The sequence below is a fragment of the Sapajus apella genome, unplaced genomic scaffold (genome assembly GCF_009761245.1).
Source record: "Sapajus apella isolate SASKATOON/1434 unplaced genomic scaffold, GSC_monkey_1.0 scaffold11, whole genome shotgun sequence".
Classification (NCBI taxonomy): Eukaryota; Metazoa; Chordata; class Mammalia; order Primates; family Cebidae; genus Sapajus; species Sapajus apella.
Genome location: NW_022436951.1, coordinates 7,479,870 through 7,540,817, shown reverse-complemented (window position 1 = coordinate 7,540,817; position 60,948 = coordinate 7,479,870). Strand labels below are relative to the sequence as shown.

Here is a 60,948-nt window from a genome sequence, read left to right as displayed (position 1 = left end):
TTTTAAAAGTCTCAGGACCTTCTATGCCCTTAAAATTATCGAGAACCCCAAAGGGCTTTTATTTATGTGTATAGTATCTATCATATTAAAAAGTATGACAAAATATTAAAAAAACTTACATACTAATTCACCTAAAATGACAAAACCTACATATGTTAACAGAAATAATACATTTTAATTAAAAAATTTGTATTTCCCAAAACAAAACCATTGTGTGGAAAGTGGCATTGTGTGCATTTTTGTAAGTTTCTCTTCAGTGTGGCTTAATAGAAGATAGCTGAATTTCCATATATTTTTCTGCATTCAATCTGCTGTGACATGTTGCTTTGATTGATGTATATAAAGAAAATCTAGCCCCTAGACAAATATATAATTGGAGAATATATTTTAATATTTATTTATTTATTTTTTTTGAGACAGAGTTTCGCTCTTGTTACCCAGGCTGGAGTGGAATGGCGCGATCTCGGCTCACCGCAACCTCCGCCTCCTGGGTTCAGGCAATTCTCCTGGCTCAGCCTCCTGAGTAGCTGGGATTACAGGCACACGCCACCATGCCCAGCTAATTTTTTGCAGTTTTAGTAGAGACGGGGTTTCACCATGTTGACCAGGATGGTCTCGATCTCTTGACCTCGTGATCCACCTGCCTCGGCCTCCCAAAGTGCTGGAATTACAGGCGTGAGCCACCGCGCCCAGCATATTTTAATATTTTTAATGTAAGTGTAAGCAATTCTCATGCTTCAGCCTCCCAAGTAACTGGGATTACAGGCATGCACCACCAGACCCAGCTAACTTTTTCTATTTTTTAGTAGAGACAGGGTTTCACTGTTTTGGCTAGCCTAGCCTGGAACTCCTGACCTCAAGTGATCTGCCCGCCTTGGCCTCCCAAAATGCTGGGATTAAAAGCGTGAACCACCCTTCTCAGCCGCATTTTTAATGTTTTCACCCATGCATGCATGGTTGTGTAACTCATGCACTGATCATTTTGAAAATATCGGTTTTCCGAGTTATCAAGGTCTCCCAGGTAGTGACACATTTCATTATACAATACAAAAAAACATATTTGTCAATATCATTACGTCTTCATGTCCTGGGGAGCTGTTAACTCTCACAGTGATGAATTTTCAGTTTCACATTTTCTCTGGAAAGCTCAAATTTTATCATTGGCAACAAATATCATCAGTTGCTTTCCTTGACCTGGCAGGCTGACTTTGTTTATTTCTGAGATAATATTTGTCACATTCTCAAGTCCAAATGTCCATAATTATTTTTTTTCAAGTAAAAATGGTGTTTTCTGAATGAAAAAATAAAAAGCAGCTGGTTTACTTTGCCCGACAATCACGAGTGCTTTTCTTCGCACAAACGGTATGAGAAAAGGTGTTGTATGAACTCATTTCATCACACGGTATCAAAGACTTGTACTCAAGGTTTGAGAGTTCATAAAATTGATAAATTTTATTGCTTCATTAAGGGCATTCTTAAATGAACTTGATTTGCTCCCCCTGCTTTTACCTGTGAATCTGTGTCTGCATAGAATACAATGACTTTTGACACAGTGTGAGCCCTGCCTTGATTTATACTAATATGTCAGCAATCTCACCCAGGATGGCTTTTGCACATCAGAACAAATGTCAACACAGTGGAAAAAAGCAAATACAATTATTACTATTAAAAAAATTCATTTGATCTTGCAGACCCAGCCTTGAAAGGGTCTCAGGGACACCACCACCTCCCCTCAGAGGTCTGTGGACCACACATTGAAAATACTGTTAAATGATATGGGTCAATTCAGTTTTAATTCTGCTGGCAAACTTTCTTCAAGGAGTCAGTGAAAATAATCATCTGAAACCTAGCCTTGAGGAGACAAAAATCAAGTGGAGAAAACAGACACATACAGAACTAAGTAAAACCCATTCTGCACACAGAGGGCTGTGGATGTTGAGGAGACAGTAACGGTTTTGGCTTGGGGGATAGGAGAAGGCTCGCCAGAAATGGTCATTCTGGGCCTTACAAGCCACGTGTGATTATCCAGTTCCAAGAAGAAGTATTAGCCCATACACATACAAATGTCTGAACCTTTAGGGAATGAGGGGAGGCTGGATTGGCTGGAGTGTTGTGTGCTGCAGAATAGGTGACGGAGTAACACTGGAGAGGTGAGTGGGCAGCAGGTTTTACAGGATCTTGAGAGCTGTGGCAATACACTACCTTGCTTGGTTTATGCTATATTGAGCAGATGTGTTAATTTAGTCCAGAGCAATCATTCACAAAGTGTGGTCCCTGAGCCAATAGCATCAGTGTCACCTGGGAACTTGTTAGGCATGCAAATTCTCAGGCCCTACCCCTGACCTATCAAATCAGAAATTCTAGGGTGGGTTCAGCAATCATGTCTTTATATGTCCTTCTTGTTAAGAGTCCGATGCTCTCTAAAGTTTGAGAGTGTGTTTCTTTAAAGAGTGGTCCTACCTGTGTCTGAATCACCTTTGGAAAAATGTGCGAGTGGGGCTTGCTGTCTGGCATATTTGCATATTTTTGGGCTGCACCTCGGAGCAACAGAATCAGAACAGAATAGGGCCTGGGACCTGAATGTTTGTAAGCTAGCTGTGCAATTCTGACCAAAGTCCAGGTGTCATTGCTCTAACAGAGGCCAGGCTAAAGGAAAAACTTCTGATTTTCTGATTTTTTTTTTAACCAAATATTACAGTTTGGAGGAAGGAATGTAAACCCAAATTTTATCGCAAGTAACTACTTGTTGGCATTTTTACAGGATTATAACTGAACCAAGAATTCTCTGTAGATTTACCATGCTTTTCAAAAAAAAATTTAGTATATTAATGATCTTTACAACTAGGGCATTGGATGGTAGTAGTGAAGAAAGTGACTGCCTGAAAAAATAGTTGCAAAGTGTGGTGAGATCTCCTGGCAGAAAAGACTACCAGATAAAGATACACATTATAATTAACTAAAGAAAGTTTTACCTGCTGGTAGTTTCTAAGAGAATCTAGATTGTCTAGCTTTGTTTTCCTTCAAGCTAAGTATACATTAAGAGATACTCACAACTTAATTCCTTTAAGTAGCTGCTCTAATCAGATATGTTATTTTCTCAATTTTTACAGTAAATTAGAGGTAAATATAATTTAGCTGGATGCTAAATGGACACTAATTTGCCAAGTGCTTCAAAATTATAGGATATCCCACATAGGTCTTTGGGAGGAAAGGATGCATATGTTGAGAGATTTTAGTTTTTGTATTGGAGTCTAGAAACTAGCAGAGATGACTTGACCTAATTAAGTACTGCTGGAGACATCCTGTGAAACTGCGCATGAATGGATCAGGAAGGGGAAAGAGGTAGAAACAGAAGGGCAGAGTTTAAGGTGGGGGATATTTAAATCTTGCAGATTTTTTTAAAAAACACTTTCTTTTTTTCAAAGAAAAATGAAGGCCTTTTAAAATATGCTTTTAACCTTATAAATGACATAGCAATTATGTCAACACAGTGATTGGCTACTGTCATTAGTCTGAAAGTGGCTGGAGTTTTGTTCTCTGTGTTTTATTTGTTTGTTTTTGTTTATGCTTTTTTTTTTTTTTTTTTTTTTTTTTTTTTTTTTTTTTTTTGAGACAGAGTCTCACTCTGTCACCAGGCTGGAGTGCCGTGGTGCAATCTTGGCTCACTGCAACCTCTGCCTCCCAGATTCAGGTGATTCTCCTGCCTCAGCCTCCCGAGTAGCTGGGACTACAGGCGCGCACCACCACACCCAGCTAATTTTTGTATTTTCGGAAGAGACAGGGTTTCACCATGCTGGCCAGGATGGTCCTGATCTCTTGACCTTATGATCTGCCCGCCTCAGCCTCCCAAAGTGCTGGGATTACTGGCATGAGCTACCGTGTCTGGCTGTTCTCTGTGTTTTATAAAGTACTTTGAGATTAATATTTGCTGAAAATCAGAAAAAAGAGGCAGTACTATATATTCAATTTTCAAGTCTTTCTCTCTACTATATTTGTGAGAGATCATTTACATAAAAAGTTTTTTGTGATTATATACATTTAAAAGAAGTTCAGTTTTTTTTTTTTTTTTTTTGGGGTGGGGAAGTTTCACGTGAGCAAAGCAGATTCTTTAAAAAGTTCCAGCAAACTGAATTTTATTTAGACTTTTGATTTAGGCCTCCTATAATGTAGAGAACAAGCGTTGTGGGGTGGGAGTGGGGAAGACCCCACCTCAAGATCTTCAGACCCCACCTCAAGATCTTTCCATCAGAAGTGTATGCTTCTCAGAGATACTCTCTGGTGCTCTTTTTGTTGGGACACTGGTTTCTGAAGTGCTTTTCAGAAAATGAAACTACCCTACCCAGTGTTTTAACTAATTCACAGATGTTGCAAGCACCTGCAGAATGCTGTAGTTAGCCCAGGGCAGGGGAGATGCTACCTAAATTTACTGAAACTGGTTGAAGGGCAGAGCTGGATCAGAAAGCACAGTTCATGGCCTTAACCTAGAAGAAGAGTCTGTCTATGACAGTTGAGAAATGCATTTTTAAAAGGAATCATTTGGGAAGAATTGCCTGGCCATTAATCAAGGAAAGCAAGCTTTAGCTCATAAGAGCTTCCAGGCTTCTATTTTAAAATTTTTCCTGCTGATAAGACTGACCATTTCCCAAGTGGGAAGAAATGCTGTTTCTGCTGATAGGTAGGAACCTCTCTGATACACACTATCCATCTGGAGAGAGCAATTTAAGCAAGCATATGTCTGATGTTACTTTCTTGACAAAATTTGCAGTGCTCAAACGAGTATTCCCTTAATATTTCTCTTTTATTTTTTTTTGAGACAGAGTTTCACTCTTGTTACTCAGGCTGGAGCTTAATAACACAATCTCAGCTCATCACAACCTCTGCCTCCCAGGTTCAAGAGATTCTCCTACCTCAGTCTCCCAAGTAGCTGGGATTACAGGCATGCACCACCATGGATGGCTAATTTTTTGAATTTTTTGTAGAGAAGGAGATTCTCCATGTTAGTCAGGCTGGTTTCAATCTCCCAATGTCAGGTGATCTGTCGGCCTAGGCCCCTCAGAATGCTGGGATTACAGACGTGAGCCACTGTGCCTGGCCCCCACTTAACATTTCATAACATTATGAATACCCCCTTTCAAAGTAAGCTAAAATTGATTGTGACCCTTCCAAATGCAAAACAAGCATGCTGTAGACTCAGTGGAAAGATCCGAGAAAAGGAACTCTGGTTCCAACCCTAGGACATCTCTGATTTAAAGGAGGAGGATGAATAAGTGTGTAAATAATTCTAATACAAAGAAGATTCTGACAGGTTCTATAATAGAAGTGAAGAAACAAGATTTGACACATAGATAAATACATGCATGAAGTGTGCACACACTCACAAACACATACACTAAGTGGATTGTACACTTCTAACGCAAGTCCTACTAATTCACATTATAAATCTCCAGTACTCTTATTATAATTTAACTGAAGGAGAATGTGACATATTCTAAAAATGAATACCTGCTTTATTTGGAGCACATTAAAGCATATTCAGAAGATTTACTTACTATTCAAGGATATCAGAGAAGTGCCATTTTAAACTCCAGAAAATTTTTATCACACATTATTATGTTCCCCAAACTAAGATCCCAAACAGTCTTGGTCAACACAGATGAGATCAATGCAAAATGAATGTCAGTGGGATTAATGAATGTGAAACATTCGATGAGACATGAATGAACATGAAGTGGGACCTAATGAGGTCAGCCTGGTGGGAGCAAGGTGAATGGTGGAGATATATGGGGGTGTTTTTCAGATCCCTTGGAGTGTTTCCAGGGAGATTCTCTAAGACTGAGACATTCTAAATAGCCACAACCTCACTAAGTACTCACTAAAGTCTTCTCAGCATCTCATATAGTGTATTATATGGTGTAAAGAGGATATACCAATTTCACTTCCCCTCCAGAGCCTCCCAATATACTAGGGAAATGGACCAAAATGTACCAAAGGACAGACAAATGATGTAGATGATGAAATCCCCAGGAGGCTAAAGGTAGGAGAGCTTCCCAAGAACAAGGAGGATTTGAGGAGAGCAGTGGCTGTGAGTAAGCTTCTAGAAGGAGGTGGAATTTGAGTTTGGCCTTCCCAACCAGGTAGGAATGAGAGGAGCAGAGAGGAGGGGGCCAGCATTCCAAGCAGAGAAGTACTCTGGTATTTTTGTCCACACACTCACAACCACACCACATTTTGCATATAATTTCAGGGGATTTTTATCAACTCCTTCTAACCACAGACCAAGGTTAGGACGCCCTGCTCTAGCACTTATGAAACTGTAATAGAGCATGCTTTTTGAGCAAAATAGAGCAAGGTGGGATTTCTTTTTTTGCTAATAGAGTAGGAAGTAACACACAATACCAAGTAGCCAAAAGAAAACCCCTACTCTCACCTAAATTACTTAATTGTAAGAACTAATTACTCAAACATAGAAACACCTCTGTGCATGTGCACCATTTTCTTTTCTTTCTTTCTTTTATTTTTTGAGACAGAGTCTTGCTTTGTCACCTGGCTTGAAGTACAGTGGCCTGATTATGGCTCACTGCTGCCTCAATCTCCTGGGCTTCAGCAATTCTCCTGCCTCAGTCTCCCAAGTAACTGAGACTACAGGTGTGCACCACTATGCCTGGCTAATTTTTAAACTTTTTTGTAGAGATGCAGTTTTGCTATGTTTTCCAGCTGGTCTTGAACTCCTGGGCTTAAGCAATCCTCCTACCTTGGCCTCTCAAAGTTCTGGGATTATAGGTGTGAGCCACCATGCCCGGCCATGCCCCATTTTCATTCACCATTTTTTGCTTCTGAATATTTAATTTTGGGGTTGATAAACAATCATTGTGGTTTCCCTTAAAACAAAGGTGGTTTCTGGGTACTAGTTTTCATCATCAGATGTACCTGCTTTTCTTTCTACTCCTCAACAAATGAAACTACAAGTATTAGATAATTAAATCCCATTATTCTATAAATAAAATATGGTCATAAATATTTTATAAAGTTATAGAGCTTCAAACACCTCTAACCTAAGGGGCATTGACTATTGATACAAGAGTGAAGTAGGTAGATGCTGAAATTAAGAGATTCATTTCAATGCAGTGGAATTATTCTCACCAGATTAACATTGGAGGACACTAAGTACCCATATTCTACTTCTCATAATATTTGCCTCCATAAAAGAACCATCTTTGTTGGCATAAATATATGCCAAAAAACTTTTTTTTGCATAAAAAGATAGTTCTTTTTTTGGAGGGGAAGATAGTGTCTCACTCTGTTGCCCAGGTTGGAGTGCAATGTCACTATCTGGGCCACTGGACCCTCCACCTCCTGGGTTCAAGTGATTCTCCTGTCTCAGCCTCCTGGGTAGCTGGGACTACAGGTACCACCACCACGCTCAGCTAATTTTTGTATTTTTAGTAGAAATAGGGTTTCACCATATTGGTCAGGCTGGTCTCAAACTCCTGACCTTAGACGATCCACCTGCCTTGGCCTCCCAAAGTGCTGGGATTACAGGCATGAGCCACTGCACCTGGCCAAAAAAAAAAAACATAGTTCTTTTATTCTCAATGATAGTAATTCTGGAAAAACTATGTGCAGCTTAGCTGTATGAACCAGAACTCACTAAGGAGAAGCATGTGACATCTCTTCAATATTTTGCCCAAGTTTATATCAGTCTCAGGAAACTTGTGTGACATGAGTTCCTTTAGGACATACCACATAATATTATGTAATATTATTGTTAGCAGATTCAACGTTCACCAGCATGACAGCATCTCCACAATAGGACAGCCTTCATTTCCTTGCAACAGAAATCATCTTTGAGAATTCAGTATGTCACTTATGAACAACTTGAAGATCTGGGTCTCAGACCAGTTGCCACCATGATACTTCATCACCTAGAAAATGGCTGCTAATTGGAAGACACTCAGTGTAGTGAGAAGCAATGCAATGTGGTAAGAACAAAACCAGTCTCCTCTCTCACCCCCTCCCCAACCTTAGGATTCTATTAATATGAGGAACAGATAATCTCATACTCATCAAGTAAGTTCGAATCAACATGGAAAGGCTGGAGCGTACACAAGACTAGCTACTTCATTTGTGGGTCCAGTGAAGAATAAAAATACAGTGACCCTTGTTCAAAAACTATTAAGAATTTCAAGAGAGCAAGAACAGAGCATTAAACCAAGCACAGGCCCCTTCTAAATGCAGGTTTCTATGTGATTGCCTTGGTTTTCTCTGTAGAATCAGGTAATGGAGTTAGCCAATCTTTAAGCAATCTTCTAATTTCAGCATTCTGATATTCTCACTATAGCTTATTTTATAGTGTAGTTCTCTACAATTACAATACTGAAAGATAATTTTTTCTAAAGCCATTTTTTCCTGCCCACTGCTTACTGATATTTCTATCATGGGCACCACTATTCTGTTCTCATACTTTCTTAGAGCCATCTGGGTTTATTTTTTTCCCTCAACTTCTTTGTTCAATAAGCCACTGAGTCTTACTCCATGTAATATTTTATGTTTATTTATTCCTTGCCATTCTCATACTCAAGTCCATATGTTGGGTTTACAACCACTTTTTAGCTAACCTTACCATCTACATTAGTTATTGAAAACTATGTAAGAAATCATTCCAAAATTTATGATTCTTGCAATTTCTGTGTCTAGGAAATTTGGGGATTGATTAACTAAGGAGTTCTGGCTTAGGATCTCTCTCATAATGTTGAGTCATGATATCTTGAGTGATGCAATCATCTGAAGGCTCACCAGGCCAGAGGATGTGCTTCCAAGGTGTCTCATTCACATGAGCTGGTCAGTTGTGGCTGGTTGTTGGTGAGATGTCTCATTTTACTCCCTACATAGGCCTGTCTACTGGACAGCTTGAGTGCCTATCCTATATAGGGCCTGGCTCTCACCAAAGTGAGAGGTCCAAGAGAAACAGCAGATAGAAGCCACTGTTTTGACAGCCTAGCCTCAGAAGGCACATGTCATTTTTCCTGCCATATCTTATTTATTAGAAGTGAGTCACTTAATTAGGTGGCATGTTCAAGGGAGGAAAATTAGACTCCACTTTTTGAAGCTTCCTTCCAAAAAATTTTTAAATATTTTTTTGACATATTGAAAAATCATTACACCATCTTATGTGTTCCTTCCAAATTCAGCTTCCTAAACAAGGTTTAAATTGATTCAGTTCCCTGATCAGAACACGTAAGTGAATTTAAGTGGAAAAAAACAAGGAGAAACAACTCTTCTTATTCTAGTGAACACATCTGTCAGGTGTCCCGCTTCACCAGGTCTGTCCACTCGCCAACCCAAAACACACCTGGATCTTTCTCAGGTGTGGACATCAGGTCCTTGTCCTCACTGTTCCTCCCAATTCAAATGCTCTCTCCCTTATCATCTTCTAGGTGCAGAACAAAATTCATTCAGTCATCCTATTAAGTTTTCTGTAAGTCTTCTGCAATGCAGTGACAGGCAGTATTTCTTCCTGTACTTTCACTTTCTAGCCATTCAGTGGGCCTCTACCTGCAGGACCCAGACAACGTGCTGAGGGGTGGGGATTTAAAGGCAACTTGTTTTAAAGTTTGCATGTTCCTGTCTAGTGTTCACAGGGTCTACTTTGAACTATTCTTTTGGAAGTCTCTTGAGGGGTCTTGTTAACTGTGCACAGCTCAGTGCCAGGCAAATGCTGGGTATTTGATAAACATTCTTTGAATAGAAAAGCAAATGAAGATGACAAAAATCAGCAGGTAAGGCTAATTCTCTCTGCCAAGAAGTGGCCATTTTGATTTTTTTCTCCTTAAAAATGGTAGTTATTTTGAAGCATTTGAGAAAATTAAACCTATTTTATCTTGGTGCAGTAGGCTGCTAAGTTCTTTAAATAAATTCTTATTAAATGGGCAGGATACAATATGATCTCTTCAGGTAGAGGGAAGCATTAGAAACTTCTTTCAGAATGTGGCTTGATCGTGCAATATACCCAGGTACACGTACCCCCTGAATCTAAAATAAAAGTTGAAAAAGAAAAAAAAGCTTAAGTGCTATAAACACTTTAAATACAGTGTGTGTGTGTGTGTGTGTGTGTGTGTGTGTGTGTGTAAACAAACATATATATATATATATATAAATTTTACAAAGAAACTGTCAAAAACTGCAATTACATGTATAGGAGACAAGAAGGATTATATTTTAGAGGATGAAGTGGGAAAAAATGTGAGGTCTTCTATGAGAAAAGATATGAGAAGAGCTAAATTTTGATAAATAGTTGAAAACTATAATAAAATGTATAGAAGAAAAGAGATTAATTTTTTGAGGATGAAGTGGGAAAAAATGTGAGGTCTTCTATGAGAAAGGATATGAGAGAAGGCAAGAATTTTCATAAATAGTTGAAAAAAATCTAACTCAACATATCATGGTGCAGTAGGTTGCTAATGCAGTTCTTTAGATATGTGCATAAAAAATAAGCACAGCTCTAGCCCTCAAAAGGCTTAATGCTAATTAGGGACACTAAACAGAGACAGCTTCAAAAATACATAAGGATGCTTCTGAAACAATATGGGATCAATAGCAGATTCACATTAAAAATATAAATAAGCACTGAGAATATGCAGCAAAAGGTATAGAAACAGTTCTGCAATTTACCTCCTGCAAATCAAGTAGTTAGAATGGAAGGAGATCTTGGAGCACAGGCATAAAGGCCTTTCAGGACCCAGAAGTATATTTTATTCTCCTCTGATAATGGTCTTAACAGACCCAGCTGCCCTAATTCATTGGTTCTCCTCTTAGAAGTGTTCTTTTTTTTCCCCATTTATTTATTTTATTACATTTTAGGTTTTGGGGTACATGTGAAGAACATGCAAGGTTGTTGCATAGGTACACACGTGGCAGTGTGATTTGCTCCCTTCCTCCCGATCACCTACATCTGGCGTCTCTCCCTGTGATATCTCCCCCCAGCTCCCTACGCCCCACCATCCCTCCCTATCTCCTTAAATACCCCTCCCTATCCAGTTACCTCTGCTTTCATTTCCCTGCTTGCCATTACTTGGTTTTGGTTCTGATTTTACTTCTTTCTAGAATCTCAGTTTGGTAAACATTGTGTACTAAATGTTATATCTCCCCAAATTTGTATTTGGAGCCCTAATCCCTGGTGTGATGATATTTGGATATGGAGATTTGGCAGAAGTGCTTAGAGTTAGATGTGGTCGTGAAATGTAGCCCTGAAGATGGGATTAGTGCCTTTATAAGAAAAGACACAAGAGAGCTCCCTGCTCCCCACCCCTGTGTCATGTGAGGACCCAGTGAGAAGGTGGTGATCTGCAGGCCTAGAAGAAGACCCTCATCAGAAACCAATCTTGTTGGACCTTGATCTCAGGCTTTCAGCTTCCTGAAGTGTGGAAAATCAATTTCTGTTGTTTAAACTTAAAAAAGAAAAAAAGAATGTGGCTTGATGAAGACCTCATAAAAAGTAACCAATTCTACTGCATTTATAAGAGTATGTCGTAATCCTTATTGGTTTTCTCTTTCTCCAAAAACAGACTGCCAAGCTCCAGTTGTGACCTATCTGGGCTACCTAAAGAAAGGTCCCTATGACCAGATACCTAAGCTTTGGAAATCTGATGAGCACACTTGCAGGTGTTATATAACCTGTAGCCCTGGGTTTCAGGACATCCTGGGTCACTCCTCCAACCACAGTTGGAGAAACAGGAGCTGGGCCTCTTGCTACCTCTGCAGAGCTACAGAGCTCTGACTTCTGACCTCAGACTCTAGCCATGGCTTCCACCTCCTTGCAGAGAGATTTGGCCAGAGAGGTAATATTCCCTGAGGACACAAAACAGAGGTTCTCAAACCTTTTCTGGGGGAGACCCACCTGATGCATAAAAGGAAAGTTACTGGCAGGTTAACCTCTTATGAGATTTGTAGTTTTTTTAAAAAATGTTTTAATTAGCAGTGGAACAGATAAAAGCTTGTAGAAAATTTGAGGATAGTGTTGCTATTACTTCACTCTGACCCTCCCACTGATCTGGGTCACAGTCACCTTCTTGAGAATCCTCACTAAGCAATACCTCATTATTTATGGAAGGCATTACATTTGCCCCAGAGACATGGGTGATGTAGTGAGCTGGGCTTCTGTAAATTCTCTAGCTCTAAAAATTATTAGATAATTATTACCCTAATAATCTTGAGAGGAATAGTAAGAGAATATTACAACATAGGGCCACTGGGACTAATATATCTTGGAGGATTTACTCCTGTCTCTGTCCCTGGTTAATAGTGTGACATTGAGTCTAAATCAATCAATTTCTTATATTTTCTCCTTTGTAAAATTGGGAAATTGGACAAGATGATCTTTAAAGTTGCTTCCCTACAATCTTTTGAATTTATAAATTTTAACAAACTTAAAAAAAAACCTTTTGTAGTTTTTGGTTTTCCTGATTATGACAAGAAATTTTTCAATGAAGAAGATTTCCAATATCAAATTTTAATTCACTTAACTTTACCATAAATCACCTATTGCTTTTTAGAAGGGCTATGATGAAATTAAAATGAACTCAAGAGATTCATTTCCTCTTCAGAATGTTCAGTGATTAAGAGAATACTCAAAAGGTGCTTAGTGTGGTCTCATGAACTTGGTAAATTCTCAATAAGTGGAGATAATTCTTATTGTTGGTATCATGATCATTTCTTCATTCAATAAATGTTAGTGCATATATCAGCTAATAGGGATAGAGAAAATGCCGAACAAGATAGGCAAGTTTATTATCTTTACTATTACTGTTTACTGAGCCTTGAGGATTTCCCAAGCTGACCCAGGCAGTTTGAGAACCTAATGAGCAAATATTTGTTTAAGTCAAATAAAATAAAGAGACAAATCTCTAACTTTAAAACGTTTTATTTGGAAAGCAAGAATTGTAACTCAGGGCATACACATGAACTGGATGTCCTTCAATATGTCTGAAGAACAAAGAGAAGGTTGGAGTTTTTATAAAAAGGAGAAACGTTACACATTGTTTTGAAAGACAGTTCTTTGGCACTAGTTAGGTTTTGGAAAGCTGGCAACCTCTGATTGGTGGATGAAAGCAGTGGGTAAAACTAGTCTTAGAGTTGCAGCAGGTTGGTTCAGCAGTTATTAGATAAATCTAGTGTCAGGTTACAGCAGGCAGTTTCAGCAGCTGGGCTTGGGTAAAATTTAATTCTTGGAGCAATATTATGTGCCCTGAGTGCTTTTCTCCCTGTCTTCTAGATTATTTAAGTTGAATATGAGAAGAATGACTCAATTTGCATGATCAACTTTCTCAGGTTCATGATCTGAAGTGCCTGCTTCCCTTTGGATGGAATGGTATGGGATGCCACATCAAGGGAAAGAACAATCCTTTGCTTTCATTTGCCAAAAAGTCACTGGGACAGTTTACCAGGTTTCTTGCTCAGATCACTCAATAAAGGGCATCAGAGGCTTAAGTTAATAAATAAGTCTTTAGTTTTCTCCTTTCCCTTTCAGAGTACAGTGGTACCAGACTTAGTTAAGGCTATGTGACTACTCTCCCATCAAATTATTTACTCATGTTTTTTATCCCCATTAAGAGTCAAGAAATAATAAAGTGTAAAAAGTACGGGAATCCCCCTTTTACCCAAGGCCAAAAATGGTCTAAAAATATTAAATTGAAAAATTCAGTAATAAACAATTTAATTAAATAAATTATAAATTGCACATCATTCTGAGTAGTGTGATGAAATCTTGTGCTGTCCCAACTCCATCCTGCCTGGGACATGAATCTTCCCTTTGCCCTGGGTCTCTGCCAAGTAGATGCTACCTGCCTCTTCATCACTTACTGGTCTGATTGAGAAAGCATAGTATATGTGGGGTCAGTACTATCTGCGGTTTTGCACATTCACTGGGGTGGTCTTGGAACATATCCTCCAAAGATATTGGGAGGTGTGATGGAAGAAAAGAATTGGAGAGATGTAGAGACAAGGTCCTTGAACTTGGGCAAACTTGTTTGCATGCCCACTTTGCTACTCATTTTGTCACTGATCATTCACTTATGGAACTTATGGTTTTCCATAAGCTGTGGTGGACATGAAAATGCATCAGGGAAGGTAGAAAAAATATGTAACTAATACAACGTAATGTAATATAATACCTTCTGTCAAGCATTTACTTACAAACATCTGTTTAATTCCTACTATAAACCATTTTCTGCGCTAGGTGCTGGCAATACAAAGATTAAAGACATAGTTCTAACTCTTTACCGTATAAAATATCAAAAATAGGACAGATAAAGTATCTTGGAATCTTAGGAAACAGAAAGAGTGTAAAGAATCAAAGAAGGTTTTATTTATTTTTTTTTTTGAAGCAAACTTCGTGCTGAGGGCAGACATAAAATTATAAAGAGTTGAATGCAAAAAGCATGCCCAAGGCCATGGATATTAAGAATAAAAGCAAGGGCTATCATTTTTATAAAAAATAATATTGGTTATATTTGCTTCTCAATAGCAGCCAGAATTATTAAAAATATTAATTAACTATAAAATAGCTAAAGTAGCTACAGGTAATATTTACCAAAGTGCCCAAAACTAAGTTAACAAAGGTCATAAGTAGACATGAGAAGGCAACAAAAGTACTTGTAAATTTTAACAAATCTCTGTGAAATGAGACAAATATTAATATAAATTTTTATCATGATAACCAACAGGGGCTTAGTGGTGGGAGACATGGGATTGTCTACAATGAAGACAAATACACATCCTTGTTTTTTAAACAACTGTTAGCAATTTAACTAATTAAAACTTTGGTAAACGTCTGGGATATGAAGAAAACTTAAGCAATATCCTCAAGTACTCCTGTAGGTAGAGGTTCTTGAAGCTCTTTCCCAAGCTCTCCATCACACTCTGTCCTGCTCAGAAGAGCCAGTTTCACTGAATCCTTCCATAAGACCTATTACTAGAACAATATTCAATTCTCACACCATCTGGAAATAGAAAAATATCTGTTTAGAGACGGTGATTGCTTTGTGGTACAAATCTTGTAGTTTTGTTTTTGATGGTCCAAGGATTGATGACAACAGTTCAATGTGCTTGGTCTTGTCCGGTAGCTGGCACACTGTGCTTCTGTAAATCTCTTTATATCCAAATAGGAGCCATGAAAGATTCAGCATACCTCATGGTTCTTAGCCTCTCACTTTTCTGACAAGAGATTTGTTGGCATCAGCAATGGGAAATGCTAATTACATCTGTATCCAACTCTCAAGCCAGAATGGAATCACTATTTTTGATTACAGCATTATTATGTACTTTATTACATCTTTGCACTAGAGAAATAATACTTTAAGTGCTGATTTTGTCCTACATTTAAAACCCAAGAATCTCTGCCTTTCTTAAGAGTAGGATATGTGTGTGTGTCTGTATTTTTATTTTGTTTTTAATTGACATAATAATTGTACATATTTATGGGGTATAGTGTGATGTTTTGATACATGTATACATTGAATAAAAAATCAAGTCAGTGTATTTAGCATATCTATCACCTCATACATTTGTCATTTCTTTATGGTGAGAATATTTAAAATTCTCTGTTCTAGCTATTTTGAAATATACAATACAATATTGTTAACCATAGTCCCCAGCCTACTTCGAAACAGAACACAAGAACTTACTCCTCCTATCTCACTGTCACTTTGTACTGGTTGACCAAGCTTTCTTTATTCCCCGTCCCTAGCCCTTGTTAACCACTATTCTAATCTCTACTTCTGTGAGATCAATGTTTTCAGATTCCACATGTGAGTAGAATCCTGTGGTATTTCTTTCTGTGCCTGGCTTGTTACACTTAACATAATGCCCTCTAGATTCATCCACATTGCCATAAATGACAAGATTTTATTCTATTTGATGGATGAAATGCATTCCATTGTGTATATCTACCACATTTTCTTTACCCATTCATCCTCTATAGACACTTAGGTTGATTTCATATCTTTGCTATTGTGAACAGTGTTGCAATGTGGGAGTGCAGATGTCTCTTCAACGTACTGATTTTATTTTATTTAAATATATACCCAGTAATGAGATTGCTGGATCATATGAATGTTTTAAACTTCTGAGGAACCTCCATACTGTTTTCTATAATGGCTGTACCAATTTATATTCCCATCAACAATGTATAAGAGTTCCCCTGTCTTTACATCCATGCCAGCATTTGTGAGTTTTCGTCTTTTTGATAATAGCTATTTTGTTTATTTTCTTTGAGATGGAGTCTCGCTCTATCACCCAGGTTGGAGTGCAGTGGTGCGATCTTGGCTCATTGCAACCTCCGCCCCCCTGGGTTTAAGTGATTCTTCTGCCTCAGCCTCCCCAGTAGCTGGGATTACAGGTATGCACCATCATGCCCGGCTAATTTTTGTATTTTTAGTAGAGATGGGGTTTCACCATCTTGGCCAGGCTGGTCTCGAACTCCTGACCTCATGATCCGCCTGCCTCAGCCTCCCAAAGTGCTGGGATTATAGGCATGAGCCACTGCACCCAACGATAATAGCTATTTTATTTAAGGTGAGGTGATATCTCATTGTTGTTTTAATTTGCCTTTCCCTAATGATTAATGATGTTGAGAATTTTTGCATATCCCTGTTTTCCATTTTCTATGTCCTTTCTTGAAAAATGTCTATGCAGGTCTTTTGCCCATTTAAAATCAGATTATTTGATTTTTTGCTATTGCACTGTTTGGGTTTGTTATATAATTTAGATATTAAACCAGGTTAGTATCCTGGGTTATTAATTCAGGATACAGATACATCATTTACAAATATTTTATCTCATTCTGTAAGTTGTCTTTCCACTCTGTTGTCTTGCTCCTTTGCTGGGTGGAAGCTTTTTAATTTGAGGTAATCCTATTTGTCTATTTTTGTTTTTGTTGCCTGTGTTGCAGGAGCCTTATCTAAAAAATTCTTCCTCAAACCAATGTTATGAAGCATTTTCCGTGTGTTTTCCTCTAGTAGTTTTATTGTTTCAGGTCTTACATTTCAGCTTTAATCCATTTTGAGTTGATTTTTGTATATGGTGTGAGATATAGGTCTACTTCATTCTTCTGCATGGGAATATCCAGTTTTCCCAGAGCTATTTATTGAAGAGACTGTCCTTTATTCATTGTGAGTTCTTAGTCCCTTTGTCAAAAATTGGTTGGTTGTAAGTACTGGGATTTATTTCTGTGTTCTTTATTCTGTTCCATTGGTCTGTGTGTCTATTTTTATATCAGTACCATGATTTGTCTATTTTTATATCAGTACCATGCTGTGTTGCTTACTGTAGCTTTGTACTTTATCTTGAAGTCAGGTAGTGTGATGCCTCCAGCTTTGTTCTTTTTGCTAAAGATTGCTTCGGTTATTTAGGATCTTTCCTTCACTGCAGAAGTCTACCAAACCTTTAAAGAACTAATGCCAATTCTACTTAAACTGTTTCAAAAACTTGAAGAGGAGAGAATACTTCCAAACTCATTCTACAAGGCCAGCATTACCCTGACACACAAAACACACAAAGATACAATGAAAACAGAAAACTACAAATAAATATCCCTGATAAATATAGATGTAAAAATTCTCAACAAAATACCAGCAAACCAAATTAAACAGCAAATTAAAAAGATCATTTACTGTTATCAAGTGGAATTCATCTCAGTGATGCAAAGATGGTTCAACGTACATAAATCAATTAATGTAATACATCACATTAACAGAATAAAGAACAATAACCATATAAGCATTTCAACAGGTAAAAAAAATATTTGAAAAAAGTCAACGTCCCTTACTAATAAAAACTCTCAATAAATTAGATATAGAAGGAATTTACCTCAACACATTAAAGGCCATATATGACAAATCTACAACTAATATCATACTGAGTGGAGAAAAGTTGAAAGCTTTTTCTCTAATATCTAGAACAATATAAGGATGCTTACTTTTACCAATTCTATCAACATAGTACTAGAAGTCCTAGCCACGGAAATTAGTTAACAGAATGAAACAAGGCATCAAAATTGGAAAGGAAGAAGTAAATTGCCCTGTCTGCAGATGACTTGGTCTCGTACATAGAAAACCCTAAAGATTTCACTAAAAAACTGTTAGGACTAATAAACAAATTCAAAATGTTATAGAATACAAAACCAGTATAAAAATCAGTATCATTTCTATACAATTATATCCAATGAACTATCTGAAATAGAAATTTTTAAAAATCCCATTTACAAGAGCTAAAAAAAATACTTAGAAATAAATTTAACCAAAGAGGTGAAAGATCTTTACATTGAAACTATAAAACATTGATAAAAGAAATTGAAGGAGACAAGATAGATGGAAAAATACTGTGTTCATGGATTGGGAGAGGTCATATTGTTAAAATGTCCAAAGTCCCCAAAGCAATCTACAGATTTAATGCAACCCTTATTAAAATTCCAATAACATCTTTTATGGAAATAGAAAAAAATCCTAAAATGTATGTGTGTGTACATATATATAATATTTTAGAAACATGTTCATGAGCTTTATTGCTTTTAGTCTCTGTTCTCTATTTATCTTAATAACAAGTGGTTCATGTAATCAAAGAGATCAGGAATAACCTGGATTGAAGAAAATGCAATGGGAAAATTGATGTGTGTTTCCCTGAAATTGCACATTGACTTTAAAAAATAAATAGAACAATATTTCATCCAAATTAGTTTTGGTCTGCTAAGCTTAATGCAGTTGAAAGTTAAAAGCACACAGAAGATAGCACTTCTACTATTTGCCTAAGATACTTTGGTCCTTAAAACATCTATGGGTTGATATTTGAAAGAATCTTAATTGACTCTCAAAGGCATATTGGCTGTGGTAATTGAAATGCATTCAAAATAGAAAGTCAGAAAGATCATACTTTTGTCAAAATCCAATCATTTAAAAAAACCAGGCTTACATATGGACACCACTCTCTTCCTGACGTGATACTTTTTTTTCTATTAAGGTGATAGATGTGTGTTCTAGACAACTTTTTTTTTTTTTTTTTTTTTTGAGACGGAGTTTCGCTCTTGTTACCCAGGCTGGAGTGCAATGGCGCGATCTCGGCTCACCGCAACCTCCGCCTCCTGGGTTCAGGCAATTCTCCTGCCTCAGCCTCCTGAGTAGCTGGGATTACAGGCACGCGCCACCATGCCCAGCTGATTTTTTGTATTTTTAGTAGAGACGGGGTTTCACCATGTTGACCAGGATGGTCTCGATCTCTTGACCTCGTGATCCACCCGCCTCGGCCTCCCAAAGTGCTGGGATTACAGGCATGAGCCACCGCGCCCGGCTTAGACAACTCTTAAATGAGCTAACCACTTTAGTGGTTAGATGGTTATTCTGATATACCTCATTTAAAGCAGATGTCATTTATGAAATTTGGATTTAAAAAATAGAGATATATACTCTACAGAAGGATCCAATTTATTATTTTATTAAGCATTAATCTCCTCTTAATGTGTCAAAAATATTACCCACACTTTCAGAAATCTACAGGTTAAAACTTGATTGATCAGAAACCAACAATTAGAACTTCAAACTCTTTATTCTTTTCTCTATAGCCTTATAACAAAGATCACAGGAAAAAGACACTGATTTCAGGAATTTATTTACTTATACATTGATTCACATTTACATATTCCATTACATATTTATAAAGTAGATTGGTTTATGCCTAATCTTTCTCCTTTCCCTAGTTTATCTTCCTTCCTTGCTTTTTTTCTACTTTACTTTTCCAAGTTCATAAATATTTGCTGAACCTCAACTGTGTCCCAAACCTGTGCTACATTCCAGGGAATTACTGGTGAACAAAACAAGCTGGGTTCTAGTCTGGCTGGTGGTTGGAGTCTCCTGGGGTATAAACAAACCATCCGGGAATTCCCTTGATGTGTCTTTCTGTCCTGCTGCAAGAAAAGTACTGAGTGCTCAGGGGCGATAAAGAAGAGAAACCTTACATAGATTTGGAGGTTAAATCAGATCAAGCTGAGGTATGAGGGATCAGTAGCAGTTGCCTGCCAGAAAGGGCAGAAGGGAGTCTTTAACCTGGAGGGCATGGCAAATGTGAAAGCCCACGATTCAAACAGAGAATACAGCTTTTGAGGAATTGTAAACACTTAGATATAGCTGAAAGACACATTTGGAGAGTCAACAGGAGGAGGGTAAGAATGGAGACCAGGAAGTGAATTTATTATAAGGCTGTTACAGTTATCAGAGTTAGAGATCATATGACCCTGATCTGCTGTGGTGGCAATGGGGATGGAGCCTAGTTGTTGAGTTCCAAAGGTAGAATCAATAGGTGTCTTTGAAGAGTGAGTTTATGTGTATGTGTATTTTGGGGTTATGGAAAGAGAGAAGAGAGGCAGGAGTCAAGGATGCCTATAGAATTTCTGGTTTTGGTAACTGGGATGATATCATGATGCCTGAGATGCAAAACCCCAGGAGGAGAAGGAAGTGTAGGAGAGATTGTGAGTTTAGCTTAGTGAGACATTAGAGTCAAAATGACTAGAGACAGTTGGCTATATCATTCTGAAATTAAGAAATCATTGAAAATGAGAATACAGGGTCATCAACATAAAGGTGATTATTAAAGAAATGAGAGTGAGCAAGGCCACTTAGGAAACATGTAACAGTAAGATGAGGATGTAGCTGGATAACTGCATTCTGCTCATCAGTGGTCAATAACCATGTATATGAGTAATCGTCAATGTTCTTTTTATGGGGCTTCATCCATATGTAAATGTAAATATGAAGATGTAAATGTAGTCTGTAGAGATTTCAGATTATGACTCCCACCACCATGATCTGTGCCCTAGGACCTTTCATAGTATATTTGTAAGGAGGGCTGCTTTGGAGAACCTTCTAGATGCCAAGGTGAACACAGGGTCCTGGCCCCATTAGTGATTGGGCTCAAGTCACACAAAAGCATGTTGACCAAGTTCCTCACTGAGTTTGTTCCTGAGTGTCACAGAAATATAGACAGTTTTAAAAAGACTAGGCAAGGTGCGGTGGCTCATGCCTGTAATCCCGATACTTTGGGAGACTGAGGTGGGCGGATAACTTGAGGTCAGGAGTTTGAGACCAGCCTGACCAACATGGCAAAATCCCGTCTCAACTAAAAGTACAAATATTAGCCAGGTGTGGTGGTGGGCATCTGTAATCCCAGCTACTCAGGAGGCTGAGGCAGGAGAATTGCTTGAACCCGGGAGGTGGAGGTTGCAGTGAACAGAGATCATGCCACTGCACTCCAGCCTGGACAATAAGAGCAAGACTCCATCTTCAAACAAACAAACAAACAAACAAACAAAAAACCAAACAAACAGACTCAAACTCTTTGGATTCAAGTTGCATTAAAAACTGCCACTTTCCCTGTGCATGGTAACAGTAGTCACATACAGATAACAGGTTTCACCCTGGAAAGAAAAGGTAAGATCATCGTTGCCTCCGAGTTCATGTAGAATTACCCATTCTTTTTTCTATAGAATTCCTTTCTATGGTCTGCTAACTTTTAATGCAAAGTGCCAGACTTTTAATTTTAAATTCAACATCAATTTGTTCTAGCAAAAAGCTAATGGCACACATATATGTGTATGACAGCAAGTCTCTGTGTTTAGGAAGATGTGGGAAGGGTACTGCACTTGCCAACTATAAAACCGAGTTCATAGAGAATAATAAATAAAATTGCCTGCCTTTATTTCTTGAAAAACTTATGCGCTCTTTGAGAACACACAAAACTGTTGAAAGAAAGAAAAGAACTCATTAGCACCGCTGCTAAAAATATAAACCAGTACAAAAGGCAGCCATCTTTTGTTGCTGCATTCATTCAAGTTTCCAGGCAAATTGCAAAGTATACGATGATTCCCTTGGTACTTTTGTCTAAATTGGAGTTTGGAAATTCATTTTGGGGAAAACAGCTTTAAAATAAGGTGAGCACTAAACCAAGACTATGTAATTCAGGTTGGTAAAATAAGTATTCAGAAAGATACATTCAAAGGGAATAACTAAAAGCAAAAAGAAATGTAAAAAAACAGGGAAAAATGATTATGCCAGAAAATGGTCAGGAAACTAGGATTCTGCTTGCATGACAGTAAACATTGCCAGTTAAATTACACTGTGTGTTCAATTCCTGTATAAGAAGTGAAGCAGAATATGTCTACCTCAATAAAATGCAGTCAAGGTTAAAATATGTGTGTCCAAATCCTTGCAAAAAGCCCAGGTGAAAGGTACTGTATATAAACAAAACATTTGTATTGTTTAATCTAACTATGGCTAAAAGCCCAAGAGTATCACACAAAAGCATTTTCCCCAGGAAAGATCTTGAACTTCAAAGAGAGACAAGTACTTAGCATAACTGACACATCCAAAATTTTCCTCTTCTATAGGTTTCCCAGTGTTCTTTTAACAACTTCTTGAATTCCTGAACAATTAGAAAATATTCTCTACTTTTAAAAAATGAGTTTGTTTTAAACACACAATAGGATTCAATGTTTTACTTTCAGTTCTCTGCAATGCAACATCACACTCCTTTGGAGCTGTTGAAGGAATTCCCTGTATTGCCCAGATCCCCATTCTCAAGCATATCCAAGACCATTCAGATTTTATGTGGGGATAATATACAATGAAATATAACTCAGAGCTCAGGGCATCTAAGCGCAGGCCTAGATTATTAGTGCTATAGGGACCAAAAGTCCCAGCTTCTTAATTTGTAATTCGGCCAATTGTAGGAGTATAACGTGGAATCAAGGAGAGAGCTTTGCCACCTGGTACCTGGGCACAAAGTGATTTAATAGTAATAATCTTGAGCATTGCTGTGACCCTGTAATAATGTTCTGCAAGGGCAGTATTTGTGCTGAGTGATGTTCTTTGTAGAGTGTCCAACCAGGAAGGGAGGCTTCTTATAAGAGGAGTTTACACAGAAGAGTGGAGAAACCGAAGAGAGCATGCCACCAATGAGGGTACGGGTAGTAAACATTTAGGCTAGAGAGAGACAGAGAGCTGCAGTATCATATGAACATGCCCATTAACTAGTAAGCGTAGTGGCTAGCTTTTCTAGAATGGATTAGGGGAAAATAAAATCCTTTACAGATATTAATGATAAGCCCTCTGAATGTATGAAGTTGATGAACTGTGAGTGATGTTAAGGTCTCTGAGGGAAGAAGCAGATATCCCTACAAGATGACATGGAGACAAGAAGTGACAAGAGAGTTGAGGACAGCCAGAGAACAGGCTTTGCTGTTAGACAGAGAGGATATGGGGCATTACCAGATATTTAGGGGAAAGAAGAGTAAATTAATATAAAACTCCTTTATGTTTTTATGAATTGTTGTTTAAAAGTATGGATCTCGATACAGAGCGCTGTTGAGGGATTCTCACAAATCTGTTAAGACCTCGTTTAAATACAAAGACTGAGTGTTCCATAACCCATTATTCAAAAGAGATTATGGTGGCCAGTGGGGACAGAATTAGATAAAAACACCCTATGAATTTCTGTGTTAAGAAGGTATACTTATGAGGGAAAGAATTAAGTATTTTAGTCAAGTCCTTTACTCTTTTCTCATCTGAAAAAAAAAAAAAACTTGGAAAACAGTACTCACCTTGAATGAATACTGTAAAGATCAACAGATAATAACCATAAAGCTTAGCAAAGAGTGATCATTTAATAAATATTTGTTATGATTACTCACTGTCACTCTCCCACACATGTTGAGTGCATTATTTTGCATAGACACACAAACCATAACCCAGTTGTTTTTAGAAAAAAGAGTGCTGGATAAGTAAGTATGGATCACATGAAAGCAATGTGTAATGGCTTTTGAAAGAAATAGGGGTCAGTTTTCTTCTCCTAACATACAACAAATTGAATAACCTTATTTCAATGATGAATAAAGGCAATAAACTGTCCGTGGTATTTTCCATTTTGAAAAGTGAGTTCTGCCTTTGAATGGTATCTGATTAATTTATGGAAAAAGTGTTTTTATTCATTTTTCATTTACAGTGATTCTATCTCATACCAAACTAAAAAACATTAAATCGTCAACATTCCTGTCAGATAAGAGAGTTCAATTGTAAGATTCATATCCTAGTTATATTAGCAGTAATAAAACATTTTCCAGAGCCTGTTACTCACATTACACATAACCTTTAAAAGGCTATGCGCAGGTCAGGCGTGGTAGGTAGCTCATGCCTGTAATGCCAGCACTTTGGGAGGCTGAGGTAGGTGGATCACCTGAGGTCAAGAGTTCGCTACCAACCTGGCCAACGTGGTGAAACTCCATCTCTACTAAAAATATAAAAAATTTGCCAAGCATGGTGGCGGGCATCAGTAATCTCAGCTATTCAGGAGGCCGAGCCAGGAGAATTGCTTGAACCCAGGAGGCAGAGGTTGCAGTGAGCCTCGTGCCATTGCACTCCAGCCTGGGGAACAAGAGCAAAACTCTGTCTCAAAAAAAAAAAAAAAAAAAAAGAAGAAGAAGGCTATGCCCATTTTGTAGCAAGAAAACTTGGTAGCAATTTGTGCTGGAATTAGCATGGACATGTTTTGTGTTCCTCAGGCTTCTCCTGACATTTTCCACTATTCTTTACTGAGTAAAAAATTTTCTTTGAGCTGTAATAATTTAGAAGGAAATTGTTACAGCACAATTGAGTCTTCCCAAGTTAGTTTTTAATGAGACATAGCTATATTTTCATCTTCTTCTCTGACTTGTTGCCAAAATATAAAGTCAGTTTACATTAGAAATTTAGAAACAATTACAATCCATAGGCTTTTCACTACAGATGTTGGTAAAGGGCTTTGGGGGAGAGGGTGGCTGCTTTGTTCTAACAGATAACTACTCTATTTATTCACTTTAATAGCAAGAACTGGTTAGCAGCTGCTCAAGGCATTTTAAGTTAATGGCATTAGGATTATTAATTGACAGCACAATATTTCTACTCAGCATATTCCACCTGTCTTGTAAAAATATTTTCTGGCAATGCAGAGTTTGAAAAGGTTGCTGGCAGCAGCTGCCATGTGTGATTCAAAGAACAACCCCAAGTTGCTATTCAGGGAAAATGATTTGAAATGGGACCCAGTAAAAAAGCGAAAGCAATTTGAAGGTGGCATACAATAGCAGTTTCATGTGTACATAATTGCATAGCCAATACATCTAGCATTCAACTTGTATGGAAGGCAACAGGGAATGTCTTAGTTCATGGCCTTTGCCTGATTTTTCAGCTGGGTAAGAAAATTGTCCAGCTATGTAGTTTAAAGGTACAGCAGGTGGTAGAAAGAGGTTTAAATGTACCTTACAAAATCAGTGTCACTAACAGTGATATTTAGTCATCCTACAAACAGCCTGTTTGGTTATTGTTTCTCACTGTGAGTTTCATATCATTTTCTGAATTTCTTTCAAGATATCTACAGATTTTCCAGTGTTTAATTAATAGAGCTTCAAATGGGCCAGGCGTAGTGGCTTACGCCTGTAATCCCAGCACTGTGGGAGGCCAAGGCAGGCAAATCACCAGGTCAGGAGTTTGAGACCAGCCTGGCCAATATGGTGAAACCCTGTCTCTACTAAAAACACAAAAAAACTATCCGGGCATGGTGGTTTGCACCTGTAGTCCCAGCTACTCAGGAGACTGAGGAAGGAGAATCACTTGAACCCGGGAGGCAAAGGTTGCAGTGAGCCAAGATCGTGTCACTGACTCTAGCCTGGATAACAGAGTGAGACTCTGTCTCAAAGGAAAAAAAAAGAGCTTCACATTTCTATGGTGTACATATTCACAGGTGCCTGGGCATAAAGAGGGTTTGAAATAGTCTAGTGGAACAAAAAATTAATTTGATTCTTGTGCCAAATCCTACAGAGCCATGCCTCAGCAAAAGTAAATGGAAGTAAACACTACAACAAGCTGCTTTGACTTTCAAGGAGAGACATTCTTTCTCTGTTGTTAAAGATAAAGCATTCTGGGGACATGCTGTCATAACATCACAAAATAATGATGACAATGGACTCTTGCTGATTTCTCACTAAGATTCAAAATGAGTACACCTTAATGCTCTGACTTATTTAAGCCTTATGGGACGTCTATGATGAGAATACTTTTATTATCCCCATTTTATATATAAGGAAACTGAGAAAGAAAGGCAAAGTTAAGCTGTCCTAGCATTGGCACCTATACATTTAGTCATTTTTGATCTCAGTTTCTGTTACATTGGACTGCAGAATAGAACATGACTACTCATGATTGCATTTTTGCTTGGCAGCAGAGATTACATGAGCTGCCTTCCACTTCCTATTTGTAGAAATTTGGGGACATTAAAATTTAGTCAGCTTAACCTATGAAGTTTGTCTAGTTCTGCTGATAGCACATTAAAGATTCTTAAGGGCATTTCTATAGCTGTTTGGTAGCAAATACAGGTGGTCTTTTTTAGCAATGCTTTTGGATAATGACAAATCAATTGTGAGGGCAGAGGTCAGTAGAGAATGTGTGAAGCGATGGTTCTATTTGATAAGAGAAAGTGCATGGCAGTGACCCCGAGGAGGTGAGCTCTGCAATTGTCCCAGCCTGCTCGCTAGAGTTTCCAAGTCATAGGGCTGGACCCAAACAGAGTTCAGAAGCCTCCTTACATTGAGGAGAACAAGTTGTGAATTTGGGGATATGAAGATGGCTAGAATTTTCAGGTACAGTACCAGAGTGGAGAGCTTCAAGGATAGGAAGAGACTGAGAGAAAGAGAGAGAGAAACGCAGAGGGAGCTATTCTGGATATGTGCAGAGTGCTACCCTCAAACCTTTAGTTGAGTATTAATGCATGCAAGTGAGAAAACTAGCAAGAACAGGAAAAGGAGAAGGAAGAATAATTGCTGCAGCTTCTGACACGTATGAGAACACATGTCATCGGCTTTCGGGCCCACCCATATAACCTAGGAAAATCTCATCTTGTGATCTGTGGCTTACTCACATCCATACAGACCCTTTTAAAAAATGAGGTCACATTCGCAGGTCCTAGGAATTAAAGCATCAACATTTCTTTTGTGGGGCACCATTCTATCAACTACAACTGTCTACTGTATGATTCTGCTTATATAAAAGCCTAGATCAGGTACAACTGTAATGATAGAAAGCCAGCTTGTGGTTTCTGGGAACCAGGGAGTTAGGGGAAGAGATTGACTGCAAAGGGACATGGGGGACATTTTTAAGGTGGTAGCAATGTTCTATATCTTGATTGTTTTTGTTGTTGCATGTCTGTTTATAGTCGTCAAACTCATTGAATTGTATGCTTAAAATTAGTAAATTTTATTATATATATATGTGTGTGTGTATATATATACATGTTCTACTTTAATAAGGTTGAACAATACAATGAAAATATAAACGAGCATCATCTCATCATCGTAAATATCATTCACAAGTCAATAGGAATTGATTTGAGAGTGCGACAAGTTGGGGGACTGACTCTAGGAAAGTCAGGGAAGCTCTTAGAAATCAGAAGTATTTGGTCTGCTGTCCAAAGCAAAGCAGGTGAAGAAGAAGTTGTAGTAGAACCTTCAGCAATAGACGCACCTCTCCCTGAGGGGAGATTATTCCACTCTTCCCATTTTATAAACTGTAAATTTTTGTAGCTACATAGTAGGTCTATATATGCAGGTGGTACATAAGATATTTTGATGCAGGTATGCAATACCTAATAATCATATCAGGATAGATAGGATAGACATCTCCTCAGGCATTTATTCTTTGTGTTGCAAATAAGTCAATTATACTCTTTTAGTTATTTTTAAATGTACAGTTACTAATAATAAATGTACAGTTATTTTGACTAGTAAGTAATAAATGTACAGTTATTTTGACTACAGCCACTCTGTTGTGCTATCAAACGCAAGGTCTTATTCATTCTAAAAATTTGGTTTTGTACCCATGAACCATCCTCACCTTTCCCCACCACCCCCCACTACACTTCCCAGCCTCTCGTAATCATCCTTTTATTCTCTGTCTCCAAGAGTTCAATTTTTTTATTTTTAGATCCCACAAATAAGTGAGAACATATGATGTCTGTCTTTCTGTGCCTGGCTTATTTCACTTAATGTAGTGACCTCTTGTTCCATCCATGTTGCTGCAAACGACAGGATCTCACTGTTTTTCATGGTTGCATAGTACTCCACAGGTACTACTTTTTTTTTTTTTAATTTTCATTTTATTTTACTTTAGGTTCTGGGGTACACGTGCAGGTCATGCAGGGTTGTTGCATAGGTGCATATTATATCCGGCATTTCTCACCATGTTATCCCTTCCCACACTTCCCATCCCCTGCTGTCCCTCCTCTACCCTCCCCCACAATTACCTCCAATGTGTGATGCTCCTCTCCCTGAGTCCACATGTTCTCATTGTTCAACACCCACCTATGAGTGAGAACATGCAGTGTTTGCTTTTCTGTTCTGTGTCAGTTTGCTGAGAATGATGATTTCCACATTCATCCAAGTTCCTAAAAGGACAGGAACTCATAATTTTTTATGGTTGCATAGTATTCCATGGTGTATATGTACCACATTTTCTTTGTCCAGTCTATCATTGATGGACATTTGGGTTGGTTCCTTTGCTGTTGTACACAGGGCTGCAATGAACATATGTGTGCATGTGTCTTTATAGTAGAATGATTTATAGTTCTTTGGGTATATACCCAGTAATGGGATTGCTGGGTCAAATGGAATTTCTGTTTCTAGATCCTTGAGAAATCACCACACTGTCGTCTACAATGGTTGAACTAATTTACACTCCCACCAGCTATGTAATAGTGTTCCTATTTCTCCACACCCTCTCCAGCATCTATCTCCAGATTTGTTAATGATCGCCATTCTAACTGGCATGAGATGGTATCTCAATAAGGTTTTGATTTGCATTTCTCTAATGATCAGTGATGATGAGCATTTTTTCCATATGTTTGTGGCCTCATATATGTCTTCTTTTGTAAAGTGTCTGTTCATATCCTTCACCCACTTTTGAATGGGCTTGTTTGTTTTTTTCTTGTAAATCTGTTTTCCTTCTTTGTAGATTGTGGATGTTAGCCCTTTGTGAGATGAGTAGACTGCAAAAATATTTTCCCATTCTGCTGGTTGCCGGTTTGCTCTAATGATGGTTTATTTTGCTGTACAGAAGCTCTGAATTTTAATTAGATCTGATTTGTCTATCTTGGCTTTTGTTGCCATTGCTTTTGGTGTTTTAGTTATGAAGTCCTTCCCTATGCCTATGTCCTGGATGGTTTTGCCTACATTTTCTTCTAGTGTTTTTATGGTGCTAGGTTTTATGTTTAAATCTTTGATCCATCTGGAGTTAATTTGAGTGTAAGGTGACAGGGAGGGGTCCAGTTTCTGCTTTCTGCACATTGCTAGCCAGTTTTCCCAACATCACTTATTAAACATGGAGTTCTTTCCCCATTGCTTATTTTTGTCAGGTTTGTCAAAGATCAGATGGTTGTAGATGTGTGGTGTTGCTTCTGAGGCCTCTGTCCTATTCCATTGGTCTATGTCTCTGTTTTGGTACCAGTACCATGCTGTTTTGATTACTGTAGCCTTGTAGTATAGTTTGAAGTCCAGCAGTGTGATACCTCCAGCTTTGTTCTTTTTGCTTAGGATCGTCTTGGCTATGCGGCTTCTCTTGTGATTCCATATGAAGTTTAAAAGGTTTTTTTTCCAGTTCTATGAAGAAGGTCATTGGTAGCTGGATGGAAATAACATTGAATCTATAAATTACATTGGGCAGTATGGCCATTTTCACGATATTGATGCTTCCCAACCTTGAGCATGGAATGTTTTCACATCTATTTGTGTCCTCTCTTATTTTGTTGAGCAGTGGTTTGTAGTTCTCCTTGAAGAGGTCCTTTACATTCTTTGTTAGTTGTATTCCTAGGTATTTTATTCTCTTTGTAACCATTGTAAATCTTATTTGGAAAAATATCTGTTCAAATCCTTAGCCCATTTTTAAATTGGGTTGTTAGTTTTTTTACTATTCAGTTGCAAAATTTGCTAATATATTTTGGACATTAACCCTTTATTGGATATATGGTTTGCAAATATTTTCCCCCATTCTGTAAGTTCCCTTTTCATTTTGTGGATTGTTTTCTTTATTGTACAGAAGATTTTAGTTCAATGTGGCCCCACTTGTCTAATTTTGCTTTTGTTGCCTGTGTTTTTGGGGTCATATCCAAAAAAAATCATTGAGAGGACCAATGTCATAAAGCTTTTCCTCTTTATGTTCTTCTAGGGGTTTTATAGTTTCAGATCTTATATTTAAATCTTTAATCCACTTTGAGTTGATTTTTGCGTATGGCACGAAAGAAAGGTTCAATTTTATTCTTTGGCATGTGGACATCCAGTTTTCTAAACACCATTTGTTGAAGAGATTGTCCTTTCTCCATTGTATATTCTTGGCACCCTTGTTGAAGATCAGTTGACTATATGTGTGTGAATTTATTTCTGGGCTCTCTATTCTGTTCCATGGGTTTATACGTGTATTTTTATGGCAGTACCACATGTATATACACCAGGAGGTTTGTTCTCCTTTTTCAAGATTATTTTAGCTTAAATTAGAAGTGTTTTGTTATTGCATATACATTTTAGGATTTTTTTTTTCTATTTCTGTAAAAAGGGTCATTGGGATTTTGATAGGAATTGCATTGACTCTGCACTCTGTAGATCACTTTGGGTAGTATGGATATTTCAATTTTAGTCTTCTAATCCATGAACATGGGTATTTTTCCATTTGCTTACACCTTCTTTAATTTATTTCATCAATGCTTTTCAGTATATACATCTTTGATCTCCTTGATGCAGTTTATTCCTCAGTATTTTCTCAGTGCTGTTTTCCAAATACCTTTTTAGAGAGTTTCTTAACAGTGTATAGAAACACAACCGATTTTTGCATGTTGACTTTTTATCCTGCAACTTTGAGTTCGTTGATTAGTTCTAATGGTTTTTTGTTTTAATGAAGTCTTTAGGGTTTTCTGTATGTAAGATCATGTTGCCTGCAAACAGGGTCAGTTTTATTTCCTGCTTTCCAATTTTGATGCCCTTTATTTATTTATTTTTCTTGCTTAATTGCTCTGGTTAAGACCTCTAGTACTATGTTAGATAACAGTGGCAAGAGTCGGCAACCTTGCCTTGTGTCTCATCTTAGTGGTAAAGCTTTCAGTTTTTCACCCCTGAGTACGATATTAGCTATTGTTTCTCATATGTGACCTTTATTATGTTGAGGTATATTCCTTCTATTTGTAATTTGTTGAGAGTTTTTATATGAAAGTGTTGAATTTTGCCAAAAACCTTTTTCCTCATCTGTTGAGATGATCATGTGAGTTTTATCCTTCAGTCTGTTAATTGATTTGTATTTGTTGAGCTATTTCTGCATCTTGAGGATAAATTCCATTTGGTCTTTGTTGTGTGATCCTTTTAAGGTGCTATTAGATTCAGCTTGTTTTAGTATTTTGTTGAAGATATTTTGTGTCTATATTCATCAGGGACATTGGCCTGTAGTTTTCTGTTCTCATGGCTTTATTTGGCTTTGGTATCAGGATAATGCTGGCCTCATAAAATGAGTGTAAAAATGTTTCCTATTCTGCAATGTTTGTATGAATTTAAAAAGAATTGGTGTTACTTCTTCTTTTAGTGTTTGGTAGAACTCACCAGTGAACCCGTCTGATCCTGGGCTTTTCTTTTTTGGAGGTTTTCAATTACCAGTTCAACCTCTATCCTAGTTACAGTTCTGCTCAGATTTTCTTTTTCTTTGTAATTTAGTCTTGGTAGGTTGTATATCTCTAGGATTAATCCATTTTTTTCCCAAAATTTTTATTTTTTAATGCCTATTTCTTCATAGTATCTAAAGATCCTTTTCATTTCTGAAGCATAGGGTATAATGTCTTCACTTTTATTTCTGATCTTATTTGAATCTTTTTTTAAAGTCTAGCTAAGTGTCTGTCAATTTTGTTTATCTTTTCACAAAAAGAAACCAACTTAGTTTTTTGATTTTTTTTTCTTTTTTATAATCTATTTTGTTTACTCTATTTTTTTTTTGAGACAAAGTCTTGGTCTGTCTCCCAGGCTGAAGTGCAGTGGCATGACCTCAGCTCACTGCAACGTCCACCTCCTGGTTGCTCCTGTTCAAGCAGTCCTCCCACCTCAGCCTCCCCAGTAGCTAAAATTATGGCATGTACCACCACCACGCCTGGCTAATTTTTTTGTATTTTTAGTAGAGACGATGTTTCACCATGTTGGCCAGGCTGGTCTTGAGCTCCTTACCTCAAGTGATCCATCTGCCACAGCCTCCCAAGGTGCTGAGATTACAGACATAAGCCACTGTGCCCAGCTCTCTACTCTAATTTTTGTAATTTCTTTCCTTTTGCTAACTTTGGGGTTTGGGTTCTTTTTTTCCTAGTTCCTTGAGGTCATTTGTGAAACCTCATAATTCAGCAAATGTTCTAGGGGTTTCTGTGGTTCAGGGTGATCATGGCATCTATCTTGATCTTCATTTTTACAACATTCAAACTATGAAATAATTATTTAAATGAGTTTTCAACTTAAACATAAAATATAGAGGCTGGGCACAGTGGTTCACACTTGTAATCCCAGCATTTTGGAAGGCTGAGACAGGAGGATCACTTGAGGCCAGGAGTTTGAGACCAGCCTGGCCAACATAGTGAGACCCTATCTCTACAAATAAAATTTAAAAATTAGCTGGGTGTGGTGGTGTGTGCCTGTGGTCTCGGATACTTGGGAGACTGAGGTGGGAGGATCACTTGAGCCCAGGAAGTTGAGGCTTCAGTGAGCTGTGATCATGCCATTGCACTACATCCTGGGTGACAGAACAAGGCCTCATCTCAAAAAAAAAAGGATACATAGTGATTAATAAAGAGTGGATGATTACACTAATCAGTTTATAACCCAACTGAACATCCCTGGTCATCATGGTGATTTTAACAACTCTATATTTATTTTGAAAAAAGGAAATATACTATTATCTTTGTTTTTGTGTTGTAATAAAGGAATACTGAATGCTAGGTAATTTGTAAAGAAAAAAGGTTTATTTGGGTTGTAGTTCTGATAGTTGAAAAGTTTGTGATTGGACATCTGCATCCTCAGTCTGCCTTCAATCATAGCGGAAGAGGAAGGGGAGCTGTGTGTAGAGATCACATGGTAAGAGAGGAAACAAGAGGTGGGGAGGTGCCAGCTCTTTTTAACAACCAGCTCTCAAGTGAACTAATAGAGAGAGACATACTCCCAGGGAGCAAATTAATCTACTCAGGAGGGAATCTGCCCCCAGGACCCAAACAGATCCCATTAGGCGACCTCCAACATTGAGGATCAAATTTCCACGTGAAGCTTGGAGGAAACGAATATCCAAACCATAGAAAGTATATAAAAACAAATGAGTATATAAAAGCCATTATTGTTTACTTTCAAATAATGGCAAATGAACACAAAAATACTTTCCACCAAAGTTATAAAATAGAATGGTAGCATTTTTAATAGAACATTAGTATTTTTTAAGACACAAGTATGCCTCCCTCCAATCACATCTCCTTTCCTATCTGTCTTATCAGAGGATAATCACTATTCTAAGTTTTGAGTAGGTTATTCCTTGTAATTAAAAATAAGTTAAATAATTTAACATACATATGTATATGTCTATATTTATATGCACATATACACATTTATGTTCATATATACATACTTAAACATATACATACTTCTACGTGTGCATATATATTCTTAAATATTGTTCAGTTTACCTATTTTTAAATTCTCCAGAAATAGAGCCAAGCTTCACATATTTTTCTATGCTTGCTTTTTTCTTTTACATAATGTGATATTTCTGAGATTCAATCATGTTTATGCTGAAAAAGCTCATTTGTTTTCACTGGTGTTCTACTAGATGAATTATAACATATTTGTATACTATATTACTGATGGATATTTGTATATACAGTTTGCTTTCTTTGTAAACATTCTTGTGCCTGGCTTCTAGTGTTTATGTATAGGTATTTTCCTTTTATTTGGGAGTGAAGTAGCCAGTTCTAGGATAAGTGCATATACAACTCTTTAGGGTAGTGCAATGCTGTTTTCCAGAATGTTTGTAGTATTTTTACTATCAATGCTATGGATGAGAGGACACATTATTACATAAATTCACCTATACTTGTTATTGACCAACTTTCTAATTTTTACAAGTCAAGTATAAAACATTATCTGATAGTCGTTTGTGCTTCTTATATGTGGGGATACCATTTGCATTTTTTTTGGTGAGAAGAGGCTGTGTTAACTGCTTTTTTCTTATTGATTCATGAAAGTCATTAATATTAGTCTTATTTTGTTTGTATAACTTTGAAAAAATATTATCCAGTGTTTGGCTTGTCTTTTTGCTTTTTTTGGTTATCTTTTGAAGATTTAAAGTTTTAAATTTTAATATAGTCAAATTTATTAATATTTTTCTGTGTGGTTTAGGCTTTTTGTTTCTTAATAAATCCTTATGTACTCTAAAGTAAATATATATTCCCCTTTTTAAAATTTTAACACAGTGTAGTTTGTAGGGTTTTTTCATGTTAAATCTTAAATGCACGTGACATTGATTTTAGGTATTTTTTCCAACTGTTCCAGCACTGTCTGCTGTTATAAATTATTATTTCTCCTTGATCTGTAAATCAAATTTTTTTTTCATTAATCATTTACATTTTTACATAGGCTCGTTTCTGGCTTTTCTGATATATTGTATTCTATTGATGATTCTATTTGTTAAACCTTGTGTTGGCACCCACTATCTTAACTGTAGATTTATAATATGACTTCACGGCTGGCAGAAGTGTATTGGCTAACTTGGGTCTTACCTGTTTCATATTAATTTTAGGGTCAGGTTGGCAATTTTCAAGAAACAATCTACCAGGGTTGATAACAACTGCTATGAATTTATTTAGAGAGTGCTGATAATTTTATGATATTGAATCCTCCTATCAAGGTCATGGTATGTATATCTTTTCATTTGTCTACTGTCTTACAAAATTTTATATATTTTAATAAAGCTTTGCATATTTTTGTTAGAATTATTCCTAAATACACCATATTATTGTTATTGGGATTAATGCCTAACACTGAAAGTTATTTTTTTTAAATGATTATTGCTGGAATATAAATATGATTAGTTTTGGTACATTGGTTTTGTATTAAGCAAACTAAACTCTCTTATTGATTCTACTAATTTATCCTTAGATTTTTGAGTTGTGTATGTAGACAGTTGCACAATCTGCAAATAATGATAGCTTTGTTTTTATATTTCTAATCCTTCTTCTTGTCTTACTGTCTAGATTCCTCAGGACCTCCAGTCTAATATGGAATAGAATTAGTGATACATAGAATTCACACATTGTTGCCAGTCTTAAAGGAAATGCTGTTAATATTTAATCATTAATAATTATGTTTGCTAGTGTTGTTTATTTTTTGCTTGTTTGTCTTTTTGTAGCTGTCTTGTAATGAGTTGTCTCAATTTGCTAGTGCTGCCATAACAAAATATCACAGGCTAGATGACTTAAACAACAGAAATTTGTTTTCTGATTGTTCTGGAGCTGATATGTTCAAGAACAAGGTGCTGACAGGGTTATCTTTATTCTGTGGCCTCTCTCCTTGGCTTGCAGATGACCGCCTTCCTGCTAACCTCCTCACAGTCTTTACTCTGTATGTGTCTATGTCTTTTTTTCTTCTTATAAAGACACCAGTCATATTGGATTAGGGCCTGTCCTAAAGACCACATTTTAACTTCACTACTTCTTTAAATTATTTATTTTCAAATATAGTTACATTCTGAGGTTCTGGAGGTTAGGACTTCAACATACAAATTCAAGGGGGAATACAAGTCAACCTGTAAGAAATGTTGATAGCATATCAGCTGGGATTCTGAAGAGTATTAAATGAAAAAAATTATATAGGCATGGACAGAGCTAGGGCAATGAATAGGGCACGGTAAAGCACACAATAGGAAGCTGTTTATCTTTTCTAGACCTGCTGTTACTATGTCCAGTGAGAGTTGAACTTGGAACAAGGGATTGTCTAGTAGGAGCTGTAGTTATACAGCCTGAGCTGTAGCATCCGTCAGGGAAGGGAGGAAATACCCTGGCCTTCTCATTTCTTTCCACCCTTGAATTTCTTGCTCATATTGACTAAACTCAACATTTGGCTAGGGGTAAGGCACCTAAGTGAGGCAGCCCATAGGGGTTGGACTCCCAGATGCCAGATCAAGGTAGAGATAGGCAGAGAATAGATCTGCAAGGCAAAAAGGAAATAATGAGCACCTCTCCAATTCCTAATGTGCTGAGAGATTTTATTGCAAATGAGTTTTCATTTTATTGAATGCTTTTTAGCGTATCTTTGAAAATATAACCATTTAATGCAGTGAATTACAAATAACTTAATACAGTGAATTACAGATAATTCCTTTCCTGTTTTCCTAGGACAAATCCAACATGGTTACGAAAAAATTATCTTTTATATTATTGCTGGTTTTGGGGTACTGGTATTTTATGCAGAATTTTCCCATCTGTACTCATAAGTGAGATGGCCCTTGTAATTTTCTTTCTTGTACTACTCTTTGAATTTGATGACAAGGTTAGGTTGGCCTCATAACATGATTTGGGGGATTTCTTTTTTATTGTTAGGAAGATTTTCTGTAAGCCTGGAATTACCTGTCTCTTGAATGATAGGATTTGGCAGTAGACCTATGTGGACCTAGTAATTTTGTGTATGTGAGAAAGAGGTTACCTACCAATCAATTTTTTTTTTACACATTGTAGAAATACTTCTTTTTAAATGAATTTCAATAAGCAGTTTTTTTTCAATGATTTTATCCATTTCAGCTAAAGTTTTCTGATATACTGACAGAAAGTCTTTCACTGTGTTCTTTTATTTTCTGTGAATTTCTATAGCATCTCTTACCATGTCTCCTTGTTCATTCCTAACACTGTTTACTTGTGCTTACTCTTTTTTTTTTCCTGTCAATTAATATTTCTAAAATTTGTCTCTTTTACTGGGCTTTTCAAAGATTCAGTTTCTGACATTGCTGACATCTTTGTTGTATCTGTGTTTTCAATTTCACTAATTTCTGGTCTTATCTCTAATTTTTATTTTCCTTTTCCTTTGGATATATTCTCCTGTGTTTGTTTATCTCTAAACTATTTAATGAGATGTTTGTAACTAATTAATTTTTAGAATTCATTTCTGATGTAAACATATAGGCTATAAGTTTCTCTCTCCAAGTGCTTCAGCTTTAATGAACACATTTTCCTCTGTTTGCAATTTGTAAAATTATTTTTAAATGTTACTAGGACTTCTTTTTTTCTATCAGTTAAATAGAACTATGTGTGTGTTTTTTAAATTTTCAAATAAAGGCTAATTTTTTCTTGGTTATTTTTAAATTGATTTTTAATTCAGTTGCCTTGTAGTCAGAAAATGCGATCTGTGGAACAGCCAATTTTTAAAATTTGTTAACATTACCTTTATGGTCTAACGTACGGCTAATTTTTGTAAGTATTCAATTGCTTAAGAAAAATGTGTATTCTCAAATTGTTGGGCACAACAAATCTATTAGTTGAGATTTAAACTTTTTCTGTTAAAAAAAATCTATGTTTTTTTGATTTTTTGTCTGCTTGATCTTTCAATTACTAACATAAATATTTTCAAATCTCTTGTTATATTTGTGAATTTGTCAATATCTCTAGCTGAGGAACATGTCGCTCTACATATTTTGAGTTTATTCTTATGTACACACAAAATTAGGAATTTTACATCATGTTTTAGTGAATGTCTTTATTTCTAGCAATGCTTTTTTGCCTTGAGCTCTGTTTTGTCTAATTATTCAATTAATTATACCTGGCAATTTTTTTCATTCTTGAACTTTTAATATTTCTGTTTCCTTAAACAATAGTTGTGTCTCTTATTAATAACATGCAACTGAATTTCCAAAACCATTTACTTTAGATCTTTGGGGAATCGTCACACTGTCTTTCACAATGGCTGATTTAATATACACCCTCACCAACAGTGCATAAGCATCTTTTTTTCCTCCACAACCTCACCAGCATCTGTTATTTTTGGCCTTGCTGATAATAATCATTCTGACTGGTGTGAGGTGGTATCTAATTGTGGTTTTGATTTGCATTTCTCTAATGATCAGTGATGTGTTGAGCTTTTATTCATATGATTGTTGTCCACATGTATGTCTTCTTTTGAAAAGTGCCTGTTCATGTCCTTTGCCCCCTTTTTATGGGATGGTTTGTTTTTTCTTGTAAATTTGTTTAAGTTCCTTATAGATGCTGGTTATTAGACCTTTGTCAGATGTATAGTTTGCGAAAATTTTCTCCTGCCCTGTAGGTTGTCTGTTTACTCTGTTGATAGTTTCTTTTGCTGTGCAGAAGCAGCACCATGCACAATAGCAAAGACATGGAATCAACCTAAATGTCCATCAACGGTAGACTGGATGAAGAAAATGTGGTACATATACATTGTGGAAAACTATGCAGCCATAAAAAAGAACAAGATCATATCCTTTATGGATAGAGCTAGAGGCCATTAACCTTAGCAAACTAACACAGGAACAGAAAATCAAATAGTGCATGTTCACACTTATAAGTGGGAGCTAAATGATGAGAACACATGGACACATAGAGGGAAACAACACACCAGGGCTTTTTGGAGAATGGAGGTTGGGAGGAGGGAGAGAATCAAGAAAAACAACTAACAGACACTGGGCTTAATGCTTGGGTGATAAAATAGTCTATACAACAAATGCCCACGACACAAATTTACCTATGTAACTAACCTGCATTTGTACCCCTGAACTTAAAAGTAAACAAACAAACAAACAACAACAAAAAACCCATTTACTGAAATTTAATCTACATACAGTAATATGCATAAATCATAGGTATGTCACTTAATGAATCTTTACCAATTGGACTCAGTTGTGTCACCAAAATATGGACGGGGAAAAAAAACCTCACTACTTCCCCAGATTCCTGTCCTAGTTTCTACATTTTCTTCCTCCATCCCTCTCTATTTCCTCTTTTTTCTTCCTCCCTGCACCATCTTTACCTGTAACTTATGGATATGTTTGGCCTGTTTGTGTGCTTTATGTAAATGGAATCATACACTAGGTTCTCTTTTTTGTCTACCTTCTTTCACACAACATGATGTTTAAGAGACTCACCCATATTGTTGCATGTAGTTGTAGATTTTTCATTCTCATTGCTGTATAGAATTTTCTTGTGTAAAATATACCATAATTTATTTTTCCATTCTACTCTGGAATAGGCATTTGAGAAGTTTTCAGTTTTTGGCAATTTTGCATACACTACTCAGAACACTTGAGTACATGACTTTCTATCAAGTAGAATTTCTGTTGGGTATATACGAGGAGTTAACTCATTATTTCTTCTGGGTATTTATATAATGGGGCTCCTTTCTATCAGCTTACTAGGTGTCTCCTATTTGTATCACTTTATCTTTTTCTAATTTTTTCCCCCACTTCTTTCTTGCCTTGTTTTCAATTGAGTCCCCCATCACCCCTGCCCCCCACCCCCAAATTTTCTTTCCTCTGCTTGTTTGGAATTTATATGTTCTACATTTACCCTTTGTTTGGTCACTCTGGCTACTTTAACCAGGGTTAATAAATATTTAATACAATAAAGTTTGTCTTTACCTTCCTTTTGAATAATATAAGTACAAACTCCCATTATCTCCCTATGCAATTTACAAGCTCTTGGTGTGAAGTATTTTCATTCTGGCCTGTGTTTTATGTACTGTGTATTGGATATTTTTATTGGTTTGTGTGCTGTCAATAATTGTTTGGTATTATCCATATATCTTTGCTTATTGTTTTTTTTTCTTTCCTTTTGTATCACCAACTTTCCTTCCAGCATAATTTCTTTGAGCTTAAAATGCATTCCTTAAAATTTCTGTAAAGAGTTCTTTGTGTAGTGAACTCCTTAGCTTAACGATTGTGTGAAACGCCATTATTTCCCCCCTATTTCTGAAAGTTAAATTTGCTGGGTGTCTGGTTCTTGTTTGGCAAACATTTGGTCTCAGCAGAATAAATATGTATTTCCACTCTCTTCTGGCTTTTATTATTCCTTTGGAGAGCCAGATGACATTGTTATTCATTGTCACTGAGCTGTTGATTATGTCCGGCTACTTTGAAGATCTTTATTTTCCTTGTTATTCTGTAGTTTCATTCCGATGTGTTCAAGAATAGATTTGTATGTACTTTTTATCTTATTTGAGCATCAACTGACTTCTACATTCTGAGGATTGGTGAATTTCAGCAACCCTTGAATGCTCTGTAATTCTTTGAAGATTGCTTTTTTGCAGATTCTATTATCCTTCTAAAACTCTGATTAGATCTACATTAGATCTTTTCTCTATTTTGTGTGCCTCTTAGCCTCCCTTTCATAAGTTTCCTGAGCTGCATTCTGATAATTACCAGAATCGATTATTACTTAGATTTATTTTCATTTTTACTGATTATTTCTTCAGCTGCTTCTAACCTGTTGCTTAATCCATTGAGTATTTTATTTCAATTGTTTTATTTTTAGTAGCTTTATTTCATTTGTTTTTAATCTTCATAGTTTCTTATTTCAAACCATTCTTTTGTCTCTTTAAACATAATATTATGTTTTATGTGAAATATTTACAATATTTGAAGTTTTTGAGGTCTGTTATTATTAACATTTATTTCATCTAGATTTCAGCCATTGTGAGTTTTTTGCATTTTGTGGATTTTGGCTGGCTGTGGGCTGCTCACGTTCCTTGGATTTTTATCTGTGGTATTTCTTTGAGTATTGGTGTGAACTGGATCTTTCTAAGATTCTTTGTATTTGCCCAGTCAATCACCCGCACAGTGTATTCCATCATGTTACGCTAATATGATCCAAATTTCAGTTGCTTAACACAATAAATACCTATTTCCCATTTATGTCGAGTTTGTTATAAAATCAATGAACTCTTCTGGGCACATGATTTGCATCCAGGCCCTTTGAATTTCCGACGTTGGAGCTGCTTCATGTGGAACACATGTCCCCTCAGTCAACATTGCTGGGGAAGAGAGAGTTGGGACGTTTCACCATGTTTCTGCTATTCTTCTACCAGAAGTAACTTGTGTTTCTTCTACCCATAGCCAATTTATCAGAATTAGTCTTCTGACCCTGCACAATTACAAGGGAGCTGGGAAATTTGAGCAAGCCGTTGGGATATTGGGTGAACACCATTGTCTGTGCCACATCTAAATCTAACAGCACTTACATTTCTCACTTGAAACTGTTGGATCATGTTATAGAAACAAACTGGAGTCTGCTCAATGAGCCCACTAAAGCCAATGACTGACATTGGGATGGCAGTGAGATAAAGTGAGGCATTTATTGCAGGGCACCAAGCACAAAGAATCAGGGCAGTTCATGCTAATGACCCAAACTCCTCAAAGGCTTGCATGCAAGGGATTTTAAAGGCAGAGATAAGTTTCAGAAAAGCAGAAGTTACAGGCAAAACTGGAAATCAATGCATGGAAATTACAAAATTACATGTTGGTTTAGGTCTACAAGTAGATATATTAAAGTGGGGGCTTACAGGTCATAGATAGGTTTAAAGATTTTTCTGAGTTATAATTGTCTAAAAATTTGGGATCAGCAGAAAAGAATGTTAGCTTTGGCTCATGGATCTGATCTTTTGTGGGCCCCTCAGGAAGAAATTTAGCGCAAAGAACAGTGGTGAGAATTTGGTCCTCAGCTCCTTTTTATCTGAGATCTGTTTCCAGTGGATCTGTTTGATAGAAGTCTGAGTTTCTGAAAGACAACTCTGGGACATATGTTACAATATTATCATTAGTTTTTATAGGGAGAGCAAATAGCTTTGGGCTTCAACTTTCTTGGCTACTGTTTTAGGCTGTTACTTTCTTGCTTAACAAGTTACTTATTTACCTTTTAGTGCTACCTGGGTGTCTGGAATTTTTTTTGAAGGAACTCAGGATTTCCTTTTTTTTCTATAGATCCCTAAAGAGGGATGTTTCTGCTCCATCTTAATCATAAAATACAAATGTAAAATGAAATTTATGTGAAAGCCATCTTGAAAAAATAAATTCTTGTTGGAGATTTCTTCTTCATCTGGAACCTAATTTGAGACAAGCAAGTTCCCACAGTGTCCTCTTTTGAATGTCTATGTTTATTTCTTGTTTCACCCAATATTGAGAGTGTCACCCTTTCAGGTTCCAGATTTATGTGAAAATTTTTTCTTAGATTCATTAAAGTTCTCCCATCTTCATGTGCACTGTGCAGGTAATCAAGCCCAAGGAGAAGCCCAAAGTCTCTGTGGTGTGAATTGGTTTTCTCTGTGCAGCAGGCAGGAGGAAACTGTTTGGCAAGTAAATTAGGGTAGCATTTTTTCTCAATATCAATGCAATGAAATGACTGAGTTTAAACCTGTACTTTAATATCCGATACCAAAACCAAATATCCATATATTCTTTGAAATGAACTTGTCAACAAATGATACATCTATCTTAATTGTTTTAAAGCACATTAATGCATCTGCATCTCTAACTATCTGTGGAAAGTGACTTTTAATGTCCTTATATATATTATATAGGTCAATTACTTAATCTTTTAAAAACTGGAATATTTTTGTATAGTGACACTGAATAATTTTCATTGCAAAAAGACATGATTAAAACAATTTGTTATATGGTTCACAGGATTATGTTGAGCAATGAAACGTGTCTGAGAACAGGATGGAACATTGCTGTACTTGACAGTCCCCAGCTGCACCAGTTAGATCTTTTCTCTGACAGGCAAAAATTGAGAAGCAGGGCCAGGCATATGACCTGTCAGAAGAAGCAGGAGGAGTGGGGAGAGTCACAGAGTTATCCCAAAGGTGGAAAATGAAGCTGCCTCTGTGCATGTGCGCAATGAGAGAACTCAGTCCATGAGAGAACTCAATTGCTAGAACTGCATGGATTGCACTATATCTTGATAAATTCTCCCATTCCCCAAAGACTTTATTTTCCATGTGGGTAAGCGGTGGCCATGGGGGAACTAGTTAAGCATCTGCCACTCCTATCTTCCTTATTTCTGTTCTTTACAATAGACCACCATTACTTTAATTTAACACAAACATGTCTTTCTTTTTTTGTAAATCTAAGAATAGCTTAGCAGAGGTTAAAAGAATGAGATTTATGCAGAAACTTCAAAAGAATCCAGAGAAAAGAAAAACCATGAGAAAACAGGCTTTCTGGCAGCCAGTATTGTTTAATGCATTACTTAATATATTGCTTAGCCAAAAAGGACTTTTCTTTGGGAATATCAGGCACTTGACACGAAAATAGAGGCTGTTGTTGATTTGGACAAGAAAGTTGTTTTCTTAAGCCAAAACGATGTTTAATGAGACCCAAAAGAAGGAGAAAGACCTATTAAATCTTCCACCCCAACAGCACCATGCAGTAGCAATTGCTTCTAGCTTTCGGTATACGATACAGATTTACTAAAACTTTGCTTATTTGTCAGGTACGCATAGTCTGGTAAAACTGGCTGCCTGAACTATTTTTTCACCTCTTTTCCAAATCCTCTGTGAACTATTCAGTTGTTTGCCAATGTGGAGATCAGTTATGGCTTTGTTGACGCTCAGAAAGTAATACCCCAAAGACAGAGACTTTGACATCCTGAGAGGCCTTAGGAGCTGCCTCAGAATCAAGGTCGCTGTAACCTTTCCTTGCCTCCCCAACTTCTCCCTTAAGCACTGAGATGGATTTTCTGGAATTTCCTTATGTGAAATTTCCTTATCCTTATTTCCAAAAGAAATGCAATTGTCTTAAGACCCTCTCCCTAGGGATCTTATCAAATAACCAGTAAAGATCAACCACCAGGGAAGAGAAAAGACTGGGAGTCACTACCACACCCAGATCAAATTTTCATCTGTTCTCCAAGAGATTACCTGACACATTTTATCAGAACAATAAGAAAACCTTTGTTCCTGTGTAAGTCCTTCCCTTGCTTTTCTGCAACGTCTGCCTCCCACCTCTGGGATCCATACATCTGTCCTTCTTTGAAGAGAGTACTTAAGCATCAGCTAACTCACTCTGACCCTTCTTTGTGTTCATATTTTATATAACTTCCGCATCCAGGTAGGCACATGTTCATAATACATTTGTTATATGTTTCCCTTGTTAATCTGTTTTTCTTTTCCTTTTTTTTTGCTATACAGGTGTCAGTCATGACCCTTTGCGATGGGGAGAAAAGAGATCATTCCCTTTCCACTCCGTTCTCATTAGAGGTTGCCAATACATTTGTAAAAGGTTTGGTTTGTGCTTTCACATACAATAGGCGGGACAAAGAGAATTTCCTTCTTCACAAAAGCCTTGCTGTTTATACTTTTTTTCTATATTCCTTACTCTACTACGTGAACTATAAGAACAGGTTTTCCTTTGTGCTAATGGAAGATACAGTTTTGGAACAAGACTGCAATGAATGTTTAGTTAGAACAATAAGAAAAGCCAGTAAGAAAAGTGTCTCTCTTTTTTTTAAATGGTCTGTCTAAATAGAATTTTCAATATTTAATGGCTGGAACTGCCTTTTAGTAGTTGCTGGAGATCAAGAATTCAGTCAGCAATCATTTCCCCTTGGGCAATGGCACACAGAGTGTCATCCCCAGAACTGGGTGTTTGCATGAACCTCAAAGACGTGGGCTCATCAATCAAAAAAAGGAAGGAAACATTGTGAGTCAAGTTGGCTGTATGCCGCTTTTGTGATGGATTGGGACTCAGGTGTCAGGTGTTTGCAGTTAAACTTTTCTCACTTGAGAAAACAGAGTTCCTTCCAAATGTTAGAAACTCAGCTTGTTAGACAAGTGCTGTTCAATAGAAATATAATGTGATCTACATATGTAGCCTCATATTTTCTGAAAGCCACAAATAAAGCTAAAAAAAGGATAAATTAATTTTTAATAATACCTTTTATTTACTATAATATATATTAAATATCATTTCTTTTTTTTAATTTTATTTTTGAGATGTAGTCTGTCTCTGCTTTCCAGGCTGGAGTACAGTGGCACAATCTCTGCTCACTGCAACCTCTGCCTCCCAGGTTCAAGAGATTCTCCTGCCTTAGCCTCCCAAATAGCTGGGATTACAGGTGTGCACCACCACACCCGGCTAATTTTTGTATTTTTAATAGAGACAGGGTTTCACCATGTTGGCCAGGCTAGTCTTGAACTCAGGTAATCCTCCTGCCTTGGCATCCCAAGCTGCTGAGATTACAGGCATGTGCCACAGTGCCTGTCCTCATTTCAACATGTAATTAATACAAAAACCTGAATGAGATAATTTATACTCTTTGTTTGTTCTAACTCTTCAAAATCCAGGGTGTATTTTACACTTGTCTCTATTCTGCCTAGCCACATCACGGGTGTTCAGCAGGCACATGTGGCCGGTGTTGACCAGGTTAGACAGTGCTTTTTAAACCCTGAACTAAAGACCTTTTCTCCTACTGGTTCCAGAGGAATCCTGATGGTCTAGGTTTCCTTCCCCAGTGAGATCTCCAGTTCACTGCAAGAATACAGCCTACTCCTCTGATACAAATAATGAGTTTCCTGCTCAGATGGAGGCAAGGAACTAAGGCTAGAGAACTGTGGGGTGCAGCCAGGCTAGTAAGCTTGGATGACATCAGTATGAAACGTGTCATAAGGTCATAGCCAGTGGGCAGAATACATGTTTCACTTTGGAGCCGTGTTCTTTTCAGCTTTTGGAATTCCTCTGCCCAGCTTCTGACAACCTGTCTGGGCTACTGTGCTAGACTTCCCATATATATGAAAACACACATGTATACTCCTTGGGCTCTCTACTGTGTGTGAATCTGTCAGATCTGACCTGCGTCAGCTTGATTTTTGGATTTTTTTTGGGAGGAGGGGTGTATCCCTACTGTCTTATATTACAACATCAACTCTTTCTGAATCTTGGCTTCTTTGGTCAGATTCCTAATAACCTGAGACAGTCTCTGGACAATTCTCATAAAGCCTATATTAGTGCAGCCCACCCATTTGCTGGTCAGGTTGATACAACACAGGAGACAAGTATAGACAATTATGCTTATTAGGTTAAACAATCTGAAAGCCTTTACGTTGAAATAGTACAGCTTAAACAAGATAGAAGTATCTTGTGTGATATGAGAGGTAGGTGGTACAGGGCTGGAATAATGGCTGTACTCCACGAGGTTGTCAGCAATTTATCTGTGGCTCTGCCAACCCTGGGATGTTGTCTTTGCCCACTTGATCTAATGAGATTTAGCACCAGGATTATTTTCAAGAGCAACATAAAGACAGGGAGAGAAAAAGGGCAAGACTCGCCCTTCAAGGACACAACTTGAAAGTTGTTTCCATAACTTATGCTCCTATTCCTTTGGCCAGAATTTAGTAATATGGCTTCCTAGCTGCATAGGAAGATGGGCTAAGTGGTCTTTATTTCAGATGGCCTTGTGCCCAGTTAAAAATTAGGAGTTCTATTACTTTGAGAGACATTGGAAGAATGGATGTCAAGGGACAAAAAGCAGCTCTGTTTTATATAAGGATATGTATTCTGCTATAGGTTTGTTGCTGATGCAGCTTGTATGATGTTTTTCAATACTTGCAGACCATCAATCTTATCGTACAGATGGGGAAATTATTGAAAAGATGCAAGATATAGATATCAGCAGTGATACCTTGGAGTTTGAATGGGTGAGATAGAGAAGGACTAAAATTAAGACGAAAGAGACGTTATTTTGACATAAGAAAAACTCTTATTGATCATGAAGTGACATTGCAGTGGATTAAGCGAAGGTTTTCTATACTTTATCTCTCTGATTCACATTTGTTTTTGCCCTTTTGACCTACTTGAGTTAAACTCTCTTTCATGGTGTCATCCAATTATTGTATTCGATTATATTCAGAAGTATTTATATATCAATGTCATGACCATAAACTTGGTGAGAGGAAGGTAGGTTTCAAGGAAAAGTAAAAAGCTCCAGTAGCCTTTTTTTGAATCAGGATGTTAATACTTTGGATGAGTGAGTACTCCAATTGAATGTTCCTGGATCACTGTCCCGTATTGCATTAATGTCTCACAGCACTTGACGCTCCATCTCTGATCTCATCTCAGGGTGACCTGCCACATTGCAGGGCAGGAGTGAGAGCTGCTCTTCATGATAAAGGAACACCAAATGCACTCACCTGCCCTCTTACCCTGGGTTCTGTGTACCTGTGGCTCCATTTATGACTTGTTTTACTCTCTTCCCTAATGGAAGTTACTCTCAGGGGAAAGTGACCTCCCTGAGGGCTGGTACCAGAGGTAGGTCCCCAAGGCTGCCTTCACCAGAGTGTGCCCTCCCAGTCACCATCAGGCCTGCCATCAGGCTCTCCTCCCTCCGTCCTGCAGCAGCCTGTGGTTGCCATGGTGTTGCTGGACTGTCTCCACTTCCTGTTAGATTAATTCTGCTGCGGTGCCAGAAGTAACGACAGCCTTTGTGGCTGTCTTGCCAAAGCCGAGACCCTTAAAAGCAGCCCTTCTTCTTTTCTAGGTATAATGAGTTGGAATGATGCCCAGAGGCCTCTTTCCTGGGTGGTTTTCTTTTCTTTTTTTTCCTACATTGACTTTGGTGGGTTTGGGTGCCTTTGGTATGCTGCCTGCCCATCTGCCGGTCATTTTGCCATAAGCTAATTTGGCCTCCTGAAATGAAATGAAAGATAAAGATAACAGTTGTGAAGCAGGGGGTTTTAATGTTTACTTGTATACTGCAATAGACTACAGATTAAATGTAGCCCAGCATAAAGTGTCTTCTTCAGATTTCTTAAACACCCACTTGGAAAGGAAAAGCTATTGTCATGCTGTCCTTCCATCCCTGCTGTTCAATGTAGCTGTGGAACTGAGAAAGGCTCAACACATATTTTACTGTGAAATGCATTTGGGACACCAGACTTCCCTAAATATATTTGAAAGTTTTCCTAGTATTATCTGTTAACCTGGAAAACACTTTTAAAATATTTTTCACCCATTATTTAGATGCTAGTGAGATGAGTCACCTTTGCTCAATACTATTTAGATATTTCTAATGAATGCGTGAACTCATTTAGAGTATTCTCTGGTTTATGTTATGCATTTTTCCAGTCTTAATGTTATAACTATTTTCAGCACAACTTCATTAAGAGAGACTTAAAGATTCAAGGCACACTCCTGGAATCGATTCTCTTGTGTATGTGGCTTGGCAGTTTAGGCAAAAGACAGTGTAGTTTCCAGATTCATAAATTCAAATATCCACAGAAAGAGTGGTAGAATTTTAAAATAATCTACTTACCTTTCCAAGGGACATAAGTCATCAGGTTTGACTCATTTTTAAAGAGCAAGTTGTCCTGGGAATGTCAAGACTGAAATATACCAGTTAAGTTAATAATAAATTCCAATGACGCAGCCACATGACATTGATTCTTGTTTGGTAAAAAAAAAAAAAATTACTCAGTCATCGCATATCTTGCAATTAAATCATTAGATCATCAGAAGCTGAAATGAAACTCTTTCTTCAGTTATAAAAGTATTTTATGTTGTTAGCAATGTCTGGAATTTCCCCTTGGTATAGCTATGTTATTATTTAATAAAACATAAATCAGTGTCGAGGTTTTGTTAAGCCCAAGGGTCTTTAATTCCAAACTAGTTCTTTTATTATATTCTGTGGATTTTAGGTAGGATTTTGGGTTGATAGTTTTCTGTTTTTCTACATTTTGTGACTTTACTCAAGGGAGGGGAGAATGGAAAGCTTGGGCTGCCAGTTGGGAGAACTGGTCTTCCCCGTTATCAGTGCTGGGTGTGGCTTCTTAGAGGCAGACAGCATGGGGAAAGGTAGATGGGGCTGAAAACCCAATGATCTGCCCTTTTCTCCCTGTGTGACCTTGGTAAAGTCACTTCATGTCTGTGAACCTCATTTTGCTTTTAAGTTTTCTACGTCTAGAAAACAAAGACAAATAAGGCAGGTGAGCAAGTGTAGAAACACAAATAAAGATGGAAAAAGAGTCACATTCATGCAATTCAACCACGGCAAGAAGGAACCAGTAGAAAAAAACAATCTAAGCAAGAAAATGTTACATCTGATAAGATGATGTGCCAGAACTTGGGAAACTAAAGCAAAAATGTGTTGGAATCCAGACCAGCAATCTCAGCCAGAAATGAAATGAAGCCAAAAAATATAGAAACAAAGCCAGAGTCTAGGCAAAGGTCTGGATATTAGCCTGGAGGCAGCCTCAGACCAAGCTGTTGTAAGACATGGGCTTCTTATTTCCTTGAAGGGATCTTGGTGCACCTGTGGCCTGAGACTAAGTAAGAAAGGGTGGAAAGGAGTGGGACACGGGCTGTTCCTGACCATCAGGGAGGAAAGAATAGCTTCCAGATGCCATGCTCCCTTTGTAGAAACCAAATCCACTTCTGAAGCAGGGGTGGCGATGGGTATTCGTGGCAAAATATTGTGTTGAAAACATATTCTTCCAGCTAAATATTTGGTAAAATCAAGAATTTGTCATTTTACATAAAGTCAGAGTACTTCATTTCTGTGTGAATTTCTGTGATTCTAATCACAGTATTTTCATAAATGCAGTATAATTTGGGGACTGCTTTTTCTCTCCTTTGTATTGCTCTTAGTAGGCAAATGCAACAATTAATAAAGTTTTCACTTATCCAGACCCTTAGAGCACAGAACAAGTAAATTATTTTTGGTATGCATTTATATGTACCTTTTATATATACTTCTATTTAGAGGAGTGAATACAGATCCCTTCTAAATCAAGAAATCCTTTTATAAAGGGACAAGAAGCTCAGTAACATTTAATTTGTAAATTTGGATGCTTACATATCTGGTGAAATATTACTTATCAATGTGTCCTCACTCAGAACATTTAGTCTTATGGGCATAATTTAAAATATTAAGCTGTGCTAAAGATCAGAGTACGGAAATATGCAGGCAGACATCTCTGATCTTTACAATAAATCTCTTACCACTGGGAGAATTCAAAAATTGTGTTTGTTCTTGCCACTGACAGCTTTCAGTCTTGCTTTCTGGTACCCTTCTGAGCAACTCCAGCAGAAGTAAAAAACATGCAACATAATTTCCTAGTGATTGAGAAAGTGAGACATTTTTAGATCAAAAAATCAAATTGTGTTTGTTTATGTATTTATTTATTTTTGCAATGGAGGGCTAAATGTTTTGAGCATCTATGTCATAATTGGTAAAGGGAGGGAAACAAAGTCATAGTTCTAGGCGGAAAGTAATTTTGATAAGAGCCAGTTTAGGCAACATCAAAGAATGCATGATTCCGCTCTAGCCCAGATCTCTAACTTTCCAGCACTCCACAGAACCTCTCACATACAGAAACCCATCCTTCAAAAGGCATGGGACAGCCACACTGCTGACACCCAATCGTGGATTTCTTAATTTACATAGGTATTGATCATATGGATTTCTCAATTTATATAGATATTGAGACAGTTTCTTCCCGGTTTATAGTCTCAAAACTACAGATTGCTAGGTGAAACCTTATTTCACTTAGTCCCCTAGGGCACCATTTTTACCTTTGAAACAACTCTACTTCAAAAGGCAAAATATGCTAGTTCATGAGACTCCATTTTGGCATCCATTATCATAGCCACGTTTAAATTAGTTAAAATAAAATAAAATTAGAAATTCAGTTCTTCAGTTGCAGTAGTCACATTTCAAGTGTTCAAAAGCCCCAGGTGGTTAATGGCTACTGTACTGAATACTGCAGAAACAGAACATTTCCATCTTTGTAGACCATTCTATTGGACAGTGCTGAGAATCTAATTTTATGATCACATTATATGTGAGTATACTTTAGAACTAAAGTTTCATCATTATAAGTGTATGGACTTTGGTAAGATCTTCATCATTCATACTCGCATTTTAGAAGACTGAGCCTTCTTTGAAAATGGGTTAGTGAAACTTGTAAGAGCAGTTAACTCTGAGGATCAAGTTATCAAAAAACTGAATAATATCACCTATGCCTATAAAGTAAATGCAAAGTGAATAGATAATTTCTACAGAACATTTTGTAAGAAATAACTAACATATAATTATGATCAAACTTTGAAACAACCTAAATTTTAAATAGTTCAAGCCCTTCAGGATAAATCCACTGATGGCTGTTGCCTTGAGAGATCTTAGAGATTGTTAAAGGAAAGTAATGAGCACGTTTTCTTTCTTTGGTGGCAGTATTTCAGTACTGCATGTGGAAATCATTAGTGCATATTGGACATGTAATTTTTTGTCCTAGATGCTAATGGTTTAGCTCAGATATGTTGTCACCCTCTTTTCCTTCTCATTGACTGGTTCATTTGTGAAGAATAAATTGTGGGTAAATAACTCTTATGGAGCACAGATTACTTCAACTATTATAGTTATTGGTATCTTTTTAATTTTTGAGGCAGGATCTTGCTCTGTCACCCAGGCTGGAGTGCAGTGGTGCAATGCAACTCTCTGCAGACTTGATCTCCTGGGCTCAAGCAATCCTCCCCCCTCAGCTTCCCAAGTAGCTGGGACTGTAGGCATGCACCACCATGCTCGGGTAATTTTAATTTTGTGTAAATATGGGGTCTTACTATGTTGCCCAGGTTTGTCTCGAACTCCTGACCTCAGGTGATCTGCCTGCCTTGGCCTCCCGAACTGCTGGGATTATAGGCGTGAACCACCGTGCCCAGCCAATTTTTAAATTTTTAAATTGACAAATAAAAATTGGTTTATTTGTGGTGTACAACATGTTTTTAAGTGTGTATATAATGTAGAATGGCTAAATCAAGCTAGTTAACATAGGTATTAGCTCAGATGCTTATTGATTAAAACGTATGTATTAGCTCACATGCTTATTGATTAAAACATATGTATTAGATCACATGCATGTTGATTAAAAATTCTGACATTTTTAATCAACAGCAACAAAAAAGGATGGAAATAAGTTTTTCTTCTCTTCTTCTTAGTATCTGAAAACAGATACAGCCATCTGTTTTCATTAGAGAATTATTTCACAAAGTTACCGGGAATTTAGCAATGATGATTTAAGTATACTCAATTTTCTTTTCAGTAAATAAGTAGAATCTAAAAAGATTTCACTAGGTGACTCTCAAGTCATTGACCTCTGATTAAAAACTGCTTTGACTGAAGAGGAGGTAAATTTGAGCTGGTTGAATAGAGGATTTCAAGCTAACACACAGCTCAGGGGATTAAATATTTGAGGCCCAGGGCCATGCTTCTCCCGTAGGATATCTGAAGTTAGTCAAAATTTGGCATTGCCTGAATGTCAGGAATATATTGCAAAATTGAGGAGCAGATTTGTAACCACAAAACTCTTCCTGAGTGTCAGTTTATTTATCCACAATGAGGATTTATCAGTGAGAAATGACAGTGAATGAGTTATGCTTTGTGTTTGCCTCTCAAATAGAGAGAAAAGCGGCATGGAAGGATGGTTCAGACACTTAATTTTTTAGGTTCTAACACTCTCTGTGGGGGCAGATATAGATGTTTTTCTACTTTAAATAAAGCATTAAGAGGGATGTTTTGAGATGAATTCATTTTAGCAGATTATAAATTTAAAATGACTTCCACTGTCATTTATTTTTGTCTCAGCTTCAGTTTAGGATTTTGATAAGATTTGTGTCAACAAATCAATGAATTATGGTCATGTGTGCATGTTTGTGAGTCTGTGTGACCCAATGCAATGCTTAAAGAAAAGCCTTGTGAACCAATCTCTATAGCTAACAGGACTGCGAAGTCTTTTCCCGCATATATTCTCGGATAAAATCTTACATGTAATTTGAGTAGATTAAAAAAATTTCTGACCTTGCACTTTTAGAAGACAAAAACAGTTACTTTGGAGCATATAGAATCAATGATACAGCATGAACTTAAAATAATTTAAGAACAGGAAAGAGAGTATATTAGTTTATCTACTGCCAGATAACCAATTCCCCAAAACATAATGGCTGAAAACAACACATATTTATCTTATAGTTTCTGAGTCAGGCACTATTGAGCAGCTCAGGTGGGTGTTTGTGGCTCAAAGTCTCTCATGAGGTTGTGATTGAGATACTGGGCAAGATTTCATTCAAGGCTCGACTGGGCTAGAAGATCTACATCTAAGCTCACTCATGCAGCCATTGGCACAACTCTTCAGTTCTTCACTGGCTCCTAGCCTCAGTTGCTCTTCACACATAGGCCTCTCCATAAGGAAATTTAACTGTCCTCATAATATGGTAGCTAGTGTCTTCCAGCATAAGCAATTCAAGAGAAAAGGCATGAGGCAGAAGTCACGGGTCTTTCATGACCTATCTTCACAAGTAATATGCCATCAATTTTTCCATCTATTATTGGTAATATAGATCAAATGTGGTAAAATGTGCGAGGAAAAATGCACAATGCACAAGTCCATGAATCCCAGGATTTAAGAATGAGTGGGGCCATGTTGCAGGTTGGCCACCACAGAGCCAGGGATCTGGAGAAGTGGCCAATTTGATTTTAGTACATGTGAACTGTCCAGATTATTTGGCTATAGGATTCTGAGTTAAGAAATTGAAAGTCAAATTTTATTTTATTTTATATATTTCCAGTGAACACATTCATGGATTGAAAATTTCATCTTTACCTAAATCAATAGATTTGTAAATATCATCATTCTTTTCCCCTACCTCATAGGAATAATGTAAGAAATAGTTATGCTACTGTGTGTCGGCATTATGTGGAAAGGAGATATTTTACTATCTTTTAAAGGCTATGTATAAAGAAAGTTCGGAGTCCCCCAATGACTTGGTGTGTACTAGCTATCAGCAATACCTGCATGCTGGTTGGTTATTTGCTTCATTTAGGATGACCTTTTCTTTGCAGGTCTCTTGAGGTTTAATGATTGTACTGCAGTAACCTTGTGAGTTGAGTGGATTAACTGATTATGTAGTCCTTAGATTTCTTTCCGGAGATTTACTCAGCGTAGGGTGACAGTGAACTAAAAAACATCAGAAGATGTGGTCTTTATTTTTTTTTTTTTGAGACAGAGGCTCACTCTGTCGCTCAGGCTGGAGTCCAGTGGCACAGTCATAGCTCATTGCAGCCTCAACCACCAGGGTCCAAGCTATTCTCCCACCACATTTTCCTAAGTAGCTGGGACTAGAGGCCTTCACCACCATGCCCAGCTAATGCTTAAAAGTCTTTTGTGAAAGAGAGTGGGGGGACCCCCTATGTTACCCAGGCTGGTCTTGAACTCCTGGGCTGAAGTGATCCTCCTGCCTTGGTCTCCTAAAGTGCTGGGATTACAGGCATGAGCCAGTGGGCCTGGCCAGAAGATGTGGTCTTGATCTAATTGAAGAATCATGTCAGTTTATATTGTAGTTCCCAGAACCATTCTCATAATTCCCAGTGTTGGAACATTAAGTAGACACAAATTTCAAACAATTATATATCAAAAAACACAATAAAGGTAAATAATACAAAAGCAGGCATGAAAGACCAACCCAGGGTAGTTTATTTCATATTTTCACCTTTCACTAGTGCATGGAAACACACTTCCTGAACTGCTACCTTATTCCACATTGTCTTGGATGTATCCAGCAAGAGTCTCAGAGATCTACATCTGCTCATCTTCAGGGTGTCTTTCTGTCTCCACATGACAGATTTTTCAGGGCAGAGTCCAGAGATCACCTACTGTGGATTACAAGGTATCAGATCATATCTGAGGCCTCCTCTATCCCCCAGCCCCAAGCACCCTCCTTTTTCCTTTGTTTAGGCCAGGCTTGCTGCAGATTTGCAGTGGCCCTCTGTAGTTTCCTTAGTCTTCATAGGCTTTCTGGGAAATGCCCCTCTAAATGGCAGTGGAAGGCTTTCCCTGGGAACATAGTCAATACCCCAAATTTAGTGCCTGTGTCAAATTTGAGGACCAAAATGATTCTCTCATCAGGTGAAAGAGTGAGGAACCAAGGCAAAAGAAGCTGGCAGAGCCAGTCCACTTCAGTTCCATGGAAACACCAGGAGGAAGGGATTCAGCTGAGCCACTGAATTGCTCTTTGGGAGACAGTGACTTGATTTTCTTATTTACCACAGAATCAGCTTCAAGTTGAAACTTTTATAAGGACAGCTCAAAGCAATGAATACCTTAGAAAACTTACAAAGGTCAAGAGGTCAAGACAGCCTGACAAGAAAAACTAAGAATTCATCTGACAAGTCTTTCTCTCTAGGCCATTTTTGAAAAGCCCAGGGATAGTGCTACTTTATATTCAGAATCTTAAGCACCAAACCGTGGTAGGAAGGGGATAATTTTCTATTTTGAGGGAGCAACAGTGTGTCAGAAATAACTGAGATTGGGAAGCGGGTAGGTAGGAAAACACCACCAAATGCCTACAAAGTAAGGGAAAGGCCTGTAGAGTGGAAAAAAGAATTTAGAAGTAATTGGGGATGTTTGGATTACATCTGTTATTATGTGGTTTGAATATTTTCTATACATTCTTTAGCTGTTGTGATGAATAAAACAAAACTTGCTTTTCTTTTTTTGTTTACTACCAACTGTAGAAAAAACTCTTAACACCTGATATTCTTGAGAGCTCCCTTGCGAGAAGAGTTGTTCCATCAAAGACCCTTGGCAGGGTGTTATTCCAGATGAGTCCATTGCAGAAGCCAACACATATGTGAAGGAATAATTTTTCATATTTTGCAAGTCCTGCCTATTAAAGCTTCCTGTAAGGACAAGATGGTATCACTGAACGACTGTTTAACTGTTTTTCCCAAGCAAATGCCAATGTTTAATTAGGCTTCAGCTAACAGGCTTTAAGTTAATTTAAGACAAATGGCTCTGGTGTGGCTAATTGTTGGAGTATGGTTATCTGGGAGCATCTGACTCAAGGGTGAGTCTGTGTACTACAGATATGTGGTGGGTGGCTAAATGACCCAGACATGCCTGACTTCCCCTGCTGGGAAACACCCAAACCACCTGCCTGGGATGAGTAATCTCCCTGACACACTACCTAAATTCACACCTGCATAGTTCAAGCTAAACCAGTATGGATTAAAAACATCAAATTTTATTCTTAAATGAATCAATCATAGCTTTTATGTGTAAATTTTATTATCAAATGAATCAAGAATAGATTTTATGTGTGAAAAGCAAGCTTGTATCTATTATATCAGACTGCCTTAGAAAACATTCATTAGAGCTGGAACAGGCTTCAAAGAAGATTGACTTCAATGCCAACATTTAAATAGGAACTAATAAGGGACCAGAGAGGTGGAATGACTTGCCCAAAGTCACCCAGATTTTAGGACTGGGACTAAAGCCTCAGCCTTCTCATTCTAAATCTTCTGCTTATTTCCTCCTTCTGCCCACTCTGCCCCCTCCACCCTCACCCCAAATTCCATTAAATTCACCAGTTAACTCCAACTCTTTCAGGACTGGAAGTGAAGGTACAAAGATTAAGCAGGGAGGTGGGAATGAACATTTTTGATGGGCTGATACTTATGGCTTCTGCTGCAGACAATGGACAGGACATGGCAGGTGCAGAATGCCTTTGATATGGTTTGGCTCTGTGTCCCTGCCTAAATCTCATCTTGAATTGTCACCGTGTGTTGAGGGAGGGACCTAGTGAGAGGTTATCAGATCATGGGGGCGATTTTCCCCATCCTGTTCTCCATGAGAGTGAGTTCTCACCTGAGCTGACAGTTTTAATGTGTGGCACTACCTCGCTCTCGCCCTCTCCTGTCCATGTAAGACGTGCCTTGCTTCCCCTTTACCTTCTGCCATGATTGCAAGTTTCCTGATGCCTCACCAGCCATGCAGAACTGTGAGTCACTTAAATCTCTTTTCTTTATAAATTACCCAGTCTCAGGTAATTCTTTATAACAGCATGAAAATTGACTCATACAGCCTTGTAGCATAATTCCACAAAGTTGAAAGACACTCACACCCTAAGTCAAGCTTCCACGGCTTTGGTCCTCTTGAGGCTTCCATCTCCTTGAGTATGAGCTCTTTGGTTTTATTTTTTTCAGTCATTCCATGACACCAAGAGCCTTGCTGTCACCCTCCCACTCTGCGCTCAGTCCACTTTTGCACGGTCTTTTGCCTTTGCTTAGTCTTAGTTGTGTCTCCATTTAGTTCTCATGTCTTTTCTGTGTTTCAACAACTTCTCTATTTGTAGCTTAAACCAAGTGGTTTTCTGATCTCCCCAGTTCTGTTATGGTGCTTAAGTGAGTTAAAATATTGCAACATTTGAGAGGAATGTCTGACACATAATCATAAGATAAGCGCTCCCTAAAGAATGGTAATAGTGTTCCTTATTATTATTCCACTTGCTTTCTTATCTTTCTCTTATTCTGCTAAGTTCTAGTTTCATATTGTACTCACTCAAGAAACTCTCACTGTGTCCTGCTGAGTTGAGTTCTCCCTGCCACTTAGGACACCCCATCCCATGTCTCCCCTCCCTTGTAGACCTGACAAGGGAGGGGAGACATGGGATGGGGTGTCCTAAGTGGCAGGGGCAAGCTGAGTTTTTCCAGAGGTTCCTCAACTCTCTTCAGAAGAAGTCAAAGCAGAGGACTTTAAGATATTATTTCAAAAATTCTCTTATAGATCAAAGAAAAAGCTGTATTTTAATATAGTTGCTTTGAAATGATATACTTTATTCAGCACTGTTTTGATTATAAAAATAATTTTAGCCCTCTTTTGAAACTTTAAGAGTTTACAGAGCATTTATTTCTAAAAGTCCATAAAAGCGTACAACTTGAAAAAAAAAAAAAAAAACCAAACCAAAAAGTGTAAATCTTTGGGGGAAAAAAGACATTCAGAGAAAATTTTGATAAAAAGGAAATGAAGTGAATACGTTTTTTAAGATAAAAATCTTTACATGTAAATTACTTACAGAGAGTCATTTCAAATATTCATTATAATTGGGAAGATAGGCTTGTTGCCAGTTACCCTAACGACATATGAGATAACAAACATTTAAACAATTCACGAAAATTAAGTATGTCTTTAATGTACAGTTAAGATAGGCATAAAAAGAAGAAATTTCTGATTTGAGACATTTGTGAGAAAAACAGAATACAAAAAGCGAAAGCACATGCTGAATAAATTTAGTTAAATAATATTTTCTAGTTCACAGTCATTTTATTTCCACTAGCCCTAGTTTGCCAATGTATTTGTCATTGAAAATGGGATGTATGTTTTATGTATATTGCTCGAGGGTGATTTAGACAGGACTTTGTGTGCATTGCTGACCACAAAGAGTTTCAACTGAAGCCCAGAATAAAAATGGCACGGCTTATAATTTCACCAAATTTGTTTTCAAAAGCAATGTGATTTCCTTTTCTAAATTGCAAAGCAAATCCAAACAAAATGGGCTAGTTATTGTTAAAACACTTTGGCCACCCTTAATTCCCAATTGCTAGCAATATTTCAGTTTCCTAATTAGTGTCCAAAAGAAAAAACATAGGGCACCAAAGAATAAAGAATAAATGGTTTTATTTGATTAAAAAGCATTATAAGCAAGGTAAATGGAAAGTTTGTAGAATGTGTCCAGATGGAAGTTTAAAAAAAATTGTGAAAAATGAAACTCAAGAGAAGCTTGAAAGAAATGAGGAAATATATCACTCTGTGTGTCATAACAAGCTTGGTGCTGGGCCAGTCTGCAAAAGGGGAAGTTTTAAGATGAAGCTTAACTGTTTCTTAAGTAGCAAGACACAAAAGCTGCATCTATTAAGTACTCTGTGGTTATAATGATGTCATTTGGTGATTTCCACTATCTGGACTGATTTATAGAAGATTAAAAATGTTTCTTTAGTCCAATCCAGATAGTTACCAAATTCTTAGATTCAACTGGTGAACCAATTGGAAAATTAAAGTACTTCTGTGCCCTGAACACATTTCATTAAGCTTCTTGTGGGATTTATTTCAGTTTTATGAAATTGTTTGTTTAGAAATTGTAATAGATTCCATTTCAAGCCAATCATTAATCTATTCCTTTCTGTCATACTAGACAGAACTGTGGGTTAGTTTAGTAAGAAAAACATTGTAATCTTCTCTCTGAGAAGGCTGTAATTGACCTAGGTGGAAGGCTAGTCAGTGTAGACTTGAACCATACTGACTGGTTGAATTTGGGCTCCACCTTTCTTTTTGGTGACTGGGAGAGTCAGTTAATCTCCTAAGAGTCTCCTCAATTTTCTCATCCATGACTTGACTGCATAAGCCTGAGTGAGTATTAAATAAGATGATACAAAGCAATGACAAAACCTGGCATGCAGCTACCACTCCATAAATGTCATTTAGGTGGAGGATAATGTGAGAACCTTCTACAGCCTCTCAGTAGTGCCCTGTGCTTCTCTTATGAAAGCACTTATCATGCAATTTTGCCAGTGCTTGCTTAATTGTCTCCTTTCATAGACTTTAGAGTTTATGAGTGTGAGGTGTGAGGGAAAGTATGTTTTATTTCATAATTGATCATCAGTTAGTCCCAGCCCCTACCATAATGCCTGGCATGTAGTAGGCTTTAATAAATAGTTTTCAATGAATGAATACTAGTTAGTGATAGCTTAGGGAAGAAGACTTCGATTTGAATTTTAAACTGGTAAGTTGGCATTTAGATTTTATAAAGATTTCTCATTCTCCAAATATAGTTTTTTTCAATAACCTACAAATTCATAGCAGAAAGGAGAAGGAGGCAACATTGATGTGAAGCTGCAACTGGGCTAGATATCAGGATAGGTGGGTGGGAGGTCCAGTTTGGGCACTTACTCATTGTGGAGCTCTGAGAAAGTCATCCTGTCTCTTTGAGATGTAGAACGGGCATAAGAAACTGGAGCTAACTAATGTGAAAGTGCTTTTTAAAGTGTGTGTGTGTGTCTGTCTGTGTGTGTGTGTGTGTGTGTGTGTGTGTGTGTGCTTGCATGTATTTTTTTTTTTTAACTAAGATAGGCAATAGCTAATAAAAGGAAGCATGGCAAAATGAAAGCAGCAAGTAAGAATTTACTTCTAGCTTGGATTCATTCTCTCTGTCACATTCAGATACATCTATCAAACGTAGATTAGGTTTTTTTTTCACATAATCACATATTTCTTGGAGGCTTTGTTCATTTCTTTTTACTCTTTTTTCTCTAATCTTGCCTTCTCGTTTATTTCATTGAGTTGATTTTCAATCTCTGATATCCTTTCTTCTGCTTGATCAATTCGGCTATTAAAACTTGTGTTTGCTTCACGTAGTTCTCGTGCTATGTTTTTCAACTTCATCAAGTCATTTATGTTCTTCTCTAAGCTTGTTATTCTAGTTAGCATTTCGTCTAACCTTTTTTCAAGGTTTTTGGTTTCTTTGCATTGAGTTGGAACGTGTTCCTTTAGCTCAGAAAAGATTGTTATTATCCACCTTCTGAAGCCTGTTTCTGTCAATTTTCTACAATCATCTGATCTTTGACAAACCTGACAAAAACAAACAATGGGGAAAGGATTCCCTGTTTAATAAATGGTGTTGGGAAAACTGGCTAGCCATGTGCAGAAAGCAGAAACTGGACCCCTTCCTGACACTTTACACTAAAATTAACTCCAGATGGATTAAAGACTTAAACATAAGACCTAACATGATAAAGCCCTAGAAGAAAACCTAGGCAAAGCCATTCGGGACATAGGCATAGGCAAGTACTTCATGACTAAAACACCGAAAGCATTGGCAACAAAAGCCAAAATAGACAAATGGGACTTAATTAAACTCCAAAGCTTCTGCACAGCAAAAGAAACAATCGTTAGACTGAACTGGCAACCAACAGAATGGGAAAATTTTTTTGCAATCTACCCATCTGACAAAGGGCTAATATCCAGAATCTACAAAGAACTAA

General features: G+C 37.3%; 1 long non-coding RNA gene across 1 annotated transcript; it reads right to left on the bottom strand.

Annotated features, from left to right (window-relative positions):
- Positions 1-6,413: 6,413 nt before the first annotated feature.
- Positions 6,414-28,042, bottom strand: LOC116552151. Its single transcript, XR_004269242.1, has 3 exons — positions 27,973-28,042; positions 6,654-6,661; positions 6,414-6,427 (listed from the first exon to the last, which is right to left on the bottom strand). It is a non-coding gene; the product is annotated as an uncharacterized LOC116552151 (long non-coding RNA).
- Positions 28,043-60,948: the final 32,906 nt, after the last annotated feature.